Source organism: Protopterus annectens, chromosome 6.part0 (assembly GCF_019279795.1).
Source record: "Protopterus annectens isolate FY-2018-M chromosome 6.part0, PAN1.0, whole genome shotgun sequence".
In the NCBI taxonomy this organism is placed as follows: Eukaryota; Metazoa; Chordata; order Ceratodontiformes; family Protopteridae; genus Protopterus; species Protopterus annectens.
The window spans coordinates 173,927,256-173,999,344 of NC_056737.1; positions in this window are offsets into that span (position 1 = coordinate 173,927,256).

Sequence of the window (72,089 nt, forward strand, 5' to 3'; positions counted from 1 at the left end):
ACTGTTGTACGGTCACTCTCTGTCATGGGATGTGGGAGATCCCAACATTAATGAGCATCCACTCCTGAATCCTGACACTTAACTACATGGAATGAATGTGCTGAAGAATTCACACTGTGGTTGGGAATGAGTGGGTTAGTTCCTGTCCCACAGGAGCAAGTAGATCAAAAAGGGGGGTGAGAAGAGAGGGCTTGAAGATGGTCAGATGTGTACAAAAACTTTTATTTTAGAAAAAGTAAATGAATTGTTCTGATTTTAAAGTGAAGCATGTTCCATAATTTTGGAATGTATCCCATGATGTGCTATTATTGGTTACATACAATAGCATTTTCTGGGACTCAAATACTGAAATAAGTGAGACCAAGTATGGTACTAACTTACACTAAGAGCACCAACGCTCTGAAAGACATTGTTAGGAACAACATGATTCTTATGAAAGTATTACTGTAATGACTTTCACTCAAGGTAAAAAAAATTAAGTATACTTTTTTTCACTTCTTTAGAAAGGACAGAACATAAAAAAATTTGAATAAACACATTAAGAAGGTTTGTGGTGTTGATGAGCTTTATTCTTGGGGGCAACCTTAATGCCCCCCAGAACTGATGTGTAATGTATAAGGGCTATGATATTCTAGATAATTCTTTTCTTACTTTTGTGCAGGAGGTTAGAGCAACTCAACTTATTCATCAGCCTACAACAGGTGAATGTATCCCAGAAAGGATTATGTTTTCTCAGGATGTTGATATTATTAATATTATTAGCTCATTTCTACAACCTGTGAGAGATGCACTTATATAACCAAATTGGAAGCCAAGCTCTCTCCAGCCAAGACTGGACTAGACAGTTAAGCAGAGAAGGCAAATACTTGCACCACACCACACTCAACACATAGTCCTTCAAAAACTACACCACCAAAAGCCACGCATAGAAACACAAAATGCACACCTACATTCATGGAGGTTCTCAGTAAAAGTCTGCCAAGCAACAGACACTTCCAAAGCTGAAACCCAACCACCCCCAACACTACCCAAATGACACATAGCCCTCAAAATCAATGTGATACTTAACCTCAGCCCATAAGGCAAAACAACATACCCAACACACCAGTCATAGATGACTCTATAGTCAGGCATACTGATGTCCCACTTACCAGGCTAAACAAGGAGAAAGTTATTGTCAGCTGCCTGTCGGGTGCCAGGATCCACCACATAACGCTTGCACTCAGGTTACTCCACAAGTACAAATATGACTCTGTCATTGCCTGTGTTGGTGTGAATGACCTGAGATGTACCTCCCCTGGACTACATGAAAAGAGACATGAAGGAGCTCTCGGATTATGTAGTCCAGGCAGGTATGACCCTAGCCCTGAGCAGCATCCTACCATCACCCAGAATGATACCACATTACAAGGACAAAATGATTGACTTCAACAATTGGCTAAGCTTCTGGTGTCATTCTAAGGGGATCTCCAGTATCTGTCTGCCTGGGACGACATGATCAACAGACCACAATGCTTTGCTAGAGATGGCCTGCACCTGTCGCCCCTGGGATTCCGGATACTGGCTAAGGCTCTTGCCACCCCTATAGTGCCTTTTTTGGGCAAGGTTCAAATGACAAATTCACCACCATAACAGGTACGAGCAAGCAAAATCTCAGGGTAATGCTACTCAGTGCTAGAAGTCTAAATCTCAAAATACACTCACTCGAGGCACTCCTTAAAATAGACTGTTTAGCTCTACCAGTTGATCCTTTTAACACTACTGATAATATTAGTTTTGATGATGCTTTGTTTAATCATACAGAAGGCTTCCAGGAGCTGGGGAAAGATTTATCAAAATTAAAACGGCTGCAGTGGGACAATTTGTACTTCAAAGCCTGTATTTCAGTAAAATGAGTTCAAAAAGGATTGAGAGTTACTAATAAGCCTGTAGGTAATGATTATCCCAAGGAATTTTTAGACCAGTGGATTGAGCTTTACCAGAAGTTTGGGCTTCAATACACTGAGATTTTCTGGTTAAGCTCAATAAGGCTAAAATAGACAATCTAAACAAAAAAATACATGGTGCTTTTTTGTTTTAAAAGATAACAGCATGAGTGACAACTTTCATGCGAAGATCTGCATTATTCAGGACAGGTTTATTAAAGAAAGTGATGTCCTGAAAAAAGAAAGCTAACGAAATTTAATAGCGACAACTCTGATTATGAAAGGGGTGTGTTCCAGGTCTATGGCAACTCACGATTGGCTGAGGAAGAAAAAGCAGTACAGAAGACACCAGAAGAGATAATGCCTCCATGGAAGAAGGAAGTTCCCAGCCAGTATGGAGCTCTGAAAGGTTAGAGCAGAAAAAGGTTAGAAATGAGTCAATGCAGCAGACATATGAAATTCCCTTTGGAGGAAGCAGCTTGAGTGTTAAAAACAACTGTTGTGAGAATGTAAGGGATTTTCAAACAATGAGGGACTGCAAACAGATCGTGGGCAGAGGTAGCAGCCCAGAATCAAGTGCAACAAGGGCAGAAGAAAGCCAGCTGGAAGGGGCGATGCCTTCAATGGAGGAAATAAAATGTACTTTTGATTATAGCTTTAAAATAGTGAACTTATCTTTATTTTTGGAAGATGCTGCTTGCAAAGTTTTGAGCAGAGAATGGAATTTTGTTTCTGCTAAAAGGGCTGGGAAATTTGACACTATAAACTGCTTTAGAGACTATGTTTGAAATTGAATTTAAAGGTCCTATGTAAATCAGATGGTGATTTGCACAGTGATTTTCATAAACCTAGCATATACAACCCTCCTTTAAAGACTGAATTGGAGCTGTTTGCGACTGTGACTGAAATGCAATTAATAGATATGTTTAATAAGAAGCCTCTAGACATATATTTTAATATGCCTATTGAAGATAAGAATATGTTTTACAGCTTAGTAAATAACAACAGTATTATTGTAACCAATGCAGACAAAGGAAATGCCTTGGTTGTTTTAAATAGAGAATATTATTATGGTAAAATGAATTATTGTATGATGTGAATTATTATAAGCTTGTTTCTTTTTCTGAAATTAAAAAAGCTTATGCTTTTAAAGATTTTGTTATAGAAGATTGGTTCAGCAGTGGAAAGACAACTGAAAATAATAAAAAGTTTTTAAGAATTTAAAATCTGAAAATGAGTAGGATTTTCAGCTTTCCTAAAATACATAAGAATTTGGATGATCCTCCTCTCAGTCCAATAGTTACTAGCAACAGGAGTAAAACTGAAGGCCTGGAAATGTATGTAGATAAGCATCTTCAAAAAGTAGTTGAATTGAGTGGTTCTTTTATAAAAGACAATTTTGATTTCATGCATACGTTAGAAAATGTGGTTACTGAAACTGATTTTTTAATTTCATTAGACATTAAGTCATTATATACAGTAATCCTGAATAATGAAGGTATGGATACTGTCAGATTTGAATTAATTCATTCCAAGATTTTTTTCTGATAATAATGTTAGGTTAATTATGGGAACAGTAGACATAATTTTAAGCTATACATATTTTGAGTTTAATGAAAAGTTCTTCTGTCAAACTAACAGAGTAGCGATGGGGGATGCTATGGCCCTGAGCTATGCAAATGTTTTTATGCATGGTTGGGAAAAAGCTCATATTTTAAACAGTAGATTTTCTACTCATATTTTCATATATAAGCATTTATTGATGATGTGTTTTTAATTTGGAGATAAAGTTATGAATGTTTGGAATAATTTTATAATTAACTAAACAATGTAAGTTTGTTTTTAAAGTTTACTTAGGAATATGACAAGGAAAGTATTAAATATTTAGATGTTACTGTTTTTAAAGAAAAAAAGATATACAGAATAATTCCTATTTGGACTGTGCTAGCATGCATCCTAAGAATACTAAGTTAAATATAGTGAAAGGACAGCTAATGCAAGCTAACATGTTGACGAAAAATAATAAGGATTTTAGAGAAGAAGGTGCAGTTGTATGTGGGAAGTTCCAAAATAGAGGTTACCCAGCCAAAGTACTTGAAGCAAGTTGGAGAGAAGTACAGTGGATATAAAAAGTGGACACACCTCTATTAAAATGCCAGGTTTTTGTGATACAAAAAATAAGACCACAATAAACAATTTCAAAACTTTTCCCACCTTTAATTTGACCTATAACCTGTACAATTCAATTGAAAAACAAACAAATCTGTTAGGGGAAAAAAAATAAAACATAAAAAATGTACAATACGCTGGTTGCATAAGTGTGCACACTCTTAAACTAATACTTCTTGTATTTGCACACCCTTAAACTAATACTTTGTTGAAGCACCTTTTGATTTAATTACCCTGCATAAACATGAGTAGTGTTTTATTTTTCTATTTTTTTTTGTCGTTCTTTTTTTGTGAAAGTGAGTTTGTTGTAGTATGTTTTGATTTAATGTACTTTCAATGTAGTACCATAGATCCAATATAGGTATATGTGTGTGTGTGTGTGTGTGTGTGTGTGTGTGTGTGTGTGTGTGTGTGTGTGTGTGTGTGTGCGTGAGTGATGTGACTATTTTTTCTGCATTCATAATTTATGATATTTCACCAAATCTCACAATACTCCATTTTTCTACACTACATGCATTAAAACTGCACCAAATATGCTGTTTTCATACACCATATATTTTAATGAAGCAATTATGCAGCCTAGTTTATTATTAATATATAATGTTATAAAAAACTAATTTCTTATTCCTTCTTACTTGAGAATAATAGTTTGAAAAAAAGTGCCCTCAATAGAAAGCCTTTTATGACACCACTAGTAATCACCATTTAGATAGACAGGTAGCCTACTACCCTGATTTTTTTTTCATTTTCTTAGGATAGAGGTGTACTGCTTTCAATTAGTTACCCCCCCCCCCTTTACGGAATAGTGTGTAGTGCATCAGCATGCTGTGGATAAGTAGTGTGTACTGACTGTCCTTTATCAAGTGCTGCTGTTGACTCCTCAAACAATGGCACAAGACTCAAAATGCCAGAGCTCCTCCTAACAAACCCATGCAGTTCCTTATCTAATAAAATTAGGCCTTGTGCCATTTTGCCATTTCATATAAACTCTATTATGGGTCTTTTCATCGTTTTACATAAAGTACTAGTCAGTGTGATGTGTCTAAAACTGTTAAGTCTGACTCCCAACTTTCTTCTATGAAGTGCTACCACTACAGCTTCTAACTTTAGTTTGCAGGCATGTCCTTAACATTATTGATATGTGTTTAGTTAGGTGTTTCTTGACTGTCTAGATAAAACTAGCAGGTATGGTATATGATCCCAGGGAGTTTCAGTTTTCAGTTTCATGTCTGGAAACATTTATTATATCTATAGTTTTACAAGGGGTGCCTCCCCTTGTTTCTATAGCATTCTGATACATTTCTTTATTGTAGAGTTTGCAGATTGTTTTGCAAGTACCTTTGCTATGTCTTGTGATTGGGTGACCATTTCGTTCTTTGATATCAAGTTATATTTATTCTGTTTCAGTCTTGCTGTTGTTAAAGGGCTAGATTCTAATAAATCAGGGTAGTGTAGCCCAGGGCTTCAGCCATGATGTTCATGCTACACCAATAGCTTCAGAAATTTGAATAACCACAATAAGTAGAGGCATGGGTGCAGTCCAACTGAGTAACAGGTTACTTACATTAGCTTTCCATAAATGCTACCTCAAACATGGATTGTATTGTTAACATATCTTACAATCAACTACTCTATATCTTTGGGGTAATTAAAGGGGAAATGTAACAGATGGCATTAAGTGTGATATGTATGTGAACTGCAGCATTGGCAATGCAAATTTACAGATAATGCAATAATGCTATGCATGCTGGCTGTGATTACATCATGGTTACATGCGAACACACACACACACACACACACACACACACACACACACACACACACACACACACACACACACACACACACACACCATACATGTACAGATATAAATAAAACGAATTAAAGAAATATGTCTATATAGATACACTACATACCGTATAGAGAGAGAGAGAGAGAGAAAGAGACAGAAAGGAAAACATATTATGATCTTATAGCAATTCACTTTTCTACACAACCCCATAGATACACAACCACTTGCAGATGGACAGTATACAATTTTTTTATATTGAGAACGTCATAGCTACAGACAACATTAATATGGGAAATATGGATCAATATTCACAAAAAGTACTCACAACATGCATTACAGTGGAAGTATTGCCACCTTCATAGAACAATTTCCAAAGTAAATTTCAAAAAATCTAGGCACATCAGCTAATGGTGAAAATAGTAATAATAATAATAATAATAATAATAATAATAATAATAATAATAATAATAATAATCACAGTAATGTATTTAAAGTTGTTTCACACAACCATACAATAACCACAGTGAAGTATTACAACTTCCCAAAAATGCACACAAAGTCTACAAAGTCTGGTTGTGGGTTTAAAATGAGCAAATGACAAGCAGAAAAAACAGATTTCATCCAAAGGCAACCCCACTGACTCAACAGTTACAAAAAACAAACAGCCCCTGTGTGCACCTGAAATGTTCAACTATGGAAAAATAATAATTATGGCCACAGCAACATATTTCAACTTTGTTTCACAAATGCACAGCAGCCATAATAAAGTATTCCAACTTACTTCCCACAAAATGCACACTTAATTCTCTAAATTCAGATTAAAGGCCATTTAAAATGAGCAAATGTTTTCACCCACAGATAGCTTGCCACACTCACCCAGCTATTTCAGCCACTTTGCTAATGCAGTACACCACATATGTCTTCTTTTGAATAAAATGGTCAAAGTAATGTAATGACTAACTTTAGTCCTCACTGATTTACTAGAAATCCAACAAATTCATGACAGACCTACCAAAAATATGAAGCAAAATCAGGGAAAATTGAAAGGCGTGATACTGACTTGCTTCAAGAAATCACATTAGCTCTGCAAAGCCAGAATAATGATAACACAACAGCAGTCAGATATTTTCATATACAGACAACCTCTATACCCAGCAATTAAAGTTACTTTGTTAATAGAACAACACATTTTGCATTAGAATTCATGCTTTGAATAATAAGAAGTATGAAACTCTAAGGTGTCCAATGGAGTAAACCACCACTGCTTTCCTTAGAGGCATCAGCACCTAGGCCAAGTGGAAGTGGCTACCTGGTCATTTGTCTACATCTTCTTCAAGCATTATAACCTAGACATTAGCTATAAAGCAATGGCAAAATGTTTTGTTTTCCTTTCCATCACAAACATCAGCAATGTACAGAGTGATAGACCTATTTGGGCTGTTCTGGGCAAGATATGTTTGATACTCTAGTGAGGGACACTGTCATCTAACAGGGAAATTATTTTTGTTTGCATTTTTGGCTCTGATTTCTTCTGTGTGGACTCTGCATATACAACCTCTGTCTCTTGGTTTTATCCAGGTACTCTGGTTTCCACCCTCAGCTGTATAATGTATACCCATAGGCATTTGTGATTTTATTTTCATCCCAATGTAACAACAGAGAGATAAAAGAAGGTAACCATATATTTCTCTGGAGGGATAGGCAGGCACTTTTCCCAAATAGGATTTATATACCTTTACATGGTTTTGTCACCTCAGTTTATTGGGATATATGGTTTTATCTTTGAACATAAGCTTTAGACACCATTTTTTTTTCTTGAAAGAAAAATACATTCTTTCCTTGCTTATCATTTTTGTTCATGCTATATTTGAATCAAAATGTTTAAATAAAAGTTCTAAGATGCACTTCAAAGAATCAAGAACCCTATGACTTCTAGGGATGCAGTGTCCCACAGCTTAATTCAGTTACTTCTCCTTACTTGTTACAGAGGAAATATCAAAATGTAAGACAAAGTGTGAAAAAAAATGAAGAAATAGTCTATATGAATGGTGTTAGGTCATGAGGAGAGTTATAAGAAAGAGGCTTTGGGGAGGTGTGGGGGTGATTAATGTGCAATTGCATGGCATGGAGTCCTTTATCTAGGGCTCCATTTCACCTAAGACTGACTTTGTTGATTGCAGACATCTGAAGAATATGTAGTCTATCATAAATGGGCACTGAAGCAGTCTATTGACGAAAGTAACTGACGCCATCTGTTGTTTTATCACAGGTGATAATCATTGACCTGTCTTAATAGAGCCCAAGACCATTCCAATTAGACCTATACATTCATTTGTTTCCTGCTTCCCACCCCCTTGCTATAAATTCACCGGCCATCACTGAGAATATATCTGGAAGTTTTTCAGTTACTTAAGTCTATTGAGAAGCTGGAAGAAAGCATACTAGTAGTATTAGTAACCTACTATAACTGTAGATATTTGTGTGTTCTCACTGCTATAGTAGTGATAACACTTGGAAATTCTACAAAAGACGACCTAGCATCTTTCTTTTCATGCTTTTCCACTACAGGCCAAATGGGACACCTTCCCCAGAGCTCAGTACATCTGAGTTATAAGGGAGATGTATCTCCATGCTACCTTTGGTTCTTTCATGCCCATCTGGGCTGAGACAACAGCACTAGCCATCCAGGTAGCATAGGACCCCAAGAATGACAGCCCAAATAGAAGGACCTCCACTGCTCCCTTTCCAGATAATAGGTCAAACTGAAGAAGGAAGAGCCTTGTTGGGGTAATAGAGAGGGAAGTTAAGGATATAAGTGACTTTGTACCATCCCAAACCCCAAAATATCCAAAGTAAAGGGAAGAAGTGGTGATTGAAGGGAAATATTACTGCAACAGGGAACATACCTGAGCATGTACAATTATGTCGGTGTACTATGTCCATTGTATTGTTCACTGTTGCAGTAGTGATAACATTTGCAAAGATTTACAGCACTTATGGCCCAGTGGATGGATAGCCCTTAAAAGGCATGGCTTGCAACAGACTCTGTAGAATGGCCATGAGAAATCTAACATCCTATAGCTTCTATGCACATTAATTTCTGTTTGTTTCTACCTCTGAGAAAAACTGTGGCTTTTCTTGGAACATATATAACTGATATTGTCTCAAGAGAAACCTTAAAATGCTACTGTTCCTGCAGACAACCCAAACTAGTGAACATCAGAACAGTATATCATTTGTACAGTACAGTACCATACATCATTGTCAGAACAGTACTGTAAGCCTTCATCAGAACAGTACAGTACAGTACTATAAGCCATCATCAGTACAGTACAGCACCATAAGTCATCATCTGTACAGTACAGTAGAGTACCATAAGCCATCATTAGAACAGTGCCATAAGCCATCATCAGTACACTACAGTACTATAAGCCATCATCAGTACAGTACCACAAGCCATCATTGGTACAGTACAGTACCGTAAACATCATTATTACAGTATAGTACAGTACAGCACCATAAGTCATCAGTACAATACCATAAGCCATCATCAGTACAGTACAGTACCATAAGCCATCATTAGAACAGTACCATAAGTCATCAGTATAGTACAGTACCATAAGCCATCAGAGCAGTACCATAAGCCATTATCAATGGAGTACCATAAGCCATCATCAATAGAGTAATGTAAGCCATCATCAGTATAGTACAATACCATAAGCCATCATCAGAGCAGTACCATAAGCCATCGTCGGTACAGTACAGTACCAACATCCATTATCAGAATAGTACCATTAGCCATCATTAGTACAGTTCCATAAGCCATCATCAGTACCATAAGTCATCATAAGTACAGTACAATACAGTACCATAAGCCATCATTAGTACAGTACTGTTAGATTAGGGACTTCCATTTTAAAGTAGTTATTAGACATTACACAGGCCAAAGGGTAAAATAGGCCTAGAAATTGTGTTTCATTTATGCATAAAAGACAGTTAAGCAGAAAGAAACGATAATCTTGCTGGTCAACAGTCTCTTAGAAAGGAAAGATAAGCATAAAGTGTGTAGAAAATACAGAAATACAGAATGTTCTTTTCTCAAGGGAAAGATACAATCTTGCCAGCTATAGAATGTCCCTTAATGGAATATTAGATTAAGATCAAGTCTGGAAACCAAGAGGGTGTGTAAAGCATCACAGGGTTTTGGTATTATTAAAATATACTTCAGATACAGTTAGAGAAGTCAGTTAAGGTTAGTTAGTTCATTCGACCTGACATTATAGACACTCAAGCCTGAGTACAGAAGTCAGGTCAAATAAAGACTGTTTCCATTTACATTATTCAGGGCAATCAGAAGATATGTGCAGAAACTTTGGATATATTTAGGAGCACTGTTATTATCAGCACTGTTAATGAAGACAGTATTCAGATATTGTGAACATTTAATAAAGCCTTACTGAATGAACTACAGTGTTTGGGGAATTCATTCTGAAAAGTATACAAGACTTGGCCCATAAAGTAGAGACTGGTATCTGTTCAGCATGAGTTTGGGTAATTAACAGATAGGACTTTTGCCTCAGTCTCATTTCAGTTGTTTCCAGTTAATTACAGTACAGTATAGTCTTATCAGTTCTTATAATGGTGAGACACTAATTGGAGTAACTCCTTAAACCCCATAAAACCTTACATCAGCAATCAGACTACACGTGTACTACAGACTATAAAGTAGCAGTGTTTTCATTCCAGTGCAGCACTCTTTGTTTCATTCAACTACATGTGTTCCACAGAGCAAATCAGCCTTATCAGCAAAACTTCAACAGAAACAGCTTCAGTAAGTAACCCTTTCAAGTACAGTTTTACTACAGTAGCTAACTTAACTTCAATGTTTCATCAACAGCTTATAGTGATTGCAAATGATTCATAACAGAATTTTCAGCAGCATACCAGTGTTTTTCCATAAATAGAGCTGTGACCTTAATATAGAATAAGCCAGAAATTATGGCACCCCAGTTTCTCATTACAGAAAAGTCTCTTCAGTAAGGCAGCACTACTTCATGCATAAAATTGACACAGCAGATGACCTCTAACCAAAGTGCACAACACCAGTGTTTACTTCAGAAAAGCTTCAAATAACTTCAGCAGACCAGTATTAAATCAATGCAGTTTTCATTCAAAACATAAAAGACATTATCCAGTTAACAACTATCTCCACAAACTTTCAAGTTTCCAGTGTGATGTCACACAGCCAAGAAGCAAGAAAAAGATTTGTAAGCTACAGATGACTGCATACAGTCTTCCAGAATCATAAAGTTATGCAAGACTTTATATGCACTTTTTAATTAACAGCTCAAAAATGTTTATAAACATGTCAAGTAATACTTCTACAGTTAAAACATCAGTAAATCTTTGGTTTAATTTTAAAAACTGGATAAAACAGTCTAGAAATGTTCTTTTAAAGTTAAAGGTTATTAGTTCAAAAATGTTAAATATGTCTAAACGCAAAAGGGTTAAATCACAGAAGGAAGCTAATGAGTCAGTCAGCTTCTGTCAGTACAGTCTCAGAGTTAAACGTAAATGCTTCAGCACATACAATTCAACATAATGATTTAAGTTGTAGTATAGTTTCAAATACAAATGTTCAGAATATAATACATGTAATTCAAAATACTGATTTATGTTGCAGTATTAAATATACAGATGTCAACACAGTCAACATACATAACATACTTATAAAACTTCAAATAACACAAGAAAATCAAAGCAGAACCAATAATACAATTAGGAGCCGGTACTTAGCATTTTCATCCTTTATTAGTATTCAGGACTTCAACTGATAAAATACGCAGTTCAAGTTTTGACTTAAGTAACAATAGAAAGTGGGTGGTGCACAAAAAATTTTTTACAAGCCAATAACAGTATTGTAAACCCAAGTAGGAAAACTGTAACAGTGAAATAATGTAATGGGTATGAAGTTCAAGTAAGCCTATCAAATACCGTAGTTAATACATATTAATAAAATACAGTAGCTAATACATATTAATGAAATGACCCCAATAGTATTAACAGAAATAGCATTAACAGAAATAGCAAAATTAGCGGAGCCATTTAAGTGCAAATTTGATATTTAAATTCTCATTCAAACCAGGTAGGGCATCCGGGTCTATATTACGTGATTGAATGATTAGGTGATCAAACACCTAAACATCGACCACGTAATATCAAAAGCAAAAAACAGCGAATGGCCAATTTAATGCAGGGAAAGATTTTCCTTGGCTGTTCATTGGATTTTGCCATTTTCTCCACTGTGGAGTGATCTCAGAGTTGGTATATTTAGTTAGGGGGGTGTGGGGGGCACATCCCCCCATGTCAGGGGGTAGGGGTGAATCCCCCCACTTAGTTTGGCTGTAAAGTTAATTTTTTTTTGTGGCCAGTGGTAATGTTTCCCGGCAGTGTTTGCTATTTTGCAGTTTGATATTACATGGTCGATGTTTAGGTGTTCGATCACCTAATCATTTGATCACGTAATGTAGACCCAGGCATTTGCATTAAGTCTAAGCTGCCATAATAATTCCCTGACTTCAAGTAAGGTATTAGTGTCTCCAAAAAATATATCAACAATTTCAGCTGCTAAAAACTTAAAACAAGTGAAATTAGGACATAATGTACTAAGTTTAGCTACAGCATTACGGTAGTCTAAGTGTCTAAAAGCTGCATGATGTTCCTTGATCCTAGAGGAAAGCCTCCTTGTAGTCCTCCCAATATAAAATGATGTACAGGAAATACAAGTAGCAACATAAACAACATGAGTTGATTTACAGTCAAAATGATGTTTAAAGTTCACAGTAAAATTATTATATCTGGAAGTAAATGAGAAGCCAACATAAATATAAGCACATGCCACACATGAGCCACAAGTAAACATTCCAGGTATATTGGGATGGTTTTCATTTGAACTAAGTAAATATTGTGCATCTCTATTTTCTAATAGACTTCTTAGTGTTCTGGTCCTTTTATAAGTTAAAATAAGAATAATATTTAGTTTATCAGAAATATCCTGGCTACTTGTTAAACTATCCCAATTATTGCAGGTAATGTGTTTAATGTAGTGTGCATCTCTACAAATGGGAACAGGAAAACTTATATGCCAGTCAGTGTTAAAATTGGAAGAAAAACTCATATTTGAAGCTGGTGGATTTCTTTGAATTTGGCTATTATTAACAGAATGCAACATTTTGTGCTGTGGTAAGTCAGATGGGTGTGTATCATGAATAATATGCGCATAAGTGGGAGTGTGTACTGAAGGCAACTGTGATATAGGTGTGTTCCCAGTCCTTGGTTGTTGTGGAGTAAAACCATATTTAATAACACGAGGAAATTTAGTATACCTATATGAAATAACTTCCTGACATAAAATATCAAGTAAATCTTTAGGGTAATTCCTAGCCAGTAAAAGTTTAGTGAGTACATTGCATTCATATAAAAGACATCATCATTACTAATAAGTCTAGATAATCTAATGTATTGACCCCTGGCATAATTTTGTTTCATAAAAAAGGGTGCATACTGGAAAAATCTAAGTAATTATTTCTAAACATTTCTTTCCTATGTATAGTGGAAGACCAAGACAGTGGATTAGTAGTTAAATTAATAAGAATATCAAGAAAATTAATCTGAATGCCCCAAGCCGATAACTTAAATTTAAAAAATGGGATACTAGCTGAAATGGACTCAATAAATTTAAATAGTAATTGCTCACCATCTTCCCAAACAAAAAAATATATCATCAATATATCTCTTATAAAGTCAGGCATGTTTAAATTCAGGGAGGTGAGTAAGAGTATTGATTTTCCAAGCAGAGAGTGTCAGGTTAGCAAAGGCAGGTACCATCCTGCAATCCATGGCCAACCCTTTTACCTGTTGAAAGATATGTCCATTAACATGAAAGAAATTATTTTCCTAAACTAAAGTAGTGAGAGTACAAATAGTTTCAATTTTCTTAGTAGAAAAGTTTGTATGTTAGACAAACATATGCAGGCAATGTCTCCAGTTCACATTACTTCATCTAGTTTCTTATTTTCAGAATCAAGTGCAATGCTTGCACTAAAGGGAAATAGGAGTAATCAGTGCAGATTTTAATAAAGCAGATTCCAGTATAACTAAAAAACAGACTTCAATGCTAAGTGAAATTGCTACTGTTTCAAAGTGAAATAAAGAAAAAATGCATTTCTTAGCTATCTGTAATGGTTGCAGCACTCTGGCACCAGATCATAGCACTAATCTTTCATTGTTTAAGGTTAAAAGAAATGACAATATTTCATTATTTGCAGACAAATCAACTTCAGTTACACATGGATCTTTATTAGAGGACACAAATGCAGTTTTCTCAGGATTTAAAGGGTCAAAGGTTACAGCAGCTAACAGTTCAAAGTGTAACAGCTCCATACTAGGTATAAACATGTCATTAGATTTATATGTTGTTTTAGACTTCAGTGACAAAATGTGTGCAAATGTACAGATTTAAAAAAAACTGGTTATGACAGAAACATGCAAATTTATGGGTTGAATATAAAATAAATTCCAGTTCAACTGACACAGCTGAAGTGCTGAGATAGACATATTGGGTGTGGTCAGTTAGGAAAAAAGAGTAACTGTATACCTCTATGTCTTGTAAGGAATATCAGAACTAACAGTCATTTCGCAGAATAAAGGGTTTAAAGTTACAGATTTGGCAATTTTTTTTTTTGTGTTATTGTTTTGTTCAGAGTCATTAGTTAAGAGCTTTGTATTAACATGTTGCAATGCATACACAATAAGGAATTATATAGACAGAGAAAAATAATGTTTGTTAGTTTACAGAATGTAAAATTTAAAGTAAATGCTACATTGCAAAGGTGACAATACAGTTGAGTTCAAATCCTATGTATAAAATGATACATTATGTTATTAGTTTGGCACTGTATATGTTTTGCATGGATATGGCAGTTTGCCAAGCTCATCAGATCAGATTACAGCCAGCCTAGCAAGCTAAATTAAAGACAGTACTATATGCCATAAGGTTGTATGGCAAAGATCAATTTAATGCTTTTACAGCTGAGAAATCAGTTAAGGTTAGTTCATTCGACCTGACATTACAGACACTCAAGCCTGAGTACAGAAGTCAGGTCAAATAAAGACTGTTTCCATTTACATTATTCAGGGCAATCAGAAGATATGTGCAGAAACTTTGAATATATTTAGGAGCACTGTTATTATCAGCACTGTTAAAGAAGACAGCATTTGGATATTGTAAACATCTAATAAAGCCTTATTGAATGAACTACACTGTTTGGAGAACTCATTCTGAAAGGTACTCAAGACTTAACCCATAAAGAAGAGATTGGCACCTGTTCAGCACAAGTTTGGGTAATTAACAGATAGGACTTTTGCCTCGGTCTCATTTCAGTTGTTTCCAGCTTACTGTCTTATCAATTCTTACAAGTACCATAAGCCATTATCTGTCCAGTACGGTACCATAAGTCATCATCAGTACAGTACATTATAGTACCGTAAGCCATCATCAGTACAGTACCATAAGCCATCATCAGTAACTTAAGATATATATTTAGCACTTCGAGGATTATGACTTTTAACTTTCAAAGAAGTACCTGGAACAGTAGCTCTGCTATTGCATCTGATAACCATATCACATTTCTTAGTTGTAAGTAGTGCAACTTGCTGACCTTTATGAATACTTGAATAGCCCTTGTGGTAGCTCACTTATATTGACTCAGTGTCGCTGCACTAGGTTAATTTCTTTTCATGTCATTCCATCTCCATCTCCACCACCACTCTTACTGGTTATCAGAATGTTTCTGCTTCTTGTAAATAGGTACATAGCTTCTCTTTCCCCATGCTCACCATCCTATTATAACATTTACCTTTCTCAGTCCCTCTCTCACCTTGGACTCTGTGTCTTTACCATTACATACCTCTTGTATTGTCCTCTAAACATGTTACCACCTACAATTCCCAAGGGTAAACCTGCTGCTCACTCTTTTCTCTCTCTACTCCTCTGAACTCACTTTTCCATTTGTAACATGTTAGAAAAATATGTATTAATATGTGTATGCTTAAATGCCAAATTAACAATCAAGTGTTTTTAATACGCTTTTCATTCTATTTCTCATGCACTGTGATTTATATAAATTGAGTTTCATATGAGACTGAAAATATGCTTACTGAAACTTGCAAGTTGCCCTCTGACGTAGTAACTCCTAGCACAACAATATTCTTGTTTATGCCTTGTGGAAATGTACTTGAGAAGCAGGTGTTAATCTGCTAGGTCAGAAGCATATGAATAGACAATATACCATTTAATAAATGTAATGATTCTAGACAAAGAGCCTTGTTCAGAGGATGGGAACCTCTGCAGCTGCAGTAGTTTAGAGATAAGGTAGACAAAGGTTTATTAGAGAAATGAATTGCTAGCATTGTGTTCGATTTAGCTATAGTATCTTGAATGTAACATAACAAGTATCTAACTGAAAGTAACCAAGGCCATGTTGTTTTCCCCAGGAAGTTTCACATAAAAATTGTTTAAATCAGCAGAAAATCATGGGAAAGATGGTCAGCAGATGATGACCAAAAGGTGGTAATTCGTTACGTCAGCATGGTAGGACAGGATTAATTTGATAACCTATAAAAATGAATGCATTTCCTGTTTCTGGTTAGACAAACTCTGTATTAGCACGTTTTTGTCTCCTTGCTGCAAGATTAAAGTGCCTTAACCTGAACCTACTGTGTTTTGATCATTTTTAAAGTATATTTTTCCTTTGACAGATTGGTCCTTCGGACCGGAAATCGTATCTCTCGCTCTGGACCTAGGTCAGAATTGAGCCCGGTGGCATGCATCCGTACGGAGAAGAGGCCAAATTGGCTCTTCTGTTTTGAAAGACCTCCGACTGAATTGTCGTTTGAAAGAGGCCAGCCACTGTTTCTGATCTGGGATTGGAGGACGAGTCAACGATCCGGTGGATCAACTCACGGAGGGTCAGGTAAGGAGGAATTACCTTATTTCTGTTTCAAGATCAGGGACTAGTTACAGAACTGTTTTTTTTTTGTCAGGTAAATTTGCTTATGCAAATTAGGGACAGAAGAAGGGGTTACTGTTTCTTGTCATAGATCAGGGAAACAGAATAGGTAGACAGTTATTCTAGATAAACTGTGAAAAAGGTGTAGACTTGTGGTACCATGTGATAGAAAGGGTTACGTAACAATTTACAGCTTAGCTAAGACATCAATGGGAAATCAGTGCACAAAAAGTTCCAGGGACACGCCCCTAACTGAAGACGCGAAGTATATGCAATTACAGCGTGCCGATAATATTAAATATTATACCAAGTGGGTCGATAAGTATAAATTTGAGAGTAATTTAGATAAACTTGCACTTATGAAACTTGTAAAACAGTTAAAAATAGACGCGAAAGGTCAATTGAAAAAGCAGAGACAATTAGGAGTCCCTCAGGTGCACAGGTGGCTTGAGGAAGCAAATCGTAGGGAGCAAAGAATTAAAAATTCAAAAACAATGTTTTTAGACAAGGAAAATAATAATTTAGTAATAGCAACAGCCCTCCTTCGCCCCCTCCACTTCTGTTACCAGAATATGAAGCGAGTGGATGAGCTGATCCACCTCTGCTATACCCAGCTGTCCCTACAAAAGCACAACCGTTTGTCAGGGATCCCATCGAGACCAGGTCTCGAACATGCGACTTGAGAAAGGAAATTGAATTAAATGAATTAAATAGAGCATCACAAACTATGAGCGAAGAGGAGATATGTCCGCTCATAGAAGTACCGAATCCTCAGGCAGGACAGGCAGGACAATATCTGACTCTTTTAGTTTATAGACCGTGGATGCCAGAAGATATCCAGAAAGTCACAGAAGGTATTCCCCATCCAAAGGTCAATTTTAGAAAGTTTTTAGAAGACTTACAGGGTATGAGATTAAGTTACCATTTGAATGGAGAGGAAGTAGAAAAAGTAGTTAGACAAATTGTAGGTCCAGATTGGCACATGATTTGTGGCAGTTGGAATCCTCGTGATGCACAACTTAGACCACTCCCACATACTGATGCAGAACTGGATGGCAGAGTAAAGGGTCTAACCGACCGAATCTCTGAAATGTGGAAGCCTAGGGTGATTGGACTTGTATTAATCAATGCATACAGCAAGAAAAGGAAACAGTAGATGGGTATTATGCCAGATTATTAGAATGCTTTAACAATCATAGTGGCATGACAGTTCCTGAAAATCAAACGAATGATTCCCCGTATGAACAACAATTGAAAAATGCATTTTTAAAAGGTTGTATTGCTCCTATTAGTAGCTTCATTACGAAGCATATGATAGATCATCGAACAAGTAGGTTACAAGCCTTACTTGAATATGCTAGACATGCAGAAAGACATTTTAATAGTAAAAAGAAAAAGAAAACCCAAGTATTTTTAGCAGAAGATGGGTCAGAAGCATTTGTAGTACAAACTGGCAAAAAGGGTAAGAAAAATACCCAGGGAAATAAACAATCTGACAAATGATCAGAAGATTTCGAGGAAAGAAAGAAAAAGGGTGAGTGTTTTAAGTGCGGGAAAAAAGGACATTTAGCAAGGGATTGCAGACTAAACAAGAAGGCAACTACAGAAAATAAGGAGGATGAGGAATGACTATATGATAGTCAGGAATCATTAGACGAGAGTGGGCAGGGAAAGGTAAGCGTAAATGTGATAGCAGGAGAGGAGGATGTGACACAAGGGGTAGAGGATGTATATGAATACACAGATGTAGAGGAAAATGAAATTTTAGACCTAGCTCTTTTGAGCTTAGACCTTTACTTAGCAGACACGAAACCAGAAGTGACGCTTCTGGTGGAGGGGAGGGAAGTTAAATTTTTGTGTGACTCAGGGGCTTCACGCACCCTGATACACCCTTCCAAACTACCGGAAGATACAGAATCACCAGATTTTATACTAGTGAAAGCAGCTAATGGACAGCTATATCGGGAGCCACTCTCCCGTAACATTACAATAATAGACCCTGTTTCAGGGATGACTCAGAAAAGTAAAATTGTAGTTTCTGCAAAATGCCCAGTGAATCTTTTGGGTAGAGATTTAATGCAGATATTTGGCATAGCCGTAGTTCCAACCATGCAGGGTATGGAAGCACAGCGACAAATGGACACTTTTGTGGTGCGACCGGAGGGTGAATTGTATTATTGGTACAGCCAGGACTTGGTTACGACTGGTCCAGGGCCAGTAACCGAAGAACTAATGAACGTAGCTACCAGCAAGTTCCCCCTCTCTCGACATTGACAAACAGCATTTGTTGCATTGTACTCTATATTACTGTAATAGACCAGGTCCTGATAAAGATTATGAACAAGAATTGTTTCAAAACCATGCAAACAGGCTAGTATTGTGAAACTTGTACTGGGATGCAGAAGGGAACAGTGTATCAAGCTGTTCATTGCCCCAGGAATTTTTAGCACTCTACAAATCTAATTGACTGCCCCATGTTAGTTTGACTAAGAATAAAACCTTAAAATGGGCAGACTTAGGTGAAAAAGTCACAAGGTGGGAAAAACAGACAGAATTAGAACTCTCAGAACAGTGAGTACAGAAACAGAAATTGAATTGGATCACACAAACACACCCAGCTGTACACTCATAGGCTAGTGAGGATAGCTGAGTATTACTCTTATTGGAAGAAGAGGAAAAAGCCTTGCGAGATATACCAGATATTCTCTGGTCAGCAGGGAAATCGGATGTAGGACTAATACGAGCAGCGGGACCAGTTACCATAATGCCAAAGTCAGCTTTTAGGCCCCAAAAAAGACAGTATCCCTTGAGAAAGGATGCAGAGGTAGGAATCAAACCTATCATAGCAGCTTTACTTAAGGAAGGAGTTTTAATAGGATCTCCTGATTCACCATGTAACACACCTTTATTTCCTGTCAAGAAAGCAAACGGGGAATGGCATATGGTCCAAGACTTACAAGCAGTAAACAATGCAGTTATACCCAGAGCACCAACGGTGCCAGATCCACACACCTTACTAAATGATTTAAAGCCAGAACAGAAATATTTTTCAGTGGTAGACATAAGTAATGCATTTTTCTTGATACCGATACACCCTGACAGCCAATATTGGTTTGTGTTTACATTTCAGGGAAAGCGATACACATATACCAGATTACCACAGGGGTATTGTGAAAGTCCAACAATATTTGCACAGGAAATGGCAAGCAACCTGGCGGGATTTATCCCACCGAAAGTAGTCAGATTCTACTTTATGTAGACGACATTCTGCTAACAGCCCCCACCCAGCAAGAATGCAGAGAAGACACGATAGCTTTGTTACAATTTTTAGCAACTCAAGGTCACAAAGTAAACAAAGACAAGTTACAGCTTTGGAGAAAACAAGTTAAATACTTAGGATATGTAATATCCAAAGAAGGTAGAATATTAGATGAAGATAGAAAAACAGCGATTTTACAAGCACCTAGACCAACTACCAAGAAGGAAATGATGTCCTTCCTGGGAACTACTAATTTTTGTCGGAATTGGATACCAAACTATGCTTTGGAATCTGCCCCACTGGCTGATTTAATATTTAAAAAAACGATGGCTGCACAGGATTTATTACAATGGACACCTGAAGCAGAAGCAGCTTTCTGTAAGCTGAAACAATTGATAGCATCATCCTTAGTTTTAGGATTACCAAACTATAACAATCAGTTTATCCAAACTGTAGATTGTAAGCAAGGTTATATGACATCAGTATTGACACAGCAACATGGGGACAAACAACGCCCCATAGCTTATTATTCATCACAGTTAGATCCAGTGGTGCGGTCTTTGCCCCACTGTGTACAAGCAGTAGTTGCAGCTGCATTGGCAGCGCAGGCTTTGGCCTCAGTAGTATTATTCCACCCTCTCACGTTGAGAGTGCCTCATGCAGTCGCAATTATTTTACTGCAAGAAAAAGTAGCATATCTTTCTCCAGCTAGGCATCTTTCCTGTATGACCATTCTGTTGAGCCAACTTCATATAACAATTGAATGATGCACAACTTTGAATCCGTCAACTTTGCTTCCAACCCCTCCGGATGGCAAACCGCACTGCTGCCTGCAGGAGATTGAGCAAAAGACATTACCTAGACAAGACCTTACGGATGTTCCCTTGGATGATGCCGAGGTGACATGCTATGTGGATGGCTCGTGCAGGAGGGGTCCTATGGGACAGAACCTAGTGGGGTATGCAGTCGTTTCTGATACTGAAACTTTAGAAGCAAAATCTTTACCACACAACTTATCTGCACAAGCAGAAGAATTGATTGCCTTAACAAGGGCATGTACCTTAGCAAAAGGTAAGAAAGTGAACATTTATACTGACAGTCAGTATGCTTTTTCTACTGTACATGTTTTTGCACAACAGTGGAAAAATAGAGGAATGATAAAATCTATTGGTAAACCGATTAATCATGCGCAACTTATTTTAGACTTGTTAGATTCAATTCAGTTACCTAAGAAAGTAGCTATTTGCAAATGCGTAGCTCATACAAAACAACAGGATAGAATTTCAAAAGGTAATGCACGGGCTGATACAGCTGCAAAGCAGGCAGCTTCAGCCACAAAAACTTTTCTTTTGAGTGAGGAATTACAACCCTCAGAGACTTTAGATTTAGAAATGTTAAAAACAATGCAGACACTTACTACAAATCTTGAGAAACATAAGTGGATAAAGCGAGGAGCAATCCTCGAAAAGGGACTGTACATCTCCAAGGAAGAGAAATCGATTTTGCCATCTAATTTGTTTAGATATGCAGTGTTGTTGAGCCATGGGCAGAGCCATGTCTCAACAGGGGGGATGGTACAGTTAGTGAATCGAGTATTTACAATCTATGGGTTTACAAACTATACAAAAAAATTTTGTGCAGTATGCCATGTTTGTAACAAGCATCATCCACAAGGGGCATTGAAGCCTAAGCGAGGGAATTTTCCTACACCACCATATCTGTTCCATACTATCTGTATGGACTTCATAGAATTGAATAAATGTGAGAATAAGAAATACTGCCTAGTTATTATAGACATGTTTTCCAAATGGGTAGAAGCATTTCCAACTAAAAGTCCAGATGCAGCTACAGTTGCAAAGATCCTTGTTAAAGAAATTATACCCAGATTTGGGATACCGGAAAAGATTCTTAGTGATAACGGGACACATTTCGTGAACCAAACAATCCAACAACTTAGTCGTTATTTCGGAATATCGTTAAAGAACCACTGCGCGTATCACCCTCAATCTGCAGGGCTAGTAGAGTGACACAATGGGGTACTGAAAAATAGACTTAGGAAATTGATAGAAGAAACACAGAAAAATTGGGTGCACTGTTTGCCTTTAGCACTGTTGATTATGAGAACTGTTCCAAATGCAAAGGGATTAACTCCTTTTGAAACTTTGTTTGGGAGGGCATATTATACACCTCAGTGGAAAGCTCTCATGTCTACATAGCAGGAGGATGACAGTTCACTTGCAGGATATATGAGGAGATTTTTGAATAACAAACTTTTGCAGTTAAATTCTGTTTCAGATAAAGAGCAACCAAAATCGGAAGCACCAGTAGCCCCCGACACCTGGGTGTGAGCGAAGATTATGAAACGGAAGAATTGGAGCTCTCCGAAGTGGGAAGGTCCGTACCAGGTATTGCTGTCAACACCCACTGCAGTCAAAATCGTGGAGCGAGCTTCCTGGATTCATTTGACACACTGTAAACTGGTCAAAAGCTTTGAACTGGACAAAAACTTTGTTACTGTTGCACAACAAGAACAAAATGGCCAGATACAGAGTGAGTAGAGACACTGAGCAATTTCAAAAAACTTGTATGACTGTTTTTGTTGAAATATTGATCACACTGTTCTTTTTGCTGTGGCCGTACATTTTTCCTGCCACAAAGGTTGAACTGATTAGACGTAATGAACCAAACATAGACTGGCATCCGAACTTCAACACTTATCAGGCAATTACACGTGTATACGCAGAGACTTTTAATGTTTTGAACTGCTGGGTCCGTACGGCCATACCAACAGCATACGGGGGTTTGTTAATGACTGCTATCCCCCTAGGGGTCAATGAGACCTGGGAAAATCTGTTTTTTGACACAGTCACTATTAAAACACAAGATAAGGTAGCACTGTATTTGCCTGTGACACAAAAAGGAATTGTATGCTTTTATAAAAATGACTCCATCCAAGTTGGATGGAGTAAATGTAATGTTACTGTACAGTACAAATGTTATAGAAAACCAAATGATTTTAGTGGATCTTGTAGTACAGATTATGACTCATTTTTGAAATCTATGCATAAAACTCTTGATCAGGTACAACATAATCCTGTACTTTTCAAACAGTTATCAGTGATAGATAGGAAAATGTTTCATGCAGGGCAGTCATTTCGTAACAAAGTAATGACAAAGGTAGAGGTCTGTTATTTTGTATGTGGAAAAAAGGCATATAAATGGTTACCTGAGAATTGGTCTGGCAGTTGTTTTTTGGGATACCTGGTTCCGGCCATCCGACACACTGCAGCTTTGCCTCAGGGGAGTATTCGAAATACTCGAGACATAACCAAAAAGACTAAGAAACCGGGGAATCCAGTGGGATGAATCGAAGCAGGGTGGAAAGACCATCGTAATGTGGGAACCAAACTTGTGCACATGGACTTGAGCGATGCTGTTATATCCTGGGCAGGTATATCACCCATGTATGGCGGAGTCAAATCAATATGGGAACTGCGAAAACTGTCTAAACTTCTCGAAATAATGAGTAATGCAACTTTTTCTGCCCTTGAACTGATAACTGATGAACTGAATGCCATAAGAACTGTAGTGCTTCAAAACTGAATGGCTCTTGACTTCACCCTAATGGTGCAAGGCGGAACTTGTGCTTTAATCAAAGAAGAGTGCTGTGCGTTCATTCCTGACCATCAGCATGAGATTAACGACCATCTCGAGGTGATTCAGCAAGTGTCGGCCATGACCAAACCAGGCCCAAACCCTCTGACAGAGTTTTTTTTAGAATGCCTTTGGGGGGTGGGGCTCCATCTTTATGAACATATTGATTGCTATTGGGGTAGGGTTACTCCTAATAGGAGCTTGTATTTGTTGCGGAATCCCCTGCATGAAGAAATTAATTAAGGAATTCATAGATATATCCGTATCTGAAACTATGTATCAAAGTACTGAATTTGAAGAGCTGCTAGAATGCGAGACACTTTCATAAAAGTTTAAACTGAATGACTTTCTTAACTGCAAATCCTAAATGGAAGAGGTTAAGAAAAGAAGCAAGCTGTTTATCCTTTTTTTGAAAATAGAATAAAAAGTATTAACAGGAGGGAGATGTTAGAAAAATATGTATTAATATGTGTATGCTTAAATGCCAAATTAATAATCAAGTGTTTTTAATACGCTTTTCATTCTATTTCTCATGCACTGTGATTTATATAAATTGAGTTTCATATGAGACTGAAAATATGCTTTATTGAAACTGCAGCATGCTTACTGAAACTTGCAAGTTGCCCTCTGACCTAGTAACTGCTAGTACAGTAATATTCTTGTTTATGCCTTGTGGAAATGTACTTGAGAAGCAGGTGTTAATCTGCTAGGTCAGAAGCATATGAATAGACAATATACCATTTAATAAATGTAATGATTCTAGACAAACAGCCTTGTTCAGAGGATGGGAACCTCTGCAGCTGCAGTAGTTTAGAGATAAGGTAGACAAAGGTTTATTAGAGAAATGAACTGCTAGCATTGTGTTCGATTTAGCTATAGTATCTTGAATGTAACATAACAAGTATCTAACTGAAAGTAACCAAGGCCATGTTGTTTTCCCCAGGAAGTTTCACATAAAAATTGTTTAAATCAGCAGAAAATCATGGGAAAGATGGTCAGCAGATGATGACCAAAAAGGTGGTAATTCGTTACGTCAGCATGGTAGGACAGGATTAATTTGATAACCTATAAAAATGAATGCATTTCCTGTTTCTGGTTAGACAAACTCTGTATTAGCACATTTTTGTCTCCTTGCTGCAAGATTAAATTGCCTTAACCTGAACCTACCATGTTTTGATAATTTTTAAAGTATATTTTTCCTTTGACATAACATCTAAGCACATTGCAATGTTTGTACAAACTATCTCTTTTTGTGACAAACTTGTATTACTTTTGTGTTCCATTGCTGGTTAATTGTTACATATTTGCAGCTACTGTTTTGACTGCAACTTGGGCTGAGCCTGAAATAGGTCATACTACAGTTAGTGCTTTGCCCAGGTAACCAAAATGTAAACAAATTCCCGTATTTACTACATTTTCTTTACCATCACTGCTAAGTGTAACAACCAGTGAATCACTCTAGCTGTGTGCCTTGTCACTCAGGGCCTCTCTTAAAGCCACTCAGGGCATCCCTTGCAAGCACATAAAACCAGACTGGAATGCTCTGAACACTCCCTTTCTACCCTTGGATTCAAGCTCTGCAGGGATCTTCTCCCAAAGCTTAAAGAAGTAACCTTTTGGCTGCAACTTAAAGAACACAGCACAGCTCAAGATGCTTGTAAATGCTCTGCTTTTGGTAACATAACCTAGTCTCCCTAATCACTGACACATACTGCCTGTCATTTTCACTGTAACATCTCTTCTCTGCCATCTAACATGTTGCTACTCTTAACTGTTGTAAATATTGTACATAGTGGTTGCTACTGACTGGTATCTTAAATAAATTTTCTATTGTATATTAATTAATACTGTGCATAGTGGTTTCTATTGACTGCCTTCTTAAATCATTTTTCTATTGCATATTAATTCTATGTTTGTTTTTAGTGTGTTCTTTTATTGTATAAATTATTTTTTTTCCACTTGATGCATGTTCACATTCTGGGGTGACATTGAAACTGTTCAAATGAGATCAGTGTTCCATTCCATTTAACAAATTTTATGAATATGAAAAATAAATTAATTAATTTTGAATGTGCCAACTGTTTTAGAAACATCACAACTCTGTGCTAGGTTGGTTTAAACACCTTGCCGGGGACTATACTTGGAACATTATTTTTGTATTCTCTGCACTTTTACCTACATTCATATCAAAACTATCCTAGAGGCTTTCCTATGTAGCCTGAATACATCAAAAGACTGCACAAAACTTACAAGTTTTAGACAACTTCAATGTTTTAAACATAGCTTCAAAAAATATATTGCATTCTAAATAAGTATTTTTGTCTTTAATCATAAGTATTTGAGACCAATAATCATATTTAATGTTACTTACAGTATATACTACATTCAAAACACACAAATCCATGGTGCCCACAAACATTTCTGCTCTGTTAGTTCCATTTGCCTTTAATACATGAACATATTGCCACAACAGTATGTTTGATGTTTATACATCTTTTAAAACAGCTGCATTCCTCATATACCATACAGACTTGATTTTATTTATTTGACATTTGTTGACTGGGTAAGTCCAACTGAGCTGAAGCCCTTCTTCAGCAGAGGCCCAGGGAAAAAAGCTCCACAATTAACAGGACATGTAACATAACAAAAAGTAGATAGTCAGATTATAAAACATTAATTAACAATAAAATGAAGTACATGATTAACCTACACAGAGAGAAAGAATATTCTAACATTATGTACATAAGTTATGCTAGGCTCCTCAGTGGGCCCCTGGACTACAAGCCTGGTAACTACTTGTGATCACTTCTACAGTAGCCTTGGCTATATGGGTTCTATTCTGCTAAGGATATAATGGCTGACCAGCTTCCAAAGCTTAAGAACACCTTCCCAGTGCCCAAACTGTCAGGTAGCTCGAGTTGAGCTGACTGAAAGACAAGTCTGGGAATGAAGCCCTCCAGGGCTTTTCTGACAACATAGAGGGAGGCTGAGCCATGAAAGAAACATAAATAATAAATGTCCACACCCTGGTGTAAAAAGCAGACTAAAAAGCAAGAGGGATGGATTGAGGGAGCAGCTACTGCAGCAGTGATCATTTGAATATCCACTCATTTTTAAAACACCTTTATCACTTGTAGAGACAAACTTACATGTATATAAAGCTAATTAAACCGAATTAACTTCACATTTACAAACATGATAATTCACATCTATTCCCTGTGGTCGCGTGGGTTTCCTCCAGGTGCTCCGGTTTCCTCCCACATCCCAAAGACGTGCTGTAGGTGGATTGGACACTCTAAATTGGCCCTAGGTGTGAGTGTGTGCATATGTGTGCCTTCTGTGGAAGGTTGGGCACTGGGCTGGCAACTCAACACCGTAAAACTCCACTGCCAATCATGAGCAGACAGGTGATCCGCTGTGGTGACCCCTAACCGGGAAAAGCCGAAAGAAGAAGAAGAAGATGTACATAATCTACACCATCAGTTCAGTGAGTAGTTATCAGGTTACAATAGTAAGAGTAGCAGCAAAACTGCTCTAAGTGAAAAGTTTTCAGCATTTGTAAAGATTAATTAATATAGAGTTGGATGATTCTACTTGATTGTTTGAAATGTGCTTTTTCATGTCTTTAGCCATCTGGCTTACACTGGCTGAGGTATTACCTGCTTATTTATTACAATTATTATTCTTGGAAACCATGGGGTTCCCAGTGCTTTTGTTTACATTCATATTTATTAATACATATGGGCTTAATTTGCTGTCTTTGCAACTCATAAACTTTATTTTACCCACTTTTAGTTAATCAGTCATGTTTTTAAACTGCACGATTAAAAGCTAATTTTTTCCACATATATCAGGAAATTTATCAAGTATTAAGTCATCTTTCCCTAATATATTCCCCCAACATAATCAGTTTTGATTACTCACACAATTCTGTTTCTAATTGTGATGCCTCACCACTGGCAACAGTAATCAAGGAGCCTCAATCCTCACCACTAGCACCAGTGAGGGATGTACATTCGGAGGATGAACAGTACACACACTGTATTTCCAGATGAAGTGTAATTTCCCCTAAGAGCACACAGAGACCACAGTCAGTCCGGGGCTGGTTTCTGCCTCTTTCCCCAAATCCCCACTAAGACTCCACACTGGCACAGCTGTAGAGTTGAGATCTCAGGTCAGTGGCCAAGCCAAGACCTCCAGCACCCTCTCTGCCCAACCAGTGCTTTGTGTCCCTGGCCAAGTAGCTGACACACACACTCTTTGAGATTTGATTTACACACACACACACACACACACACACACACACACACACACACACACACACACACACACACACACAAAGGCTGGCTCAGGTTTACTAGCTATGTCGCCTTCTTTCCAGACTATAAGGTAGTTTTTACTACCACCAGTCACTCCTTATAAGATACTTTAAGACCCTTAACAAGGGTGTCTAATATTACTGTGTAATGTTAGTATTAATACAAATGGTAGTTTGACTAAGAGCAAGGTTACTAGGATTGACCCACAGTATCAACAAATAAGTATGCAAGTACTCTCAGAACTTAAATATGTCTCACAAATATCAGCCACAATGAAAGGTTTAAATATATATAGTAGTAAATAAAAAAAGAACAAAAAAATACTCAGTATATAATTGCAGCTACATCAGAGTTCAAAATCACAGAAAAAAACTGTATTTAAAACAACATTGCAGGACAGTCTCAAACAAATAAAGAAAACCATCTAAATTAAGCTCAGCTATATATCTGAGTATATCTAAAATAATTATACTGTTCCCTAGACTTACTTACAGAGCAAGTAAGACAGATGTGGTGAATGGATCTTCTTGTCAGGTCAAAGACAAAATATAGAATGCTATATCTCTCTCAGAGACTTTCCAAATTAATATTCCAAATATTACTGCTGGGATACTTGTAGAATGACATAATTTCTTGTCATCTGACTTCAGTTTCTAGGCTCAAAACAACCATTGATGCGAGCTGGTAGCCTTTAGAATCTACCTGTAAAAATACATAAACAAGGGCTTTTCTTAGATCTAAGTCAGATCCTGGAAGTCATAAAACAATAAACACTTTCAAGACAATGCAAAAAACTTCTGGTTCCAGACATTGTGTCTGTTACTGCACTGAAATTAAAGATAACATCCTTTTATTACGTGGTCATAAAGTAATTTAGATTTTTCAGCTATTTTCCTGAAATGAACTTTCTGTGTTCCAGTTTCCATTGTTAAAATATATACATCTAAACAGTTACAATAGTGTATATGCATTTCTGTTCTAACCCAGCAGGGTATACTGCGGTCATACCTCTAAGCTCAATACTTTACAATATATTTCTTCAGCGCACATGTCTGTACAAACCATCTTATATAACATACAGTTCTAATACATTTGTAACACAAGCATATGAACCATGCAGATATTCACAAATGACATATAATTATTTACAAAATTCCAGATATCTGGGCTGGCAGTATTTCCTTTTGTGACACTAGTTCATTAATAAATACGTCATCAATCTCACCATCTTACACTCCAGTTCAGTCATATCAAGATCTATTGACACCAAAAACCATTGGGTTCTAATGAAAAATAAATGCCTTACATGAGTTATTCTTCTTTAGCTTGGAAAAAGTGGACACTTATCTTTCTAGTAACAATCTTGTCTTCAACTTCCTCATTAAAGTTAAAAGTATTAAATATTAAAGGTATTAAATATTTTAATTGCTTCCTTAGCAGCATGAAAGAACATAGCACACTGTATTTTCTTCTGTTGTTCTGAGGTGGACATTTTGCCATGTCTAGCAGCAGTGAAACATGGATCATATCTTTGAATCTGGAATTTACAACTCTCTGCCAAGTTGCTATGAAGCTTCAAAAATGTTGGTGTTTATAGTATTGACATTTCAGGCCAACAATCAAAGAAATACAGATAAAAGATTGGTGGTTCAATTGAAGAGTAAGAAAGGCTTAATATTTGTGGAGTGAAACTTGTGACGAAATTGATTGGAACTAAAATTATCTTAATATTAAAAATATAAAAAAATGAAAATGAAAGTGGAATCAGGACTTTTGTTATAAAAATGAGAAACTGCACTGTTATTGCACTTGGAGATGACACAGTGGATGCATCTATAAAGAATTTCATAAACTGCAAAATGATGCTTTAAAATCAAATAAAAAGATTAAACAACTGGTGCCAAAGTGAATTTAATTTTGATACTGAAAAGTGTATGTACTCTGAAAAGCATATGCATAGTCAAAAAGAATACATGATGAGGCATTAATAAAGATATCCATGTGACATTAACCTTTGCAGAACTTTACAAGGAAGAAGACCATAACATATTAATTCCACTAATGATAATTAATTACTATTTACTTCACATGTACATATATATATATATATATATATATATATATATATATATATATATATATATATATATATATATATATATATATATACATATATATACATATATATATATATATGTGTGTGCAACGAGCAGGAAAAGCACTGGGCACATGATGAAGATGTAAAATTACTTTATGAGGCTTTAAAAAAGAAATTCAGCTGGTATTTTAGAACACGGTTTAGTAGAGTTTCAAGAGGCTAAGTTTTTAGTCTTCACTGGGACTCACTAATATAGCTGCAAGAACTGATATTCTAATTCCAAGAACTATGAAGTATAAAATGTGAGTCCATCTCCATAACAGAAAATTACAAATTCTCTTTTATACTACTAAAGCATTTCTGAAGTGTAGCAAGCACCCAGAGCTCCCTGAAATGGGTGCTACACCCCATACCTGGATAACTATACATGGTATCTCTTAGGTCAGAGGCAGAATGGAGGGCGAATTAAGAATGTTCAATGCTTTGCTTGAGGAAATTCATTAGTAAATAATGTGTATATCTTCAGAACAGTCTAAAGGAAAGTAAATGTCAAGATATGGACAGAAGATCAGAAGATGTCAGAAAAAATGTAGGAATGAAGGACATAAAAACCACAGACCAAACTGCAAACAAAGACAACTGGCCAGTGATAACACCAATGTTTTATTAAAAATACAGCTCTAACATCTCTGCTTTCCACACAAGCCTTCAAGGAGTAAAAAGACATCAGAAAAACTTTCCTCATATAGTGCGTTCAATCAAACAATTAATTAATTACACAATTAAATCAAATATTTCCAATTAAGCTCTTCATTAAGACCATATGGATACAAAGTATTAAATTTAAGAATATATAGACACTCTTTAGTCAAAAGCCATTTTTTAAAAAGCATTCATCAAATACTGACACTTTAATTTTCTCTAAAACAGTGCCCTGTAAACCTTCACTATTACTATTGTGAAAACATTCAAAATGGGCAGCTATAGAACTTTCTTGTTTCTTATTATTTATATCTCTTACATGCTCTAACAATATGACCTGAAAGGCCCTTTTAGTTTCTCCAATATAAAACAGATTGCACGGCCATTTAAGTGCATATATAACTCCTTCTGTGTTACACGTAAAAGTGTGCCATGTATCAAATGGAATATTATTAATGTGATCAAATTTATTTATTAAATATTTACAAGCCTTGCACTTTTTACAACAAGAAGTGCCTAATGTGAATGTATTTAAATGTATTCTAACATCTGGGGGACTGAACTTTCCTTTAACAATAAAATTGTATATATTTCTACCCCTTCTATAAGTAATGCCTAATTTAGCATTTAACCAAAAAAAAACATTTTTCAAGGAACTCAAATAGTTCCAAAAATATTTAACTACTTGAGAAATTTCAAAACTAAAACAAATGTAGAAACAAAATAAATAGATTCTGAAGATTCTTTTGGAGCCAATTTATGTGGAGCCGTACTATATGAATTACATTGTATATTATTCATAGCGGAGCCAGACCATAACCTCTTCCAGCTTCTCTCTATTAAATTCCTGTCATAGCCCCTATTCTCAAACATATCCACAGTTATTTGTAATTCTCTTCGTAAATCTCTAATGTTATTACATAATCTAGATACCCTCAGCATCTCACCAAAAGGTAGTGCTTCTAAAGTATGTGCGGGATGACAACTATCCCTATGTACAAAATGCGTACCCTGATCAAACTTTCTATGAACTGTAGTGTGTAAAGTAATTCCATCTATTATACATAATTCTGCATCCAGAAAAGGAATGCATTTTCCTACTATTAATCCATCAAATTGTAAATGAAATCTGTTAAAATGTAAAGATTGAACAAATTGTTCAACCAAGTCATCCCCACCCTGTACAATAAAAATCAAATCATCAATGTAATGGAAATATTTAATAACATGCTGGCAAAAAAATGAACTTTTATAAATGTATTCTAATTCAAAAAGTCCCATACTGAGATTAACATACATGGAGGTGAAAGCAGCCCCCATGGCTATACCCTGTTTCTGTCTAAACAGAGTATTATTAAACTCAAAAAAATTATTGGTAAGACAGAAATGGATAAGGTCTACAATGAATTCTGTAACTGGAGAAGTTCCAAGAAAAAATCGAACTGCTTCTAAACCAAAGGTGTGACTTATACTAGTATATAAGCTGTTGACATCTATTGTGAAAAAATACACTATTCCATTCTATGTCACTAATTTTGTGTATGAAATCAAATACATCTCTAATGTAAGAAGGAAGTTTAAATACTACAGGACTCAAATAATGATGTAAAAAAACACCTAAGGCATGTGTGAAATAATCACAACCAGCCACTATAGGCCTTCCCGGTGGTTTATTCAAGTCTTTATGCACCTTCGGGAGACAATAAAAATGTGCCATTTTGTTATCTCTTATATTAAATTTATTCTTAATATCTGAGTTTGTGAAATATCCAAGTCTATTACCTCTGGATAATAGTTCATAGTATTTTTCCAAAGCCTGAGCATATACTAACATATCTATAATTTCATAAGTTTGACTATCATTCAAATGTTCCATGCACATAGAGAAATACTGAGTATAATGCATTATGACTAATTTATTTCCCTTGTCAGAGGGTTTGAATATAACATTATCCATTTTACTTAATATTTTAAGAGCTTTCCATTCCATCTTAGTTAAGTTATATTCAATACACCCTCTGGTTTTCTTAAATTTTATAAAGTCATCCTGAAGTGCAAAGTTTAACATATTTGAAAAATGCATAACTTCTTCATTAGAATAAGGAGGCATAAACATACTTTTGACATATACATTGCTAGTATCCAACCTACAATAGGCATTAAAAGAAGAATCTGATTCAAAAGTAACAAAACTATAATCAGAACTACTTATATTATCAATATTATCTTTAGATTCATTCTCTACAGGAATATTCCTAAAAAAATACTTTAAATGCAATTTTCTGCTAAACTTAAATACATCACATTTAATGTCATGAATACGAGGCACTACCGTGGGTGCAAATTTTAAACCTCGATTAAGAACTGAGTTCATAGTCTGTAAAAACATGTCCAGAAAGATTAATTATATAGTTATTATGAACTGGAGGTATAATTGGATTTTTTACCTCGTTTATACCCCCTCTGTGGGTGATAGTCTCTCTGATATTGTCCTTGTGTGTCACGGACACATTTGGTAATAAAGATATCCATGTGATATTAACCTTTGCAAAACTTTACAAGGAAGAAGACCATGATACATTAATTCCACTAATGATAAGTAATTACTGTTTACTTCACACGTACGTATATATATATATATATATATATATATATATATATATATATATATATATATAAAACAAGCAGGAAGAGCACTGGGCACATGAGGAAAATGTAAAATTACTTTATGAGGCTTTAAAAAAGAAATTCAGCTGGTATTTTAGAACACGGTTTAGTAGAGTTTCAAGAGGCCAAGATTTTAGTCTTCACTGGGACTCACTAATATAGCTGCAAGAACTGATATTCTAATTCCAAGAATTTTGAAGTATAAAATGTGAGTCCATCTCCACAACAGTGAATTACAAATTCACTTTTATACTACTAAAGCATTTCTGAAGTGTAGCAAGCACCCAGAGCTCCCTGAAATGGGGTGCTACACCCCATACCCTGGCTAACTATACATGGTATCTCTTAGGTCAGAGGCAGAATGGAGGGAGAATTAAGAATGGTCAATGCTTTGCTTGAGGAAATTCATTAGTAAATAATGTGAATATCTTCAAAACGGTCTAAAGGAAAGTAAATGTCAAGATATGGACAGAAGATCAGAAGATGTCAGAAGAAAGGTAGGAATGAAGGAGCAAACTAATTCAGTTTAAGGTTCTCAAGTATAGGACTGGGCAAATTCTGTAGCAGAAGGTGTGTTTTTAAATAAACATTTAAATGTTAGTGCATTTGTTCTGCTGGCACCTTTTGTATCTATGTATTATTAAGCCAGTATTAATTGCCAGTTGTCTCCATACAGATATGCTGTCCAAGTGCTTCATAATTCTTTATTTTCTAGTACAGGGAAGCTAAAAATCTGGATCCTCAGATTCTCAAAAACCGATGCCCAAAGTTGTAGATGGCTAAGCTACACTATATAAAAGGTATTACCTGTGGGAACCTGAAGAGCCCTAGTATTCGAGCAATGGGGATTGAATTCCGTGATTCAGCTTCACCAAGGATAGTGGCTAGAGGAGCAAAATGCCGACATTCATAGTTTGGTATGGCAATGTCCTTTCCAGATAGCAGCCTGAAAGTACCCTGTATAGCTCCTGTTACAGATGTACAGGAGTCATAAATCTCTAAGCCCAGCGTAATATTTGGCAGGATCTGGGGATTTCTGTTGATTTCATCAACAGCTAGCATCATTGCTTGTACATGTGCATATTGCTTGAACCGGAACCTGTAAAACATATAAAGCAATTTGAATGCATTTATTTTATAGTCAAGTCTGTCTTGCTTCAAATCTTACACTATACAGTGTTTAAATAATACTAAATCATGTATTTATGCTATTACATAATTCCATACCAGAATCTAATTAGAAACAAACCCTGCTGTTCCACAGCTCAGAGAGGTTCAGGACAATCTTACCCCTTTTGTGATATGGTTCAACCTCTCCCATGGTTTTATTGCTATTAGATTTTGATGAAATGAAGACATTAGCTAATACAACATAAAGAGCAGAACCATTTGATTAAGTGGTTATACAGTCTACCAACAATACAGCCTAGCTATCAGCAACGCACAAATCAAAATCAGTCACATAATGGTAGAAAAGAAATAAAAATGAAATAAACCAAATATTGGTATTGTTGTACACAGAAAGTAGTAAACACTATTCAGTACATTTTATTCTCACAATACCAAATAGAATACAAGCCATTACTTGCAGAAAACCTTAGATGAACATTAGTAGAAATCACAGGTATCTTGCTAGAATAATTTTAGGTGAACATATTTTTTCTTTCTCGGATGGAATAAAGAAAAAAATATGTTATAGTTACCCTTTATATAAAATAATTTTGCCAACAGTTGTATAAAGGTGAATGGGAAATTGTCAGTGTATGATAAACAGGAAGAACTAAAACAACAAAGAAAGATGAACTGCTGCTTATATTAACTTATTTCATTTTAAATCCCAGTGTAATGAAAATTACATGAAAACTGATTGATAGAAAATATATATAATTTGGTAGAACTGTTTTTCTTTCACAATAACAGAGGTATGGTAATCATAATAACAGTGTGATATTTTTAAAAATAGAATGTGAATGTGCTTGTGTTGAACAAAAAGTATTACACTTGAATGCTTTTGTAACAAATGGCATTAACAATAGAGGCTTGTTGAAATATCCTAAACAGTTGGATGCACACAGATATTCAAGTTAAAGGGAAATAGGTAACACAGTAGAAACAAGTTACAAACTATTCTATCAATGAAAGAACATGTCAGCCTGCTGAGAACTGGCTTTCTCTGGACTGAGATAAGGATGCAGGCAGAGAAGGCTTTAATACATGAAAAGAATGTTTTCAAGGACAAAGTTTTGAAACTATAAAAGTGGTTGTAAAGAGTTTTCTGGTGGACATTTTTATAATCTGAGTCAGCTGGGAAAGTGCAGTGTATCTGATAGTAATCTATATGTGTTATGAAGAAAATGTAATAAAGCTGACAGTAGTGCTTGGTCAGCTTGTTTCAATAAATCTGTCAGCAATTATGAATATACAGCTTTACAGTTTGTGAGTCTGTTGCTGTTAATTTCAATTTAACAGTGATGATCCAGGCCTAATTTGGACCCTTTTAAATATTCTTGAAAGTACAATGGCAAGCACTAGTTTATATTTTGTGGGCACCAACTTTAATACAGGCAGTCTTGAACAGCTCAGCAGTATCAGGAACTTCCAAGTGGATAAAACAAGATTTCATCTTTGCATCTGCTCTGTGATGTTCACCAGCACTTTCAACAGAAAGGGAGTTTCTAGTTTGCAGTCTTGCCTACAAATTGATCACCTGTTATCCATTTCTGAAAATGGTAAACCTCTTCCTGAAATAACATGGATACCATCAAGGACATAAGTGTGAAATACACACATTCTGTGGCCATAGACTTAAACCAGATGCTTGATAAAGTTTGGGCATTATTACATCAGTGGTATGTACACGCCGGTAGTGACATTAAATCTAATACAACATGTTTGTAATAAATAGAAGTGAGAACATTTATATGTGTAAATCTATTAATTGTTTTGATCAATATACACAACAGTCTAAAAGTCAAGTTAAATGTTTTAAAACTCTATTGCTGCAATTGTCAGTAAAAACTATGCAGGACAAGTCAAAATTGTCAGATAAAGTCAAAAGTAATTTTGTAAGAGAATTCCAGTTATTTTTAAATCATGCTAAAAGTTTACAGGTTGTAGAGACAGCTGAAATGTTTCAGATATACTGCTCGCTGTGGCATGCTTTTAACAAAGATAAGTTATCAACAGAGCTTAATCAAAAACGCATGCCAATATTAAAGAAATATGACAGAGGTTAGAAAGTATATACAGACTGTTTTAGAGATTTTGCCTAGGGCTGATGTTGCTATGCAGATGGATGCTACAGAATGTACAGTAGGGCACACAGATGACACGTAAAAATTTGCAAGCAGTAGGTTGTGCAAATATACAGAATTTAAAGAATTGGTTATGACAGAAACATACAAATTTATGGGTTAAAGATAAGATAAAATCCAGTTCAGCTGACACAGCTAAAGTGCTCAGAAAGACATATTGGGTGAGGCCAGTTAGGAAAAAAGAGTAACCATACACATTTATGTTGTGTAGGGTATACCAGAAATAACAGTCAAGTTACATGAATATAGTTTTATCAGGATTTAAAGGGTGAAAAATTATAGCAGATAACAGTTTGAAGTGTAACAGCTCCATACAGCTCTGTACTAACAGTGAAGTTACAGGGGTGTGTTAGGATTTAAAGGGTTACAAATTACAGCAGCTAAAAGTTGGAAGTATAACAGCTCTGTACTAGGTATGGACATGTCATTAGAGTTAAATACAAAGTTATTAGAGTACTTTAATATTACAACTTCTGACAGGATGCTAGAACAGGCACAGCATTTTAATTATTAGAGTATTTTAATATTACAGTTTCTGACAGGATGCTAGGACAGGCAGAACATGATGACTAAGATATTCTTAAGTACAAAATGTTTTCTCAACAACTTGAAACATAATATTAACACTTTCATTTTATTTTATAATACACCTTCTTCAGATGAAGTGAACCAAACACACACATTGTTCAAATACAATTCTAAAGGATCATGTGGCAACTTTTTTAAAATCATGTAATCAGCTTAAAATCATGTGACAGCCAAACCCCCTGAACAAATCATGTATTAAGGCAGCATATTCAATAAGTTCAAAATTGAAGTCAAAAATCAAAGGCTGAATATCTGAATATATCAACCTATAAAACTTTTAACATACAATCATAAATAGTTTTATGTAAGAGCAATCATTAAATAGTAAATACTATACTGAGAAATTCTGTCTGATAAAAAAGGTAGCAATATAATCTCTCTAAAGCTCTTAGTTTTAAAAGGCAGCTAATAGAAATCTGGTCATTAATCCCTGGGCAAGAACTTGCATTAAGTGTGAGCTGCCAATACAACTCACATTCTTCCAACTTAAGTTTCCATGGGCCACCATGTTCACTAGAGGTTACCTTTTCCATAATTGCAAATTTAAAAAGCTGGTCTGGCATTCCATTAAGTGTTTGGCTAGGTCATTGTTTATTTCCTTTTCTTAATGTCATTTAGATGTTCAGCAATTCTTTCTTTGAACTTATGCTCAGTGTTGGCTATGTAGAAAACAGGGCAAAATTGACAGAGTGCAGTGTATACTACCCCCTCCTGTCAGTTAAATGCTCCTTTTATATAAAATATAAAGTTCTTTCTAATAAACTGTTCACCCATCAAAATGTAGGGGCAGATGGAACAACATCCACATTTAGACATATGATTAATTGTATTATTCTTATGTGTGGATATTCTGTTAAAATGATCCACAATGTTTTTAAAATTACTACCCCTTCTGTATATTATGTGTGGTGTATCCCCCACTTTATCAATAATATGTCTGTCTTCCCTTAAAATAACCCACTTCTTCTGAATAATGCTCCTAGTAGTCACACTGTCAGCATTATAAGTTGTGATAAAAGATCTACTAAAGGCTACATTTTGTACTAGGTGATGTATGGGTGCAGGGATGTTAAGTTCACTAGAAAAAGAAGTCAAAAAGGAAAACCAAAAGCAAAAGTTCCAGATAATAACATAGAGGGTCAAAGTTAATTGAGTGTTAACCAAAAGTGCATGTCAATATATCATCAGAAAAGAATTTCAGACCTTATGGACAGAGACAAAAACATACTGTGGGAAGTTAACATTCCAATTACAGCCAAAGAAAGTGAAAGATTTAGCAAATGGATTTTTTGCAGTACCACTTCAGAAATGGCAAAGGTTTACTTTTACCTTTGAAAATCAACTCATGAATGGATTACCTCAGGGTTTTCAGAACAGTCCTGTCATTTTCCATCAAACAGTAGGGACATCCTTACAGAATATGAGTAAAATGACAAGATTATTCATTATATTAATAACATTCTAATATAGTCAGAGACTGTGAGAGAATACATATCACAGTTGAGAAAAGTTCTGAGACAGCTGCAAGAGTCAGGACTCAAAGTAAGCAAAGGCAAAATACAGTTCTTGTCACAAAATGTAAAACTTCTAGGAACCATTATGAGACCAACAGGGAGGACTCCTTGTCAGGAACTGGTGTGGGGCATTCTGCAACTGCCAAAGTCATTCACAATATTGGATTTGCGTAAGGCCAATCAAAAAGAAGAGTTGACTCTACACTGGAGTCGCACAGAGAAAAGACATTTAAAATGTCAAAGCAGGAGTTGGCACAGGCAATGGGGCCAATAGCTCCCACCAGCAAGTTATCTTTCATTTTTCAAGCAGAAGCAGGGAAGGATACACACTTTCAGTGATGTTATTACAGTCTTGGCCATAAGAGACATCTCAAGGAAGTGACACTAAGTGAAGGCAGGTTACTTTTTTAACAGGACAATGACACCTGTAGAAAAAGGATGTTATCCTTGCATTAAACAGTTTTTGGCTATTTACTGGTGAATAAGACAGACAGAGTATTTGACAATGTTCTTGAGGGGGTTATAGCTCAAACTCCACATTTGACAATCAAGAGTTTGCTAATTGACAGTGAGGTAAACATATATAGACAGGGAACAAGTTCTACTTATCCAATTTTATTGGATATGAAGGATGGGAAGTACTACACTGGGTTGGCAATAGTGACTTTGCAAAAGGGAGACAGACCAATTATGGTTAAGTTACCATGATACATGTCAGCACAAAGGGTTGAGTTAAAAGCTATAAAATGAGTTTTGCAGCATTTACATCCAGTAAATATTTACAGTGACAGTGCTTATGTAATAAATTCCCTGAGGCTACATATGGCAATGTGAGCTAGAAGATGGTCACTGATAGTGCAGGACTGATTCAAAAGTACAAGTTGCAGGGACAGTTCAGTATTTTAAAGTTAAAAGCAAAGCATCAACAATGGATAAAAAACCTGGTGGAAGTATGCCAAAAAATAGCCAAAGAGAAAAAATAGAATTGATTGGAGCATTGGTCGTAATAGTCCAGAATGTAAACTAAAATATCTGCTAAAAATTAGTAACAGTAATACAGTTGTGTTAAACCAGACAAGGTAGATGTTCTAACCTTAAAAGTAAGGACAGTTCCAAAAGGAAGTGTATGTATACAACAGACAGGATCAAAACCAGTAGGGGTCAGTGAATGCAATATCACAGTAGCTAGGGAATATTACATTTGCAGTACAAAAGCATATAAATGGCATTCTATGGAATGGAAAGGAACCTGTTATGTAGAGTATGTAATACCATCAATGAGTTTAACTAAAGAATTACCTGAAGGTAAAATAAGAAATGTCATGAAAAAGAGAGAATTAGGAAAAGCATTGGTACATTAAATCAACACAGATCTACAGTCATGACATAAATGCAGCAAAAGCAAAAGGGTCTTTGTGCTCTGATCAATGAGGAGTGCTGTACATATATTCCAGACAAGACAAAATCCATAAAGCAACATTTAAGTAAAATACAACTAGTATCTGAAAAGGCTAGAAAGACATTGAACAGTGACAGGAATGATTGGTTAAATGGGTTATTTTCAGAATGGTGAAAATACATTATCACAGTTTTAATTGCTGCAGTAGCCATTATTTTGTTGATCATAATAATGTGCATGTGTATTAAACTTTGTATTAAAAAGACTGTCAATCAGGTATCTATTGTAACTAATGAAGGTGGTAAAGAAAGTAACATAACCAATGGAGACATGATTTTACTGTAAGATTCAAAAAATGTTTTGGCTTTCAAAATAAAAAGGAGAATTGATAGAATTATGTAAACTGGTTTTCCTCATAAGGAATAATATGTATTTGATAGAACAATATATATAATTTGGTAAAACTGTTTTTCTTCCACAGTAACAGAGATATGGTAATCATAATAACAGTGTGATATTTTTAAAAATAGCATGTGCTTGCGTTGAACAAAGAGTATTATACTTGAATGTTTTTATAACAAATGGCATTAACAATATGAGCTTGTTGAAATATCCTAAACAGTTGAATGTACACAGATATTCAAGCTAAATGGAAATGGCTAACAGCAGAAAAAAGTTATAAACTATCCTATTTTTTTTTTGATTGAGATAAGGATGCAGACAAAAAAGGCTTCAATACAGGAAAAAAATGTTTTCATCAAGCACAAAGATTTGAAATTATAAAAGTATCTGTAAAGATGTTTCTGTAATCCAAGTTAGTTGAGGACGTGCAGTGTATCTGAGAGTAGCTTATATGTGTTATAAAGAAAATGTAATAAATCTCACAGTAGTGCTTGGCCAGCTTGTTTGAATAAATATGTCAGCAATTACAAATATACAGCTATACAGTTTGTCTGTATGACCTGCTGCTGTTAATTTCAATTTAACACGGATATGCTCTCTAGATACTTCTTTTAGAAGTAACTTTATTCTTTCTGTCCTCATCCTGTCTGTAATTCATTCTGTGCCTTGATGTACCATAATATGACCCTTTATCTTCATGTTTATTTATTACTTTTATTCATGTGTTAACTAGCTAAGCCCACTAGGAAAATATTCTTCTTTTCAGAGGTGACAAGCAGTACTGTCTTTTTAAGTAACTTTGTTAAAATTATACAGTTTGCGACCACAGATTGAGGAAACCAAAGCTAGGGATATAGGATAAACATTCAACTTTCTGATTTAAACTTCAAACTTGAAGCCTTCTACCCAGCTGTGAAGTAGTTTGTCCTGAATACCAGATTGTTTTATTTTGTGACTTTATTAAAGAATAATAAAGGTCTGGCTGAGTAGATAATTTCTTGGAAGTCAGTGTTTTGGAAGTGACTTTGTTATAATTAAGTTATAGTTAATGCAGGATTAAGATAATTTAATGATTTAATCCTTTGGGGAATAATGTACCTTGATGCTCCATTAGACTAATTTAAAAGAAATTTTAAACACCCAAAGAGTTAAGAGAAATCAGGGATTTAAGGGATGTGAACACTGTAAAATCTGTAAGAGGGTCAGTAGTTCAGATGGAACTTCTATAAATGGGAAAAAATATAAGGCCATGGAGTTATTTAACTGTAGGTCCTGTGGAGTGGTTTATATCATTGGCTGTGGATGTGACCCTACCAGGTGGTACATTGGGCAAACTAAGAGAATGGTAAAAAAATCATCTAATGGAGCATCTGGGTGACATCAAACATGGCAGGATCGAAAATCCTGTAGCTGAACACTTTCAGACAGTTCATGCTGGCTTTGATTCCAGTTTATTTTTTAGTGTTCTGGCTAAACCATTCAATAGACAGGGTGATGTTTTTCTGACAGAATTATTAAAATTAGAGACCAAATTTATCATTAATTATGGTACATTATTCCCCAGAGGATTAAATCAGAAATTCAATACCAACATTTGTTAATGAATGAAGGTTTGTTTGTTTTAATTGCTGTAAGAGTCTGATTTTTGGTTTATTCCGATGTAACATGATATTTCTCTTCTTCTTCAAATTTTTTCTTCTCTCACAAGGGATGTTATTTATGTGCAACTTGGTCACAAAATTTCTTTATATATCATGCTATTATAGCAATTAATGAAGGTGTTATTTTATTTTGGGCATATCATGTGTCTATATTCATCCACGGTGGTGGTGCTGCGGTAGCGTTGTTGCCTCACAGCAAGACATTGTCCCATTCGATTCTCAGCTAGAGAGTCTTCTGTGGAGACATGCGTGAATGGGCGTACCTTTGTTGAAGGTTTTGCGTTAGGGCCAGCAACTCAGCATGTAAAAATCAACTGCCAATCATTAGTGGACCGGAGTTCCGCTGTGGCGACCCCTAACTGGGAAAAGCCGAAAGACACAACAACAACATGTGTCTGTATTCACATGTATCCAACCTCATGCGTCACACAACTTGGATTTGTTAACAAGATGTTAAAAAAATGTAAAAAGACGTTTAAGAAGACATCAAACAGATCTGTATTTTTGCATGGATTATTATGCACTATGGTTCATCCATTTATATACACAAGTGTTGTTGATGTATTAAGACTTGGATGAACAAGATACTGAAGGGTTAATGAGCAATATTTATTGTTTAACACTGTCATAATTGAATGAGTCTTATCAAGCCGAATTTTTGTACATTTAAATATGTTGTGCCTTTTTGGTGTAAAAATGACTTCCTTTGAAAGGCTGTTGAGCCGAGGTACCAGGAAACACAAGTAAAGAGTTTTATTCCACCTTGATGTGTCTTCATTTTTCAGCTTGGTTTCCAGTCTGGGTGTGTTTTTTGTATTAGGCCTTTCCAATACCTCAGCAGTGACTTGGGACGATGGAGTGTAGGGCTCATCTTGGTATTGTTGCTTGGCTTGATTGTATACTTTGCAAGGTCTGGGATTCTTCATTCATTTAGTGCTACTAGACTACAGGCAGAAGGACTACACCTGAAGATGACAAGTAACTGTGAAACAGTTTATGTGCCAGAGAATGAAATCTTTACAGTTTATTGTTTGTTTGACATTTCTTTAGCTATAATTGAGTATTAATGGCATAGAGATAATAATACTTTGTTTGCATGGAGTGTTATAAATGTTACAGACTTTTTAGTAGACAAACAGCTTGCCAGTAGAATGTACATTGATTTGTCTCAAACCTCTGAAGGCCTATTTTCTTTAGGACTGGCACAAGTGTATAAGTCAGATGCAGGTTTTTATTTATGCAAGGTAGCAACATTACAATATCAAGTTTTACAAGCTGAGTTTTGGGTTCAGGTTATATCTCCAGTGCATCAACAGGCAAAGAAGGAAGTACTAAAATAGGAAGACTGGTATCCACCTTATAATATATTTACTAAGCGTCAGTTTACCTATGCACATGCTTTCAATTTATCCCAATGTTGGATTTGTGTGCATGTGCCAGTGGCAGGGAAAGGTATCCCTCTACTACCAGTTTCAGTTACTCTTTAGGAAATAGCCATCATGCCAGACAGGCTATATAATAAAGAAAGAAACAAACTGAACAGTACAATATTTGAGGAAATCAATGTTAATACTACCCAGTATTTAACTCAATGGGGAAAGGGTTAATTTGCTATAAGAGAGAAGAATCATGGTACAATGATGTATTGACTCCTAAGGTAGAGAACATAGACAATAGTCAGTGTAATTTTACTATTACAGCATTTAGAGATGGGAAAGGAAGATCTATGGGAGTAACAGTTTATACTTTCTCTAACTTCAATGAAGACTCACAGAAACAAGATGAAACTGTATATGGCATTTTTTCATGTAACTTCTGAAACAACAGGGTTGACATTCTAATTATTCACTAAGGCACCTGTATTATGTGTGTGTGGGAACAGAGCCTATAAATGGCTACCACCAAGCTGATATGGCTCGTGTTATATAGGATATGTAATACTAGCCATAAGACATGTTAAGGAACTATTTGGTTCGATAAGTTTCAGAAATCACAAAGTCAAAAGAGACCTGGAAACTGACTTTCAGGATAAGGTGCAGGTTTTAGATATATCACATATACATCAGCATTTGGATTTAAAGATTCTGAAAGCTATGGATCTAGGTGATGGGGTAATAGCTGGAGCAGGTATATTTCCTACATATGGAGCTGTTAAAGTCATTTGGGAACTAGTAAGTTAGCCAAGTTACTGGAGGTTTTGGCCAATAGTACCTCTGAAAGCATAAAGGACATCACTTTGGAAATGACCATGATGTGTATGGTGGTTGTCCAGAACCATATGGCCCTTGTTTACCTGCTGGCGTCCCATCATGGGACATGTGGGTTGATTGGGATGGAATGGTGTAGTTATTTACCAGATAAAAGTGAATCTATTCAGCTGCATTTGCAGATTATGAGTGAGGTAATGACTAAGGTGCAAGGTACTGGTGACACCTCATGGACGGATTGGTTTGTAAGCCTTTTCCAGGGTTGGGGTGGGACAGTTTTAAAATATCTTCTAGTAGCTGTATTGATATTAATAGCATTAAGCATTATAATATCACTCTGTAGATTTTGTCTTGCCAAGTTTCTAGTGGCAGGCAACATGAAGCCCATGTTTTCAAACCAGATTACGGTGGTTGGTCATACAGACATAATACATTTGTGAGGTAACTACAGAAGTATGTCCCTGTGGACTTTCATCAGGGACCACAGGGCCAACTGTTAGATCAGGGATTTCCAGTTTAAAGTAGTTATTAGACAGGCTAAAGAATAAAATAGGCCTAGAAATGATGTTTCATTTATGCATACATTTTAGAAAAGCAGAAAAAAAGAATGGCCTTGATGGCTAAGCATGAGATAACATTTTCGCAAGGAATGATTGCAGACAGTTCTTGTTCTGTTCTTTTCTCAAGGGAAGAAACAAGAGATAATGTAACAGCCAGGCACCTATGAGGCTACAAAACAAGATGTAGCCTGAGAACCAAGGTTAGGGGTGTGAATGTAGTCTATAGGGGAAAATTACTGGGCTGAAAGGATATAATATGTGGTGTAGAGGATAGCAGGTCAGTCAAGTCTGATGCAAGACTTGTTCCAATGTAAGACTGGTTTAGATGAAATTATTATATTCATGCTTATAGTTATGCTATATGTGTATTTCTGGTTATGCTGATTTGAACATGCTGCTATAACACTCATAGTGGATGTTACACACTGAAATAAAACCTTTTAAAGGAAACAAAAATTGATTTTCTCACATGCAGTATTTACTTATGAGTGAAAGGTTAAAGAGTAAGTAGTATAACAGAAGAACACATGGGTAAACAATGTCCAGCCCATCTCTCCACCCCATGCACTGCTTTCTATTGTCCATATGACTTTTTTAACTTGTTCACACTTTTGTGCACTGTTTTAAGTAGTTTGCAGATGTGTGCATGTTTATAAAACCTCTTCTTTAAATGTCTTCTGTGCTTTCTGCTTTACCAATATATGTATTTATAGATATGTATATACATTTACATACAAATATATCATATACATATATATATATATATATATGTGTGTGTGTGTGTGTGTGTGTGTGTGTGTGTGTGTGTGTGTGTGTGTGTGTGTGTGTGTGTGTGTGTGTGTGTGTGTGTGTGTGTATGTGTGTGCATATAAATATATGTAACTATGAGTGTGTTTTCACCATTGCTTATAAAAAAATCACAATCATGTTTTTGAAGAAAGGCTATGTATGTTTCCTCTAAGTAAAGCAAGCTTGGAGTTAGTTATGTAAAGTAAAGATTACGTGGGGGCAAAACAGTCTCCCACATCAAAAGTTCAAGAGGGGAGCTGACCAACAAACAACTTGAGTACAAAACAAATGATGGCTCTCAATTTTGTAAAGTAGTGTAGTATATGTTTATTTAGTTGCTATAGTAAATTTGCAATTTTGCGCTTTCATAATTCCACCTGAATAAAAGTACAGTGGAACCCCACAGTGAACCTTGATCTGAAATGTATCATACCACTCCAGCACCAGACATTCAGTTTCTTTGTATCCGCACTCTTTTGTGTAGTCGTCACAAATATGTGCTTCTAAAATGTTTTAAGAATTTATGTTATTTTCCTCCTAGACATAGCTGACCACCATCGTGTGGCTGGAAACATTATACTGGGGCTAGTAGACATGTGCCATCTTCACATGGAATCAAGGGGGACATGTGGACTGCCTGCCTCAGTGGGTATAATGGTTTGTACAGCATTAGACATCCTTCCTATGGGACCTTTCATTATCAAACAGGGGACACATTTGGAGTGTTGTGTGTGTCAGCCTCTTGAATCCTATATCAGGTCCTTCATAGGATGCTGCTGCATCTGAAAAGCTTATTTGGTTTCCATGAACAGCAGAGGAGAGAACCACAACTATGCCAGCATTCAGGGAGAAGGGAAGGCCCTGAACTGTGAAAAATGAACTGTGCTGATTTTGGCATCCTCCATGTGTTCCTAACAGTGTTTGTAATCAAAAAAGGAAGAAAGAAAGCTGCCATTGGACTCACTCTGTTGCTGATTGTCTGTGCAAGAGCTTTTTTCCCCCTACAAGAAGCCTGTTTAACTCTGCACAACTTCAGTAGTCCAAGCTGTAGATTTAGCCAACCTGTGTTGAGAACAAATACATACGTAATGCTGCAGCTTAACCAAGACCAGGACACTCCAACCTTGTAGCTCAGCCCGCCACCTTACACCATAGTAACACACCTACCCACAGTAACCTCAGAATTGATAAGCAACTCCTCTCTGTGGAGTCCTTTCTTGTTATAATTATGGATCTGCATCTCCCCACAATTTTAGTAGCCAGCCTGATCAAAGTGGGTATCTTGAGACAATGTAGTAATTGTCTCATGCTGAGTGACAATCACTTATTACACAAACAACACAAGGCAGAGTGTGAGAGATGTACGTGTATAAAGTCATTGGAGTCAAAACTTTTACAAACAGAAAATTGTAAAATCAGTATTGCCAGCAACACGCCACACACAACACCTCACCAGATCTTACATTATACACATGACCCCTTACATGCTGCAGTTCTTAAGACTAACTTGCCTAATCCACAAAGACCTTCAAGATGTAACACAGGCATGTAACACCCACAGCACTACTGCACAGCTAGAAAACCCACCCCTGCACATAGCACAATGAGCAGCAAAGTTATGGATTCTGAGCCCATAAGGCAGGCATCCACCCAACCAAACATCCTAGTCAATGACAGCTACATTGTAATGGATACCTTATAATGTCTTCATGGTAAGGTACCGTTTACCAGACTGAGCTAAGAAACAGGGAAGTTCATTTGCTTGTCTAGTGCCAGAAACTGCTAGATCACACATGCAGTCAAGTCTTTGAATAACAAGAACAAGCTGAACTGTCAGACATACCTCCTTGGACTTATATGAATAGAGACATGATGGAGCTCTTGGAATATGTGTCCCAGGAAGGTATGAGCTTGGCACTGGGCAGCATTCTACCTTGTCCAAGAATGATGCCACAATGTCAGCAAACATTATTGACTTTAATAATTGGCTTAGTTTTTGGTGTCATTCCATGAAGGTTCCAATATATGTCATTTCACGAAGGTTCCAATATATGTCAGCCTGGGAGGATATTCTCAACAAACCTTGTTGCTTCACCCATGGATGGCCTGCACCTGTTCCCCTTATATTTTCGCATACTGGCAAAGACCTACTTCACCCATATAGGGTCTCTTTTAGGCAATGCCAACCAGCTAAACCTATGATCATATGAAACAAACAAAAGAAAATATCAAGGTGTTGCTAGTCAGTGCTGATGTCTGTGTAGTGTCTGAGACATGGTTTAAAGTAGGGGAGAGTACTCAGGTTGTGCAAGGTTATAATGCCTTCCACGACTTTAGGCCAGTCACTGTGCAGGAGGGGTAAAAAGGTGGAGGTGTCTCATTATTCATCCATGAGAAACTCACATCTAGGCTGGTTAAACAGCTTGATGCAGTAGAGCTTCTTTATGTCCACATCACTATCAGGAATGCCCCTTACCATAAAATGGCTAGCTCCAGAACCCCTTGATGACCCAAGTAAGTTACCATGCATACCTACAAGAGCTAGAATTTCTCAGCATCAGTCCCAGTACCATCATTCTAAGTGATTTTAACTTCCAGTCTCTAGACTGGGAAACTTAAACCACAACTAATACAGAAGCACAGAGACTCATTATCTTTGTCAATGCAAAAGCCCTTGAACAATTACTCAGGCTACCCACTACAGGAAACAGCATCTTGGACATTGTCATTACCAATATGGGGGTATTTTGCACCACTCCTTGTATATCTTCATCCATTTTTTATGTCTGACAACAAAGATGTCTCACTTGAAATAAAAATGAAACCAGATACCCAGTCCAACCATGGTATCTATAGAAACTAAAGACAAACCATCTACTCCTATGTGATACTTTGACAAACTTCAAATACCCACCAAACCCAGAAAATTCTGCTGCTCTGACCTATACCAGCATGTAAACAGCTGCTCTGATGCAGCAGAAAGAAGAACAGGGAACCTCCCCCCAAGCACCTCCCCCAAGTGGAATTGTAATACCAACAAACTATATAACAAAAGGAAGAAAATATTAGCTAAAAACAAATAGAGCATGCCCCAAAATAACATAGCTCTTGTCATTCAACTGAAGAAACAACTTGGGTGCTTATTAAATGCTAATAAAGCCGCATTTGAGGCAAAGGTAGCCACCCAAGCAAAGGACAATCACAATGCCTTTTTTAGTTAACTAAGACATCGCAGAAGTACAATACAGCAATGTACTGTGCTGATTGTGAATGATGTTGCCTTCACTGAAGTTGTGTTTGGCATAATGGTTAACGTGTTTACCTCACAGACACAATGTACAGTGTTTGATTCTCACCCTTCAGGAAAATTGGCTAGGCTTCAAATGGCCCACAAGAGTAACTAGCCTAGCACTTTCCTATGAATTTACTTCAAAGGAAATACAACTTCACCACTAGTCTGGCCCCCATGTTCCGTATGAACAGGGGCCATGGATACAAAAAGTATTATCCTAACACCCCCACACACAAACACTTCTGTTTCCTCCCCACTAATAGTGCTCCCATTTAGACACCCATAATGCTTGGGATCTAAATGGTTTTGGGGTGCATGACTAAGCTTTTAAGGGCCCTAGTGGTTGTTAGCCTAGTAAAAAACCCATGAACCTATGAAGTTGAAGATATCATTAACACACAGTTAGAAAAATTCAGTTCAAACTTTGCCCCCCCTACCCCTGTTGATTCCACAAGAAATATGCAAACATTATGCCCCCAGCCATTACACAAGACCAAGTCCTAAAAGCACTTACAAAAGTTAAAAATACTACATCTATGATCCCTAACAATATCCCTGGAAGCATCCTAAATAGCATGAGGTATGGTTTAGCTAAGCCCATAACAGCACTATTTAACCTGAGCCTTAACACAAGCTTTGTACCAAGTGACTAGAGAAGCAACAGTCATTCCCTTGCACAAGGGAGGACCGTCCACAAATCCAGGTAACTACAGACCCATAAGTCTGACCAGCCTGATATGCAAAACTATGGAAAGAATTATCATGGAGTTAATCAGTAAGAACATATGTAACCTCCAAACACTGGATCCAGCTCAGCTCAGATTCATTAATGATAGCTCATGCTTACTCATCCTAGTGGAGTTTTCTGAAAGAGTCACCAAAGCAATGGATGAAGGTAAAACAGTGCTCACCACCTACCTCAACCTAGCCAAAGCTTTTGACACAATCTTCTATTCTGGTATAGTAGAAAAGTTAAGTAAAACAGGAATAAACCCTATGTTGGCCGCTGGACTGGCAATTGCCTTATGGATAGAACACAAGAGATCAAAACAAAAGAAGCTACCTCAATAAAAAGACAAACCACCAGTGGCATCCTTCACGGCTTAGTGCTGGGACCTCTCCTCTTTGTTATCTACCTCTCTGAAGGCAAAGCCACTACAAAAGGACTCTGGCTGACCAAGTCTGCAGATGATTGCAAGCTTGGTACAGCAATTGAATCCCTAAAAGACTTAACCACCGTGCAGGATGGTTTGACCCAAACAAATAACTGGTGTCAAATTCACAGACTAAAGCTAAATGCCAAAAAATGCATTACCATATATTTTGGAAGTCAGCGTACCTGGCAAACTACCACATTAAGAATGTACCCCTGAGAATTTATCCAGTCAATCAGAATTTAGGAACATGTGTGGCCAGCAACCTTACTTTTGAACAGCATGTGCCCACTGTGGTGAGGAAGTTCTCCTATATTGCAAAGCTTATTAACAAAGAGATTGGTTCTCGGTCTAGGGATATCATTGTGTCCTACTCAGCCCTCATAAGGCCAGTCATAGAGTATAATGCTCCCCTTTTGCATGCATTTGTCCAGACATATGAAACAGCTGGAACACCCACAACACACTTTACAAAAAGCATTCTCGGCTTTAACAATTTGCAATACGTAAACCATCTCAAAGCCGATTGCTATACTTAGTCTTTTACAGACTGTCTAGAGACAACCTGTGTCCAGCATTCAAGGTATCCTCTGGCCCTGCCCTGATGGACTTATTGCACATCAGCAAATGAAAAAGCATTACAGATACTCAATCTTGCTATTTGCACTGCCTCTGCAAAATCAACAGGGTGGTTTGGATAGATAAGTATATCTCTCAGAGGATACCACTGCTCTGGAAAAGACTCCCCAGTCACATAAAACAAACCTTGTCCCTGTCCATATTTAAATGTAATATGCATCTATGGATGAAAAATAGGAAATTTACCCTATGACTACCGCCAGTTCAACTAATGGACAGAGGCAGCTATTAAATGATATATCCCACACTTGTATCCTTCATGAATATCTAATTATTAATCCAGTTAGTATTACTTTGGGTAATATCAATCTAGTCTACGAATGGGTAAAGGAATTTGAAACATGAAATGAGTTGGGAAATTTGGCTAGACTTAAAATGGCCCATGTGGGCAGATTGTGTAGTACAAACCTATGAACATATGACACAACCCATTTCAATATGTCCTGAGGATCACTGACTACACCAGTGGTGCTATCAAGTTCCCAAATGCTCCATATGGTGTCTGGTTGATCAACGGAAAATTAATCCATTTCAACTGCCAGATGAAGTGCAGTGTACAAAGTGTTATATACATTGTGTCTGTGATCCATCCAGGAGTCCTTATGCCTGCACTATATGGCACACATTCAACTTATGCTAGCATTTTGTGCAGGATAACATTCCATCGGGTCATCTAGTTAGTGAGTTCAGATATTATCAGCCCAAATGGCCACAATAATTTTGTCCCATAAACATAGATAGGAGAACAGTCATAAAAGTGCCCGCTGTTAAACATACAGTTAATGCTGCCTACACTTTGCATCCATAGTTGGTGACCACCATACATCTCCTCTAAACTGTATCAGAGATGGCTTATAGCATTTGCAGGCATGTAGCATCATTAAAAATGTGCTTGGATGATTAAGACCTGTTTCAGCTGCCTCACTACATTTGATGGCACACTGCAGTATACACTGAAGACGTGCAAGCAAGATATCTGTGGTCTGTGCCATACTTTGTAACTTGGTGCAATGAAAACTTTTACAAAAATAAGGAGACTATAGCACTGCCTAAAATTCCTGTGGCAGCAGAGAAGAAAAGTGAGAAGTCATTGGAGGAAGTCACTTCAGCAGGGCCTCATGCAAGACAGAGGCAGGTGTAATATGTCATGCCACTGACAATGAGGTGGCATTTGGTCCACAAATGTGGGCTGTGGCAAGGCAAATGCTGCGTACTATTCATTCATGCATTAACACCCTCAGATTATATATCATATTGCTTTGACTAGACATGGTGTGGATCAGATAATACCATGTGACAAAAATCAGCACTGACTGTGGTAAATCTGCCTCATATTCAAGACCCCTGTGTACACCAGGAGTGAGTCACAGTATGAAGAAGTACATAAACCACAGCAGAGATGAGAGGAGATAGCTGTCCCCAGATTGAAAATAGCAGACTGCCTTCATTTCCTTGTTATTTGAGAAAAAGTAAAAATAAAAACATATGTCAAATGAGCTGGAAGGCACAGTCATCATTTGAACCAGTGGGTAGGGAACAGCAAAGCTAGGATAGGCAAAGAGGTCATGGACCATAAATGTGGTAGACACACAAATGTTGCTAGGAGGCTGAGGGTAGCAGGAATCTCTTTCTCCAGTGATGGAGTGGAGTTTCCATGGGTGGAAACCTGGCTGAGTGTACAATGTGGCACTACAGTGTCAGGACTGGAGGAAGCTTGTCTAAAGAATAGCATAATACATCAGATGCACATGCAGAAATGTCACCATGGCACACACTGTCATGATCTATCAGAATTATCTCACTTATGACCCCATGGTTGGGCACAATTATACATTACTCATGGTAAGGCAACAGTGGAATAAACCTGCATCGAATTATGGAACCTGAAATGGGTTTCCCTGTGGAGTGTGCCCATGGTGGAGCCAGAAGAGCATCAGCCACATCTGTAGGAGCACCCATAGCCAAGAACAGAGGCTTACATAACAGTGTACACAACTCAACCATCTCTGAAAAGGCATGTGCTGTCCACATAAGACTGGTGTGCAATCCTGTACCACAAATCTGTCCCCTAGCATGACCCTGGCAGCAATTTCCCTGCATTCTTATGGATGCACTAATCATTCGCAACTGGGCTAATACTGCCCTCACCAGCTGTGTTTGCTCCAGGTCCTGCTATGCCATGTCACTGTGCATACATTGTAGAATGTCCTGGAATCCCTGCAATAGTTGCAGGTCTTTAAACAGATCACATAACACACTTGACATTCCTGACATGATATGAATAGTAGCCATCTGTACCTGGATCAATAATATACACATTCACTGACTGATCCCACAGGTACTGGCTAGGTCAGGGAACATTCTAGGACATGGCAATGGTAGCTACCTGCATACCTCTTCCTTATGCCACATGTGCACATCTTAGTGGCAATGCAGCCCTCTGATGCCATCTGCAGTGGGGATGATAGTGTCCAAGAAGTGGGACCCAGATGTTGCTAGAGCTATATCCTGGACCTCAGCATTTACCTCAGCTGTGGATGTTATGAGAGTCCCCTTCATGGTTCCTGACAGTCTAACTGTATCATCAGATTGTGTACTGTGCATGGTGCCATCTCTGTCACACTCCAGAGACCCACTGATATCAGGAATGTGTTGATTTTGTATGTTGAACCCTTGCCTAATGGAACCTGTTGTGCTAGGTCCTTTCTCAATTAAACCAATTGTGCTGAACGCTTTCCCAATGGACCTCCTGAATGCATACAGATGACATACCTATGTCAGTGCTAGTAGATAATTGTGACTCTCACAACTACGTGGCACACAGACTGCTACGTGTTAATCCTATATATAACTCCTTTGCATGTGCATACCTTGTATTGCAGGTTATCTTTGTTGCAGCCCCAATGTCCCTGGATAACATAAATGCATATACATTTGTAGGGGTAAACTATCTATGGGGTAACTCAATGTCCTTGAGGAATAGTACATTTCTACCCATGTGGGTCACCCCTCAAAACATTCAGCACCAGAGCTGCTTCCACAACTGAGCCACTACTAACTATGATGGTTCTGTCACTTTCCCTACTGAAGGAAACAGGGAATGCCTTAATCAGTGTAAACACCTCTGAGTTAATAGTCAACCATCAGTGATTCACCTCTATCTGGCAGTTTGTTGTGCCTTGATCTTAACATACAGCAACGTATTAGTGATCATGTGATCCTCTTATAGAGGCCAACTGCTTTGATGCCTGCATCATCACTGGTCCCAGAAGTCCTTGTATGCTTTACCCTTTACATGGATATGCCTGCCATCTGTTTTTGTAGGGCCTGTAGTCCCACCAGTGTCTCCTGTGTGGTGAATTACTCCATTTATTGCTGTTCCTTTGGTCTCATGCTAGAACAAGTACACATCTGGGCTATACATGTTAATCAGCACATGTATGCTTGACACTTGTCTAGAAAGTGTCCACAGCACCTATGTGGTGTCCATATCCCTGTGCACTGCTCTAGGGTAACTGTTCTACTGCTGTACCATAGTGTAGTACTTGTGGGCTTGTGAACCATGCTTGCTGCCCCTCACACTTGCATCAATAGAACAGACCAGGCCTGGTGTACTAGTGGCCTACCATATCCTATAGTATGTCACGCTGCCTGTGTGCATTTGGCACAGTGTGTAAACACCTACATGTCAGGAACATGACTGAGCTTGCCTGTGTCTCCTCTGCCTTGTCAGGATGAACCTTTCACACCTCTGTATGACTGCAGCCTGTTCAGTCAGTTCACTGTGCACTGTCCAGTTTTGCTCACCAAAGAACTGAAACCAATTTTGGTAGCTCCCTTTAGCCTGTCTGGTTGAGATGTACCCCCCCCCCCACATACACACACACACATAACTGCAATTTGTTCTGCTTGTACTCTGTGCCCTTTCAGAAATAACCAACCACACAGGACTGTGATCTGTCTTTCCAGTTCCCAGTGCCCAGTCAGGATGAGGCCACCTAGCATGTCATTCCCTTGTCATGACATGTGCAGTGCTACCACACACAATGCACTTCTGTATGACAATTTATGTTGCTGCCATGCTCCTTGAGTGATAATTGCAATCCTGTTGTCTATTACTAGTTATTGTATCTGCTGTCAGTTTCCCTATAGGGCACTGCACTCTCTGATTTACACTTTATTCTGATTGTCTGTGTCAATTACTGTTTTGCTGTCTCCTACAAAACAGTGACCTCATTTTATCATGCTAGCATGGGGTACATACCATGGCTATTAAGTTAATAAGGGGATTTAGGATCTATGAATCACAGTGATAATATAATATGCTATTACCACTATTCCACAGTATAGCTCTTGTTTCTGGTCATGGTGTGCTTGACTAAGGATACTGGCTGTGGTAATTACACCTTGTAATACACTAATGACCACAGCCATCACACTGCCTAGCTACCAGACATGCCTGTGCATGAGATTTAAATTCATGTATGATGTGGATGTCTGTAGAGCTTGACTGAACTAATGTTACTTTTCACTGTTCAGTGCATTACAAACCTACTACATCACACTATTTTTGAAAGGTGTTGTGCTACCCTGCTGCCTGCTGATGCATACAGTGCAGTAACCAGGAAGTACAGCTGTGTACACAAGCTGCCATTTTAGTTCCAGGACTTGATATGATAAATGGATATAGCTTCAGCAGAATCAGACTCTGGCAGGGCTCCCACCTTCTGCATCAGGGAGTGTGAACGATCCTTTTATTCCTGCTGCAAAGCCATCATCAGGTGTATAAAGTTCATGTCTAGCAAAAGCTTGCCAGGGTAAGGAGTAACAACACTGGCATCACCTACTCTGGCAAGCATTGCCAGCAAAAGTACAGTCACCATAGGAGGTGCCATCTAGACCTTCCCTGTCAGTGACAAGAAGAGGTTGTGGAGAGCTAGCCATCATTTTACTCTAAGCAGTATATTTTTGCATTGTTACTATACAGTACACCTAGCATTATAGCTGTAATTGCTTCTTCTGTCAGAGATGTGCTTCTAATAAATGGTTTTAGTTTTTAGAAACATTTAATATTGAAAGTGTCATTTAACCCTGGCCATTTTGGGACATTAAATGTAACTGCCACTGCAGTACAATGTAATCTGAAAAGGATTGTCACCCCTATTATCATCTTTTTAACACCTTTAGCACAAAGTTAAATTAATATCTTGTGCCCACCACAACTAATGAAACATTTATAAAGGCCATTAACATTCCAGTGGTGTTTAGAGCATACTGATGTTTGTATAGCCTCTGTGATAGCCTAGGAGAAATCTACCCATGTAAAATGAATCACAGCCATCACAGAGTAGCTACATAGGTTCGTAGGTTCATAGGTTTGTACTAGGCTAATGGCCCTGGAGCCTTTACAAGCCTAGCCCCCAAAAATTTTCCCTGACACCATGCCACCAGATGTTAGTTCACAGTGCCTCTATCCAGTAGGGCAACTGGAGTGATCTCTGGGGTGAACTTTCTGTTACCCATCCACTTGTTGAGATTTCTCTTGAAGAGGGACAGTGAGGTGTTCTACTTGACATGAATGGGAAGCTTATTCCAGAGTATGAGAAGTCTTTGGGAGATGAATCTGTCCCTCCATCATGTTCTGTTGATTGTGGTAGTGAGGTTGTGGTCTATGAAGCATGTGGTGCGGGGAGACTGGGATTTCTTTAGGTATAGCATTTCAAGTAGGGCTGGGTCAGACATGGCTTTGTAAGTCAAGCAGAGATCACCTCTGAAAAGATGATAAGAGACTGAGAACAGATGAAATTTATTGAGTCTGTCTATGTATGGCATGTGTTTAAGGCCTAGGATCCTTTTTCTGAGATACTTTTGTGGCCTCTCCAGCTGTTGTAGCTGTCTGGTCAGGTACATGCCAAATGGGGCATTATATTCAATGATTGTTCTAATGAGGGATGAGTAGAGAGGGATGATGACCTCTTTCTTTCTGGATGCGAACCCATTGGTTATAAGATGTGCCACACAGAAGGACTTTCTGACCACAGTGGCAACATGGTGGTCGAAGGTGAGGTGGCTGTCGACCTGGGTACCCTGATCTTTTAGGCCCCTTTCAGTGTTTAGTGGGCTCCCATTGACATGGTAATTCGTGGGAGCTGAGTTTTTTCCAAAGGGAATGATAATGCATTTTTGGCATTAAGCTTAAGGCCATGGTTCCAACACCAATCATTGGTCTCGGAGAGGCCTTTTTGTAGGATGTCTGCATAACTTGGGGAGTTGATAATGATACCTAGCTTGCAGTCATCTGCGAACCTGGTCATCCAGAGTCCCTCTGTTTTGGCCGGGACTTCTGAGAAGTAGATGCCAAACAGGAGAGCAAACAGGACTGAGCCCTGTGGGACTCCACTTGTGACTGGTCAACAATCTGACTTGAAGTCTGCAGATTTCGCTCTGTGGGTCCTGTCTGTGAGCCAATTTGAAACCCACCTAGTGATGTAAGTATTGATGTCTAGTTTGGTGAGTTTATCAATGATACCTGAGTGGGGAATGGTATCAAAGGTCTTGGCCAGGTCGAGGTAGGCTGTATGCACTACCTTAGCCTCATCCACAGCCTTGGTGACGTCTTCAAAGAAGTCAACCAGGATCAGCAGGCAGGATCTCCCCTTGACAAAGCTAAACTGTGTGGGGATCAAGAGTTTGGAGATTGCCTATATCTTTGTTGAGCAGGTCCATAATGATGTGCTCCATAGCTTTGCATATCAGACTCGTCAAGCTAATGGGGTGATAGTTCCCAGGGTCTGTAGTTGCTCCCCCTTTTTGGAGAGGGATGAGTGTAGCAGTGTGCCATTCATTAGGGACAAAGCCTGAGGTAAGGCTGTGACTGAACAGGGCACACAGGTGTGGTGCCAGTTCATTTTGTAGTTCATGTAGGACACAGCCAGGAATATTTTCAGGTCCCATGAATGCTGTATTTTTGGCTTTGGACAATACAGCCTTTACCTGTGTCACAGAAATGGTGGGTACCAGGCTTTCTTCTGGTATTGTGATAGGGCCTTGGGGGGGTTAAGCTGGCACTGAATCTGTCGGCCAGTATGTTGGTTATATCTGTTGGCTCGGTGTAGTTGATACCATTGTGCAATAACTCAGAGCAAATTTGGGTATTACCTTGGAGGTTCTTGATATAGCTATAGAAGGCTTTGTGGTTGTTTTTGGTGTCGGCCACAATTCTGCCTTCATAGCTGGCTTTAGAGGATTTGATAAGGGATCTCAAATTTTTGTTGAGTCTGGTAAGGAAAGTTTTTCCAGTCTTGTGACTTCTTGTTTTTCTGCAACAGTTTCTTCCTTCTGTTGTAGAGTTTATTGATTGCTGCGGACAACCAGATTGGCTTCCTTTTTATGGAGGAGTATGTCTTGGTTCTATTTGGTATGGCGACATCCATGCATTTGTGTACATGCTCGTACAGTGCATCTGTGTATGATTTGGCAGTAATGCATATATTTTCCATTGGCATGGGTGCTCAGAAATTAGCCACTTCTGTTTTTAGGAGCTCAAAGTCAGCTTTGGAGAAGTTTTTCATGGTGGTCACATTAGCGGGGGGTGAGGGTGAGATGAAGATTTCCACGGTGATCAGTTTGTGGTTCCATTTAACCAGGGAGGAGTTGACTAAAGGTGCAGAGCAATGCTCTCCCATGTTGTTGATAACCAGGTCGAGAATGTTGCTTCCTCTAGTGGGGGTCAGAATGAGCTGGTCCAGGGCATTGGAGATGATAAATTCCAGGAAGCGTTGGGCCTGTACATTGGTACTAGAATAGTTTTCCCAGTTGATGGAAGGGTAGCTGAAGTCACCCATTATGAGAGTATTGGGCTGGACCTTGATAGATTCTAGGGTGCTTAGGAAGTTGGAGTGAGAGTTAAGAGACATGTTGGGGTTCTGTAGTAGGCTATGACTTGTATCGCCGTTTTACTCATTGTTAATTGTACCTGAAGTATCTCGGATGCATTATGCTGGGCTACCAGTCTGGAGGTGTGTGGTATACTGCAGGTCTTGAGTTACACTGCTAACGTCTTTACTTCTGTTGCAATTAACAACTAAAACATAATGTCTTGAATGTATTAACAAAGACATGCATCTGCAGCATTTCTCCCCAGGCATCCACTGAAAACAGGCTCTGTGGAACCTAGTCGGACATTCCCGGTCAACAAATGTTAAATAAATAAATAAATAAATAAATTGTTTGCACATTCCACAAGGGCGACTAACCAAGAGTTTGTTAAATATCAGTGTTACAGCTGGACATTTGGAATCTCTTTCTAACATTGTCTTAATGTTAAGCCCCCCTTTCATCTGTACAAACAATGAGATATCACTCAGTTCTTAAAATAACTCATGATGTCATCTTAAATCTTACAATTGTCATATACTATGTTCTTGACACCCTGACCAACCAGGTTAAACTCCAAACTAAATATGCAGCAATACTCATGTAACTGTTCTGTGTGCTTAAAATCAGCATTCAGACCAGCCAATAAAATTGTTCTGTATCTAGTTATATATTCATTATTACCTTCACTAGTCAACTTACCTAGCTTAACTTCTGAATAACTCTGTCCAAATTCACCCATGTTAGAATTTCATATTCACTATTAACGTTCATGTCACATGAGGCAAGTCTAGATAACCTAATCACTTGCCCTTTGATGAAAGTCTTTTTCAGATATAAGGGGTTGCAACTATTTACATGTAAGTAGACATTACTAGAAGTAAGTGTTCTAACATGTTTCAACTCAGTTTACCACTAGCCCTATCAAATATTAAGCTAATAACCAAAACGTTAACCACCTCTGATGACCAATTCACTGGAAACTGCAAAAAATTGTATTTGGTGTTTAAATAATTTATGAAAATAAGGAAATGGATTCAGTACCATGACAAATAAAAAATATTTCAATAAAGTGAATGCAGAACTCAACATTGTTAAATAGTGTATCCACATTCAGTCTTTATTTCCCAACAATCCAACAGCAAGTTTGCAAAAGATGTGGCCATCACCACCCCCCATTGTCACACCTTGATTTGTTTTTAATAGGTACCATTGCAACAAAAAAAGCTGTTAGACAAAATTAAATCAATGAAACTGCATGCCATTTCAAAATGTGTATTATACCATGACCCCCCCCAAAACGTGCACACTGATTGGCCAGCGTGCACATTGTAAATCGAGTTATACTAATGGAAAAAGGTCCGGTCGCCCGGACTTTTTTCCATTAGTATAACTCTACTTTTAAAACACTGTCTTGCTATGTTAAATGGGTTTAACATAGCGAGACAGCTTTAAAATAAGCAACGGAGATCTCCATTGCTTATTTTAAAGCTGTCTCGCTATGCTAAACCCATTTAACATAGCGAGACAGGTTTTAAAAAAAAAGCAACGGAGAAAGCAAGATCTCCGTTGCTTCTCCATTGCTTATTTTAAAGCTGTCTCGCTATGCTAAACCCATTTAACATAGCGAGACAGGTTTTAAAAAAAAAGCAACGGAGAAAGCAAGATCTCCGTTGCTATGTTAAATGGGTTTAACATAGCGAGACAGTTTTAAAATAAGCAACGGACATCTCCATTGCTTATTTTAAAGCTGTCTCGCTATGTTAAACCCATTTAACATAGCGAAACAGTAAAAAAAAAAAAAGCAACGGAGATCTTGCTTTCTCCGTTGCTTTTGCCCACAGCTCTGATGTACTGCGCAGGCGCGCAGTACATCAGAACTGCCGCGGATGCCAGACATCTGCGGAAGGGCAGTAAACAGGCATATGCCATTATTTAAGAAAAGTAATAGTTTCTTTTCTTAAATAATGTCATGGTATAATAGCAATAACCCACTTCTGGGTGTGGGTAATGCTGTATTTACCCACGGTTGGCTTTGTTTGGTCCCTCGGGCTTCACCCTCGGGACCAAACCACGCCAACCGTGGGTAAATCCAGCATTACCCACACCCAGGCGTGGGTTATTGCTATAATAGTCTGCGAATTAGTGTTTGTAAAATAATCTCTAAACTGCCACCTTGTAGAATTACTGTATACAGATGCTTGACAGCTCCGTCGCTAACAAAGTTGTTCTCATAACTAAACTCACTTATTTGACAAGGTCAGAAAAATGCACAAGTCTCTCAAAAAGGCTATAGAATTCTGGACAAATTTGGATAACAAAGGTGAGCCACCAAAGTTAAGGACTCAGTCTTACAGCCCTTGAAAGAAACAATATGATGAAAAGCAAATCTATCAAGGATTTTGAATGTCTCAGCAAAATGTTTTAACCAGATTTGGAACATAAATAATGTAATTAGGTGGTACAATTTAGAATATGCAGTTTTACATTTTTTTACACCACAATGTTTTACTTTTCAAATCTTTTAAACTCAACACGTTTAACTTAATTTGCAGTAATGCTATTAGGATAAATACTGTGCAATGTAATACTCTTGTTGAAACATCCTCAATGCTTTACATTGCGTGTAAAGTTAAAAATGCAAGTGCTAAACTATGTGGCAAGTGCTAAACTCTAAAGGAAGGGTCTATATTAGAACATCAAATGCTTAGGTTGTCTAATTCCTAAACGTCGACACCTAAACATCGAACGCTCAAAACCGCGACTGGCCAATTACGCAAATTTTTTCCCTGAGAAAAAATTCGCTTGGCTAACAAAAAAACCCATACTTTAAAACCCTATGCAAATGGGGGGCTTTGACCCCCACACCCCCTGACATGGGGGGCTGTGCCCCCCACCCACACCCTAACTAAATATACCAACTCTGAGATCGCTCTACATCGGGGAAAAAGGCAAATCCCCGATGACGGCCAAATTAATTTTCTCCTTGGGGAAAAATTTCGCAATTGGCCAGTCACGGTTTTGAGTGTTTGAGATTTAGTTGCCGACATTTATGTGTTCAACAACCTAAACATTTGACAATGTAATAGGATCCCTAAAGGAACACACCATTTTCAAAATGCAGCTAAAATACTGGACATAATGCTGTTGTAATCATGTAATACTAATCATAATAGCAATCTAGAATAGAATCTGAAATTCTCCAAGTGCAACTAACACTAGGTAAGACTGCAATCCAAATTGTAGCTTGCTACAGATCCCCCACCATACCCCAAGATTCTCACTACACCTTTCTAAACATACTGGAAAATATTAAGATAGAACCAAACACCCTAATACTGGGTGATTTTAACTACCCTGCCATTAACTGGGAAAACTACTCATGTCCCAACACCTTTGCACAACGGTTCTTGGAATTCATAAATTCCAACGCCCTGGATCAACTAATCCATAGTCCCACCAGGGGCTCCAATATCCTAGACCTGGTCATTACCAACATGGGAAATCAATGCTCCATACCTATGGTCACCCCCTCGTTAGTCAGGTCTGACCATAAGCTAATCACCCTTAACATCCACATCTCACCCCCACCCCCCAGTAAAGAAACCACCATAAAAAACTTCTCCAAAGCCAACTTCATGCTACTCAAGTCAGAAGTGACAAACTTCATGACACCCATGCAGACAGGAACTGAAAGTTCAACTGCTGAATCCTACACTAAGGCACTGTAAGAGCACATCCACTCATGCATGAATCGTGCCATCCCAAATAGAACCAAAATGCTCTCATCCAAAAAAAGGAAGCTAATCTGGTGGTCCCCTGCCATAAACAAACTTTATAACAAAAGGAAGAAACTTTTGCAGAAAAGAGGAAAATCCCAGGATGCAAAAAACTCCCTTACTAGCCTCAGTAAGAAACTGAGATGCCTCATAAAATCCTCCAAAGCTAGTTACGAAAATAAAATTGCCAAAGATTCCAAAGACAACCACAAAGCATTCTATAACTATGTCAAGAATCTAAATGGCAATGCTCAGATCTGCTCTGAGCTAAAACAGAATGGCATTAAATATACTGATCTGAAGGATATTGCCAATATCCTGGCAGATCGATTCAGTGCCAACTTCACCCCCCTCTCACCCCCTAAATGGCCAATCTCAATACCAGAAGATTGCCAAATTCCAGTAATAACGGCCACACAGGTACAAAACGCACTCTCTAAAGCCAAGAATACAGCATCCATGGGACCAGATGACATCCCGGGCTGTGTACTACATGAACTACAATATAAACTGGCACCTCACCTAAGTGTCACGTTTAATCATAGCCTCACCTCAGGTTTTGTGCCCACTGAGTGGTGCAGAGCTACAGTTATCCCAATCCACAAGGGGGGAATCCACCTTGGATCCCGGAAACTACCGTCCCATCAGTCTGACAAGCCTTATCTGCAAGGCCATGGAGCGTATTATCATGGAACTTATAAACAAAGACATTGGAAACCTTCAAACACTGGACCCCACCCAGTTTGGGTTTGTGAAGGGCCGATCTTGTCTCCTGAACCTGATTGACTTCTTTGAATCAGTCTCCAGAGCCATGGACAAGGGTAAGGTGGTCCACACAGCCTATCTAGACCTTGCCAAGGCCTTTGACACCATCCCCCACTCTGGAATCATAGATAAACTTACTAAGTTGGGCATTAATCCCTATGTCACCCAATGGGTTGCTAAATGGCTTACGGATAGAACCCACACTGTAAAAGTAGCCGACTCCAAATCCATCTCCAGACAAGTGACAAATGGAGTACCTCAGGGTTCAGTCCTGGGGCCGCTCTTGTTTGGCATCTACTTCTCTGAAGTACAGGTCAACACTAAGGGACTCTGGCTAACAAAGTTTGCAGATGACTGCAAACTGGGAGCCATTATTGAATCCCCAAATGATGTGGATACTCTACAAAAGGGCCTTACAGAAACAGATGCTTGGTGCCAGAGCCATGGGCTCAAGCTCAATGCCAAGAAATGTATTGTTATCCCTTTGGGAAAAACATGTATCCATGAATTACCATATAGGTGGCAGTACACTAAACACAGAAAGTGTGATAAGAGACTTAGGGACACAGGTGGACAGTGGTCTCACCTTCAATAACCACATCGCCACAACAGTCAGGAAATCCTTCTATGTGGCACACCTCATCATGAAGGGCTTTTCATCCAGAAAAAAGGAGGTCATTGTCCCACTGTACTCATCCCTCATTAGACCCATTATAGAATACAATGCCCCATTTGGTATGTACCTCTCAAGACATCTGCAACAACTGGAAAGGCCTCAGAAATACCTTACTAAAAGAATCACAGGCCTAAAGCAGATGCCCTACGCTGACCACCTTAAAAAACTCCAGCTATACTCTGTCGCCTATCGTCTACTCAGAGGCGATCTCTGCTTAACATACAAGGCCATGTCAAACCCAGAGCTGTTGGACATGCTACACTTAAAGAAATCCCAATTCCTCAGAGCTACACGCTCCTGGGATCTAAACCTTGTCATCACAATAAACAAAACATGCTGGAGGGATAGGTTCCTGACCCAGAGACTCCCCAGACTCTGGAATAGATTGTCCATACATGTCAAGCAGAGTGCCTCTTTTGACCTCTTCAAGAGGAACCTTGACGATTGGATAGGAGAAAGGAAATTCACCCCAGGGATCACGTCAGTTGCCCTGCTAGACAGGGGTCCAGGAAAGTAAATAATGTGGGAAGAAATAGCCAGGAATTGTTATGGCTAGGCTTGTATAGGCCCTAGGGCTGATAGCCTAGTACCAACCTATGAACCTATGAACCTATGAATCTACATTCCTCCCAATAATTAGCCCATCTTAACTGAAAACATCCTACAATGGATATCTACTACATTTTCTCAAGAAACCATTATCATGGATGACTTCAATCTAGATTGGTCAACATGTACATCAGAAAACCCCACAAATTTCATAAACCTGCATGGCATCACACAATTAATAAAACACCTAACTCTAGTAGATAAAAAGTCAAATAGGTACTCAATTCTAGACTGGATCTTATCCAACAAACCTTCACTTGTGAGTCAGTCAGGATGTCTCCCCGATAGTTTAAGCGACCATCTACCCACTTACCTCTTCCGGCAATACACATACCCCCCGAAAACAGAAATATTCAGACAAATATGTAACAAAAAAGATTTCTCCTCACAAAACTTCATGCTAACCCTAAAATGCTGTGACTGGTCTCCCCTGAAATCCCTACTACTTTACAGTGCAGTATTATATTTTAATGATACTTTCCTGAGCATACTCAAAAGTCAGGCCCCATTAAGAACCATAAAATCTAAAGCAAACTACTCTACCTGGTTAACAAAATAAACTAGACTTCCTAAAAACTAGAGATAAGGCCTGGGCAAATTGCCACTCTAACAAAAACCCAACAGATCTAAATAACTACCGCCAACACAGAAACAAATCTAAAAAACAGATAAAATATGATAAAAAATCCTACTATACAACAGCACAACAAAAATACCAAAATAACCCCCAAAAATTCTGGGCAAGTATTAACCAGGTATTAACAGCCAAGCCAATCTGTCACTCCAACTCCCTCTACCACAAATACAAATGAAACCGTTGCAACCCAATTTAATAAGTATTTCACCACCTCCATCCTAAACCTTACCAAAACAAATAATAATACCCCACTACAAATCCCCACTGAATCTCATTCTTCAACTGATAACTTTTCTTTCAAACCAGTACCAATTAGCTTAACAAAGAAAATGCTTAACAAACTAAAACCTACCACCCTTGCTGCCGACAATCTACCTGCCAACTACCTCAAGCTTGCAGCAGAAGCCATAGCCTATCCAATAACAATACTAATAAATCATCCCAAAAATGTATTCTGTGGACCCACAATCTGGAAAACCGGGTCTATATTAGATCAGCGAAAGCTCAAAAAAGCGAACGCTGATTGATCAACCTTATGTAAGCGAAAGCTTACAGTCTGGAACTGTCAGATCAGCAATTTTATTCCTAGGGAAAAAATCTGCTGATCCAAAACACACACACACAACACAAGCACACCAAACAAACAGAAATCCACACACATACACCTAAAATCTGACACCTATCCCTACACTAAACTATGCACACACCACTAACTATCCACATACCTTAACCCAAACCCTAACCCTAAGGTCTGTCACTATCGCACACTCACCTCACCCTAACACTAACTCACCTAAACCCACCACACAATCGCACACATACCTAACCCGAACCCTAACCCTAACTCACCTACCCCCACCCTAACACTCACATCCACACAATCGCACACTTGCCTGAATCCGATCTGTAACTTTCCACCACAGCACTGAAAATACCGAAGCAACAGAAACGGACAACCGAAAAACAAAATTTGAGTTTCTGTTGCTTCGATATTTTTAACATTCGCTAAAATAAGGTCGATCAATCAGCGTTCGCTTGTTTAAGCATTTGCTGATCTAATATAGACCCGGAAAGCCTCCTATATAATACCACTACATAAAGGGATAACCAACACTGACCTTACTAATTATATACCTTTTGCACTTCTCTCACCCATATCTAAGATCTTAGAAAATGCATCCATTCACAACTCAAGACTAACCTCATCTCCAACAATCTCCTAACTAACACCCAGCATTATTTTCAACTAAACCATAGTACCACCACAGCACTATTAAGTTTCACAGACACTATCAACCACTTTAGAAATAATGGACAAATAGTTTCCTCAATATTCCTAGATATGTCCAAAATGTTTGATACAGTCTCACACCAAAAACTTCTACAAGAACTCCTCTCTTAAACCAAGCTACTCTGCTCTTCAGTGGCTCCAGGCGTACTTAGACTGGCAACAAGCAGTAAAATGGCACAATGAACTCTCTCCTACATTATCCATAACACTGGATGTACCACAAGGTTCAATCTTAGCTCGACTCTTATTTAACATTTTTACTAATAAGCTTCATTCTGCAACTGACTCAGCCAAAATTAAACAATACGCAGATGACTCCACACTTACTTGTATGGCACCTTCCCTATCTGAACTCCACAACAAAACCCAGCTCTCTTTCACTGCTGTAGAATCCTGACTCTCCAGTTCACAATTAATCCTCAACCCCAACAAAACAAAACTAATGCTATTCATAAACAGCAAACTGTCAAACCAACACTTACCTTTTCAAATCTGCTCCTCAGATAATACTAAGATTGAACCCATATCACACACCAAACTTCTTATTACAATTGATAATAACCTTAAATTTAATAAACATCTGGCAACTGTCATTAAAAATGTTCAAATCAAACTCGGCTTCCTATATAGAGCAAAATCATATCTTACTGGTTACTCCAGACTATCTATCACAAAGACACATTTACTATCCCCACTTTATACCTCTGCTATTTTCACCAACCTAAAGAAACTCAAACTAACTAAACTTGAAGCATGCTATAATAAAATTGCCCGATTTGCCAACAACTCCCTATATAGAGAACACCACTGTATTGCATTACAGCAGCTTAATTTGCTAGAACTACTTAACCTCCTTAAACTTACCCGGCTTACTTCTGCCCACAAGATCATATATCAACCTGAAAAATGTCCAGCTCTTCAAAACCTACTAAAACCCCAGTCTAACACCAGACAACTCAAATCCTCTGATAAGCTCATTCTACAAGTAACTATGTCTAACAGCTTCCAAGGAGACTCCCTTTTTCCAATAGTATCTCCAGATTATGGAACATGACCCCTCAGCCAATATTATCTATAGCCAACCTCCATACGTTTAAAACATTTCTCAAATCCCACCTAACAAAATCATAACTCTGCTCCTGTCTTAATCCTGGCTGATTAATATTATTACAGTATTTCTAATTTCTACCTAACCAATCTTTTATTAAGTCACTTTACTACTAATTTACCTTAATGTACTCTCTTTTTCTCACCCCATAACCATCATTATGTATTCTTTTTAACTTTTCCATGTCTAAATTAACAATAATCGTCCTTGATTAGACCTACTGGAACCTCAGTCTGTAAAAATCTACCAATTACTGTATTGCATCTATAAATATGTACTATTTACAAAATTTCACTGTATATAAAACCTATTTATGATTTAACCTAAGTTTGTAATCTGCTATTTTTTTTTACTTATGCTACTACTATTTTGTCTTTCAAATAATTGTATATGTTCAATTATGACATAGTTAATTGTAAGTTTCTGTATAACTTGGGGCTTTTCCCCTTGGGCTTCCACTCAAAAAGGGTTAAAACCCAGTTGGACTATCATGGTAAACAAATGTTAAAATAAAATAAATAAAATAAAATCGTTGAATCCCTGCACTTGTAGTTTCTAATTCCATATAATTTAATTGTGATGTCCGATCAGCCTATTGTCTTCACTTTGTACATCTAAAACAACACAGTAGGAAAGGGTGCTATATTCCTTTACTGTTAGTTTTAGTTAGTATTAGTTTTTGGATAAAAAGTACCTTTTGTCCATTCTTGAGGCATCCACTATTACATAGATTAGATCTAGACCTTATGGTTAAGTGACGGATGTCAAGGAATACTCCCATGCAACAAATACACAGACTATTCCTTGTAGAAGTTCCCTGACTGAGATATGGTAAGCAATACTTAACAGGCAAGAATGATAGTATTGAATGCATCCTATTGTAAACTATCACAAAAAAGCCAAATATTTAATTTCTTATAAACAAGTTTAATACACTTGAAACATGTGAATTCAGAGGAGCAAATACCTTTATTTTTCATCTTCACTATTTTAAGTACATGCTGTTCTTTATATTCTCATGAACTAGCCATATTTTGAAATGCACTAAAATAATGCAGAAACAAATCTTTGGCAAAAAGAAGAATAGGTAAACAATTAAGAAGAGTGAAAAAATACAGTAGCTGCTCTGGTTTCATAGATCTTAACAGTGGTGTTTCCTACCCTCTTGTTGCTCAATTCAACCGCACAAAGCACGTCTTCATTTTGTTCTCAGCACTACCCCCATTCCTACCCACCTCCTTGTAATCCTCCATATAATTTCCTTTATGCTTAACTATTTCTTTCTACTAACCAATCAGAAAACATTTGCACTAGCTGCATAATCCAGGTCAGTACAAAACCGCATAATCAGCTAATTAATTTGTTTATTCATTGCCACTTTACTTAATCTTATTTTAATAAAGCTAAACAACACTTTGGCACAACACAAATCCCAATCTTACTCTGTCTTTGCCTTTTTGAACAGCTTCCAGTTCATATATATCTTACATGTTACACCTATCTATCCAATTCTCTCAAATCCCAATTCTAGTAACTGCATCATCATATAATTCACACCACCAAACTAAAGGTAAGCACCAAAGGTACAACTGTGGTAGAACCTGCAGCTTTGGCTGCAGCAGGGGAAACAAGTCACATGGTTACCCATCGAAAAAAGGACAAGTATCTGCACTTAACTGGAACTCCAGTCTGGCATTCTGATGTCACCTGCAAAGCAAGGCACTTAATTAACCACCTGCAGACTGGGCACAGATGTATTTGTTTGCAACTCTTATACCATTGACACTAGGTGGTAGCTGTAGTCTGAACAGACTAGCGTGCTAACACACCCTCCATTTAACTAATTTATTTTTGTCAGGTGGCAGCTGAACATTGAGCAGGTTAGGTATATATCCCACATTTTAAATATAACTTTTCACATTCCTTACGACTTGCCTAATTTATTCTAAATCTAGCTTTACTAATCAAATCTATTTTACAGCTGCATGCTACTTCTATGTCTATGTCTATAGTATCCATTTATCAATGGAATCCTATAGTCACTATTTCACTTTACAACATCTTACTATTACAACATTTGTAGAACCTGCCCATTCGTATATCACATATTGAAACCACTACCATACAAATACGTATCTCAGACCAGCACTCTAGTTAATCTTCATTACATTACTATTACTAACCTTCACGGTTGTTGTGTACATACTGTCTCTTGAAATAAACCCTCTGCCATACATTAATCTACAAGCTAATACCAACTTTACTATCTGTCTGCCCTCTCTGCTACATACCTTTAGCCACTGTGAAATGTACTTTTACAGGCAGCAGTTCCTAAAACACGTGCTATTACTACAAACATTCCACCTCAGTGGAAAAAAGATCCCTCTAATTCAAACATTATAACATACTTATGCATATACTTCAGTCTGATTATATCAGCTCAAACCCAGGACCATACAAATCACAGTACCATGCAGCCCCTAGGCAAAAAGGCCTGAAACTAGCCTGTATCAACATTAACAGCATTAATAACAAATGCCCCCATTGAGAAGCACAGGTAGAAGCTAAGCAACCCACTATAGCGGGCATTATAGTGTCACTTTAAAAAAAAAGATTATTGATCCTTAACCTATGTGCACAACATTTTTTGCAATACATAGCAATACCAGACAAGGTTACAGACCAGGAGGATGGGTTCTATCACTTATTAAAATAACCCTAGCCACTACAGCAACAGCTGAGCTACAGCTTGTCTACAGCTATTGACAGCAATGATAGTGGCCTTAACTGGGTCTAAACACCCTAGCACTATCCAACCACACTTGTTTTCATATTGCATCTATCTATATACTTCCTCCCTCCTCCATTCCATCCTGAAAGAGCATCCTTAAAGATGTCTTCCCTAGAGGTACTTCCAAACTTGTATTACAGAAGGGGATTTTAATATTGATGCAATAAGTCTAAATGGCCAGTAAATGGACAGAGTACTGCAACTGCTAGGTACAGAACAAATAGTTAAGAATAAAACAAGGCCTTATCAAATCTCTGGAAATCATTCCACACTAGACCTAATCTTAACCAATATAAAACTGTCTAGAAAGAGCTTCACACCAATAAGCAGTTAGTTAAACTCTATAGAAATTCATAAATTAAATAAAAACAATTAGACAAAAATAAGCCTAGACAGAAAATCAGACTTACATTTCGCAGCTTAAAACTTTTGGTGGAGTCTGGAAGGTGATGCCTGTATCAGCATTTCCGAAGTAAAGTTGAAATATACCTCCAATAATTATATCTCCCATTTCAACATAAGTCTTAGTGGGTACAACAGGCAGTTTGCAGGCTGGTTCACTCATTATGTGCATAGCAGAGCAACAAAAAGATAACATTAATCCAGTGAAAAGTAACATACTTAACTGTATTTGTGCTGTTCAGTGGGTGAATGAAACTTATGAATGTTAAATTACATATAGTCTCTTAGATGATTATGGCTAACTAAGGATGATTGATTGGATCATATAAAAGCAAACATCTGATGTGTATTATTATTTGAGGTATAAGTAGGTATCCACCATGCTATGCAATTATACTCACTATATCTGCTACATAACTAGAAATAATACATTAAAACATTTGTGTTACGTTTTTCTTTACTAAAAGACAAAGCATCAGCTCTGAAAGGGTATATAAAGGATTTTTGGTCAAAGCTCTTTTCCCAAGTTTCACTTAATATAAACTTCATATTACCTGACTAAAGGAGGTTATTTACTAATTATAGTAATTCATAGTATTCTTTTTTTATCATTCTCAAGACATTTTAATAATACCAGGGTGGGAATTGCCTGCATGGTTGTTTACAATAACAAATAGGTTCAAATATGTCATCCAAAATCAGGACCTGAAGCAAGTAAAAAAAAAAAAATGCCTTCTAGTGCTAGACCTTTAGGAAGTTTAACATGTTAATATATTTGTGTGAACAATATGAAAAGGAAGTTAAGCATATTTTGGTAAAAAAAATGCACCCTGATTTATGTTTTAAAATTTATAGAGCGCATGTTCTGGTCAGCTGCATGGCAGTTCCTCTGAATCCATGGCATGGTATGGCTTAAATAATTATTTGTCATAACCATCTCAGTTTGCCTGTAGATTTTTTTTTCTTTATTTCTTTGACTGGCT